This window comes from Anopheles nili, chromosome 2 (genome assembly GCF_943737925.1).
Source record: "Anopheles nili chromosome 2, idAnoNiliSN_F5_01, whole genome shotgun sequence".
NCBI lineage: Eukaryota > Metazoa > Arthropoda > Insecta > Diptera > Culicidae > Anopheles > Anopheles nili.
This window is the reverse complement of record NC_071291.1, coordinates 72,054,305-72,123,952: the sequence shown is the minus strand read 5'-3', so window position 1 is coordinate 72,123,952 and position 69,648 is coordinate 72,054,305. Positions and strand designations below refer to the sequence as shown.

Below are 69,648 nucleotides of genomic sequence, written 5' to 3'. Positions count from 1 at the left end.
CGCCCGAGGAAGGAAACTTCATCCACGTGCAGGCACGCGGGTAATGTAACGTTTTCGTACGTAACCATTAATCAACCAACACCTCACCGCACAGCACGGCACCTTTCAAACTTCCTCTAAAATCCTCACAGCCTCCACAAGTCACAAAGACAACGAGCGGTGGAATTTTCCCTTACTGTCCTCGCTCCGATTCAGCTTCATCTAATGGCGCCATGAGGCAATGTAGGAGGAGATTTTAATTAACTGGCTCACATAGCCCTGGCACCCCGCCGTGGCCAGACCGTTCGTAGTGGGTGGTCTTCTCGTAGGCTGCCAAATTAAGGTGACGGTGGCGCCTTGAGACATACCGTCTCATTCCCATGCTCCCGAGAAGCCACCGAGCTGTTCCGGGTGCTAGCTACATCTCGTGCCGTCTTAAGCCACCGGTACGAGCCGAAACCTTATGCCATTCCGAGAACTGCACCTGGAGCACACACACACGCGCAGGTGGGCTGCGAATATTTGCATACATGCCGTGGAATAGCCTCAATTATTTCGAACGTCGTTTAGATCGCGTCTTACGGCATATCCTTACACCGGTGGCTAACGTAGAACAGATGCCACGAGGCACCGTATGGAACCGGAGCACGTGCACGATGATCGTTTTAAGCTTCGCGTTTAGCTCGCAACGTAAAGATTTACAATTTATGAACAACATATATATTGCCCCAACATTGCATTCCGTTCCACGCTTTAGTTACGTTTCAATCAAATCGCATAACGAAAGCAAAATAATCTCATCACCCAGTTCGGAGGCACATGATACATCGCTTGTGTATGGTTCGCGGTGGGGGTTGAAATATACCACGACTCCAAACACCCACACACACACACACACACGCACGCACAAACAAAAACGCGCAGAATGAATCAGCGAAACTTCTTCTAGCGAAACCGTGGCGGATGGAAATGCGATGCGCCTGTTGCGCCCCCCGTGGGTGTTGATGGGGTGGTTGCAGAACCATGTTTCCACCCCCCCAAACACTCTGACTCCCTTATTTGCTTCTCCAACACGTCGCTTGCGTGCGTATCCTTTTGTTTGGAGACGAAACCAGCTCGTTTCGGCACTTAGATCGGCGGTTCATAAATGTTACCCCGTGGCCAATCCAAAGCTGAGGACGCGAGACACGCCATCGCTGTTCGATTGACGTCACTGGAAAAGAATTACACCCGATGCGTCGATATTAATGGGTGTTGCGTTGTTGCGAAAATTGAACGTTAATTCTATCTCACGACCCGAGTTCGCGACCCGACTCTTTGCACGCAGATTACTGCCATCGTACCTTCCGACGACACTCAACCGAAACCAGCACCGTGTTCCTGGAATCCAAAACCACCCAGTCGAAGCGTTTCGTGACCTTCCCGGTAAGTGAAGATGATCCTCGGAAGGAAATCGCTTCAATCAAAGTTCTCGGAATTGTTTCCGCCCGGAATCTAATGATGATGCCATTCAATCGTCCCAACATTGGCAGCTGTTTCAGTGCTACACGCTCCATTTTGTGCTCGTGTTGCCGAGAACCGCGCCCGTTGAATCTGACACCGGAAGTAAGGGTCGCGTTCGACGTTGTATGCCACTGCTATTGGCGGATGCAACCGGGTGCATAGACAAGACTAACGCCATCCGTGATGGGGTCGACCAGGATATAATTGAGGAGCCTTTCGTTAAGAGGGTACGATGGAAGTTCATGGAACAACTCCTTGCTTCCTTCCGGGTATTGGGGATCGTAAACCTCACTATAGTGCGGTGCGTAGTCCTTTCGAGAAATCCTTCGATTGAATAATGGATACCCGATAAAATACGTTGAAGTACAAGCACAATTATGTGTGGTCCTTCTGGCTAATCAATACTAACGTATTTGTCCAGCGAGGAGACACGACCAAGACTTAGTTGATACGGCAAATTCTCATGATTACACAGATACATCGAGCCGATTCAAAGTAAAGAGAAAAATCGAAGTGTCTTGAATGGACACGCCAACGTAATGAACCAAATTCACGGTTCAGGCAACAAATGATGGATCTTTAAAAGCTCAGCAAGAACGAATAGCCAATTTAAAATGTGTTACTAGCCATTGTCTCCCAATAACAGGTTTAGCAGTTACACTGACTTGCGGCAAGTATGGTTTGAAAACTTTCTCGGAAAAACCAGAACCAAATTTGCAAACACTTCCCGTACACCATCGTAAAACTGAGCCCTTAATCGTTCTCGAAACACAACTCATCTCTCCTGCTTCCCAAGTTTTAGCAAACAAAAAAAAAAAGAATAATAATAATGCAAATTCTTGACCTCCCACCCATTGGCGGAGGGAAAAAAATTCGCACACACCCCTCTGTTACTGCTGCTTCTGTTCCGAAAGGCGTCCGCAATTTGTTAGCATATTTTTTACGGTCTTATCCCAAAACCAAGAAGCTACCCAGGGTCCGGAATATACACAAAAAAGCCATTCCTCTCTTCGTTCCTATCACGCCCACCCCTAAAAACGCTTATATCCTGCTTGTTCACGGGCCTTTTGTGATTCCCACCCACCCAGCTAGGATTGGGAAAACAAAATCCTAAACAAATAATAAGGATGCTCCTGCATTGCGCGCCGATATGCCGATTCGCAAACACGATCCCTAAAAACCTCACGGAAGCTTCAGCCGATCTTGGTGGGATGAAGATCTAAATTGTGTGTGTGTGTGTGTGTTTTTTTTTTTCTTTTTTCTCCTCACTCACTCCACTCTCGAGGCGCACAATATTAAATCCTCCTGCCAGCGGGATCCGGCGCGGGTGCTTCCAGGCCGAATCGGATTGCGGGACAGCCGGGTGGGTTTGGAAGATGGAATAAAATTTGCATCTTTTATTAAACAACCGCATCTCCGCGTGGAGTTACCCACGTGCCAAAGTTTTGGCTCCCATCGCGGCGGGCGATCAATTTATTTCCATCGTGCGAAATGCGTTTCGAGCACCGAATACGCCTCCCGGCCAAGCCGCTCAACGGCAAGTGGGGCTTTGTGCGTGAACCAAAGAGGGTGCAAAAAAAGCCCCACCCCCAGCTCACTCGCCCACATAAAAGCAACGCAAAGAATGAGAAGAAAATCGATCCTAACGCGAGAATCAAGCAAACGGTATCAAACACCGTATAAGGTTGGGGTCCTATTTATCAACCGTCTCCCTACCGCAGAAAATTCCGACCGACACCCGGATCGCAGCCGGAGACGGCTAAAAATTAAATCAAATAACACTAAACAAACTCGCCCGCGACCGGAGGCAGCTGAGAAATATGTGTGTACTTACAATTTATGCTAATCGGAAATTCATAGCGCCGATTCCGTTGCAGCGAGTGCCTCGACCAGTTTCGGCGTTGATTCGGGACGCGTTTCACAATCCAACCGGCGACAGGTTCATTTCCGGCGCGTTTTGATCTCGATTGGCTCGGTTCTGTTTGCAGTTTCACTTACTGTTAGTTCCACTTGGGCGCACCGCTGAGCAGAGCCCCTAGGACATTCGGGCCGGTAGCGCCCCGGTTTTTTTCTTTGCTTTGGTTATTATTTTCACACTCTGCAGGTTTTTTGGATTTATAGATCTTTTGTTGTTGCTTGCGTTGATGGAGAAAACTAAACTCGGCGAATGGAAAAGGGCGCGTACTTTTTAACGAGCACCTTTTGGTGATAATGGCACCGAAAGGAACATTTTCACACCACGCACTCCGGGACGGTTGTTTGCTGGGGACACTTCTGACGGTTGCCTGGTCCGATCCCGTCAAGTTAGACGCAACCGCATCATTTTTCCACGTTTAAAAGCGTTTTGCACCACTACTATTTACGTGCACTCGCTGGTTTACTTTTCTAATCTACACGCACACGGCACACTTTGTACACTAACAGTTACTTAAACGTTATTTACAACACATTTATTACTTGCCACTTACTAATTTCAAATAGACACTCTAAAGGTATTCAACAAAGTATAGTTTTCTGCGCGCTGCTTCCGCTTAGCTGTTTGCTTAGCTACACACTTGATGAGAGCAATCGATTTTCATTTTAACGCCATTCGCACCAGCCTATTATGATATTGTAACGTAAGTCAACTGTAATATTTCATTTGAATGTTTCACCGTTTTATTTTCTCATCTTGCATCAAAAATTGACACTGCTTGCTGGGGATAAAACGCTGTTGGTAAAACAATGCTGTTTAGGAAAAAACCGTACATCATCTACCACGGAATCAGTGCCCCCTTCGGAGTGAATAAATCGATAAAAAAAGCTTTTCCCAACACCACCGAACTTTTCGGTGTTTCATCGATCCTGCAGCTGCACGGGGAGTTGCCTCGTGAAAGTCGTGAAAAGGGAACCGAAATGGGCTAGCACAAGGGACGGAACAGAGAGAGAGAAAGAGAGAGTGGAAAGCCATTATCCTGAAACTTTTCCAGCGCCAGTATTTATTAGTCATCCCGTCGAACCCACCCGGATCCAGCAGCGCTTAGCACTGTGTTTGTGGGTGTGTGTATGTGTGTGAGTTTGTTCCATTTTCCCCTGGCTTAGTTCACCACCACCCTTCGAAACCCCCTTCACTCCCACCGACGACTGGCACAGGTGAAGCACGCGGAGAAGGAAAAAACCGAAAAGTGCGATTGAAAGATAATTTACGATCACGTACGCGCAGCGCGCGAAATCGAATCTTTGCCACGTACCGAGACACTTTTCACCGAGCACCATTTTCCACCCCCAAACGCTCTGTCCCTTCATTGAGTTCGCAGCATTTGGCAGCTGCTTCGTTGCTGCGCTGTACGACGTTCGGTATGGAGTTTTTCCTCCCCCAGAGCAACGTTGGTGATGAAAATCGAAACGGTTCGAATGCGTTGAAAATCCAAGGAGTGAAACCGTGTGATCGTGACAGTAATAGTTCTGCGATTCAAGCGTTACTCATGGCTTTATGACATTATTTAGACATCATCTTGCACGTAGAGGACAAAATATTGCATATTAATTCGTCGCGTGACGGTTGTTACAATCCATCCGACCGACATGGACATGGACACGTTCTTGAGTTAGATGAGAAGAGTTAAAATGAACTTCTACTCTTGACAACTTTCTTTGATAAGCTCCCTCGCCCTTTTTACATGACAGACACTTTGAGGGCAAACTTATAATGCTGTTATGCGGCATGAGCTCGATAAGACTCGAGACGTTCTTCTAGGGCTAATTGACGGCAATCCTGACGATGTGAGCCCACGTGTCACTTCAGGGCTAAGTACAGAAATGCTTTAATCTGGTTTATGACTGAGACAGCTCTCAGCGCTTGATCTCAGCAAAGTTCTCCGCTTCACCCGATATCGTATTAACATTTTTAATTAAAAACCTCTTCTGTTCAAACCACCCTTCAGCATTGCCGACATTGTTCGGCAGGGACAAAGGCAGACATCGCTGATTTATGGAACGGTAATGATGATCACCTTGAACGCTATGTTTGTTTGCGTTAAGTCTCAAACGTACCGCTCTTGGCCGAAGGCAGGACGTGAGTGCCTCGTCTGGACAACACCTGTTAATCGTGCCCCAAAACTGCATTCGCCTTCGCCCTAAAAACGGCCACAATTCCGTGACCTGCAGGGAACCTTCCAGCGGGCAAACATCATCAGCAAGTCCCACAAACACATTTCGCATGGAACGGCACGCCTCGACGATGGAGATCGAATGGTAGAACATTTTTAACAGCTTTTGCGAAACAGTGGCACTTTTTCGCACTCTGCGCATAGTCCCAGCTGTGGCCGAGAGTTCGTGCGTGCAGACTGGAGTGACATTTTTTTCCCTTTTGTACCAACAGACGACGACGGCACGGGACAATTTTACGAGTTCTGTAAAAGGAAAAATAAAACCACCCTGCCCGCGTGGCCGTAAATTATTTTTTAATATTCTATTTATTTACATTTTATCACCGTTTGCCGAAGGCTCGCCGCCAAACGGTCGACGCGGTCGGTCGTCACGCGTTCGAAGCCGTCTTATGTTTATGGTGTAAAAAAGCAATTTATTCGGAGGCAAACAATTTTTGTGCATCACACGGGGTGTCCTGTCGCGTTTCGGGTGGGTTTTTGTGAAATACCAATAAAACGGACACCACGATCGGAGCTAATACGTGATAACCCAACATTTAACGTCACTTCCGACGCCATTTTGGTGATCGATTCGGGTATATCTTTTTTTTTTCTAACATAATACACGCAACGCTACCGAACCAAGTTGAGCTGACGTGTCGGTTGGTTATCATCTGATGCGCATGAATGGTCAACCTGTTTTAATTTCAAGGTCAAGGAACTTCACCGCCATTCATTCTCCCTCCCACCTTCCAATCAACCATGACCCAGAACACCGGCCATTTGTTATTATGACTACGAGGAGATGCGCATCCCGCAGTCATCACACACGGCCACCCCGAACGCCAAATTTTAATGATGTTTATTCCCGGCTCTTCGCTGCACGCCGAGGCCTCGAATCTCGAATAGTGTCACATTTTTCTGACACGTCTGACCTCCCCACCCGGCCCATCACTCGCACACACACACACACAACACACGCGCACACACTCGTGTGCGCGAGAAGAGGAATTAATTGCACTCTCTTCCGACCGATTAAAAGCGAGTGACAGATCGGATTTGCAGAATTTTTGGCACCGATCCGGGACGATTGCACCGAGCCGTGTCTCGTGGCGGGTGTTGAGTTGGCCGCACAAATCTTCCCGCGTGTTGGAAACAGAAATTAATTACACACTCACTCCGGCGGCACACGGGCACCACTTCCGGGGCTCCACTTCTAATGGTCTGTGTCAATTAGAGCGGATTGGCTCGTCATCACCCAAATAAGAGCCGCTTCTCCTGTGACCGGTGACGGTGTCTTGGTGTTCTCCCCCCAACCCCAAACACAGCACCCACTAGTGGTCGCGTGGAGCTAATCCGGCTCGATTAACGTCAGCGATTGTTACCCATCGATCGGACTGTCACCTGAGCACTGACACACGTGCACACACACAGCCATATTCAACCGTGCGATCGGGGCCACAAGTACCGTTAGCGTTGCTTGAGTTCACCGCCACTGAAGCTGTAGCACACTGGCGTTCTAACAATGCGTCGATTGTCGAACGATCTGTATTGGATGGTATTGTTCCATCAAATCCACGAGGTCAACAGTACACACCTTTTATTCGCACTCGGCCCGGGGTCCGTCTGGTTTGGGCGGGTTTTTGGCCACACGTTTCGTTTGCCACCGCCACCACTTGTACCACACACACACACACACACACGGGTGTCACTGAACCGCAGCACCACAAAAACCGGCCAAACCACACTCTGCTCCACCACCAGGGGGCGCTCCAAATGGCGTGCGTGTGCGTCCTGCTTGGCAGCAGCTCGAAGACTGAGAATTTGCCGCTCTCTCGTGCGCGATGTCGCCACCGTGGCCCGTAACTCCGGGAAAACTCGCACGCACTTTTCCGGTCCTCACACGGCACGAGAAAATTCCACTCACTTCGTTACGCTCACGCTCCTCATAGCTCACTATGGTTGGTCAGGGTTCGTTCTCACTGTACGTTCACCGTTGTGGATGGGCTCCGTGCGAGCTTTCATCTCTCACAGCGGCGGTCTTATCACTGACTGTCGGTCGTGCGCCTCCGTTTGCTCGAAGCCCTCGCTGGCTGCGTCCGGTTCATGCGCTCTTTTTTTTTCTCCTCCCATTGCCGCGTGAACAACAACTTGTTGGAGGGAAAATTCGCCTCACGTGCAACGCTAGTGAGAGCTCCGAGTGCCGGCATCGTGAGAGAGCATGGAAGCGCACGCTTTCGGCTCGCGTGCGCATGCAAAATGAGAAGCCGAAATTAACCCCGATTTTGACCACTCTCACCTGATTTCATCCGGAGTGACGTTGACGTTGAGTGTTACCCATTACAAATTTGAGTATAAATTACTTCACTCGTCATAATGTTTGATAACTTCAACCTTGGTTTTTCCAACGCATTTAAGTTGTTTTTTTACGTTTTTGCTAGCTCTGCTTTTTAATTTAATTTAATTTAATTTAACGGATACTTCTAAAAAAATTGTTTGACGATCAAATGTTATAGCAATCAAACGTACAAAATACTTCAATGGAAACGAGATAAGAACTCCAAAAACTAACATCACACAATTGCATTGACGCTTCACTATTGCAATTCATAGACAGCAACATATACCATTCTAATTTGTGGTAATTGGCATCAAAACAAGCCACAATCCTTCACTTGCGCATCGTAGTACTTCAAAGAACCACTTTATTAGCTCCGGTTGCAGTTTGGTGACCAGTTTGCGCTCAGTCAGTGTCAAACACGACACCGCGCTCATCAAATTACCTCGGCTGGTGAATTTGAACAACTTCTCCACGAACACATTTCTCTCGGCGACTCGCTACAATCCCATTTGTGTAAGCATGTGACAAAGTAAGGCATGGTTTTCCATCTGCTAGAAAGATCTATGATGAACATAAAAAAAGCCAACACCTCACTACAAAAAAAAAAGAATAATTATCCTTCCCCGTGCGAGCTACACAAGCTCGAGGAAGCACAACTTCGTCTTGGAGAATAGAAATGGTTCATAATCAAGTTTACGGTTAAAAAAAACCGAATGGAAAAAAAGAAACAAGTACTCGCAAACACTACGTATCTCTTGCCGGTAGAACCAAGCACAGAGAAATTCTGAATCGTAGCCAAACTTGCCTTCCCGTAGAACTCAACAAAAACCTAGCACACCGGTGCAACATTATCCACCGTAGCCGAGCTTAGCCGCGTAAGTAAGTAAGAGGAAAAGTTCTTCAAACCATCACCGTTGCATCGGGCTAATCCTGCCTCATTTTTATGATCGCATCCGAGGACTGTGCCCAGGTGATGTGGCCGACTGTCGGTGAAAGGTACTTCAGAAATAGCTCCAACAAGCCATCCGACAGCCGACGGTACACGGCACGTGATCATTGCTCAGTGCTTCCGGAACACGTGTTTTTCGGGCAAGTTTTCGTGTTATTATTATGATTCCTTTTTTGTTCCTACCAACATGCACTGCAGGTGGATTTACGATCAGATGTAACATTGGCTGCCACCCACGTACCCAGATATATGGGCCGGATGAAAAATGATGTTGAATGGAGAAGATACAAATGTTAAAGCACCGCATACGCGTTTTTAGCTTTCTTTGTTTCTTTGCCTTCAGAAACAGAAGTGATAAGTTTACCGCATCATATCCCAACTTTAGGATGATGTGATTTGTTTGTTGTTATTTATGATCATTCTATTTCAGGAGCATATGAAACGTCGTAGCAATTATCAAAGACTGAAAGCAGAAAGCTTTCGAAGAGTAAACTCTTTGAAAGCCTTAATGGATCAATTTACGATACAATAATATATTTTATATGCATGTTCGACATCAAAAGATAATACATCAAGAGTTCAGAACTCTCACTTGCAAAATTTAAAAAAAAAATAAAAATAAGGCACTCGGAGATAAAAAGCTATCTAACTTATTTAATGAAAACCAACACCCTTTCATTCCAGCAATACAAACAATCCCCTTGTCGATCCCGGAGCTGGCGAAACAGGCTTGGTTACAACGGTCAAATTAAATTGAACCGATCGCTCAAGGCTAGGACTGCCTTTTATGAACGCGAGTTTACACTTTTCCTGTGTTGTAAATAGCACAAGAAGCCACTTTTTCATTGAACATGCTCTCGCTGCGAGCCACCATTCACCTTTTGCGCTTTAGCCTTATTGAATCCTGAACAAATACAAGCCCGGTTTGTGGCACCGCAGCAGCAGCAGCAGCAGCAGCCTGTGTAAGTCCTCTATTTAAGCACCGCACATAACGGCTCGGACCCCGAAGCAAAACGGACGATTGAGCTCGGGAAAACTTTTGCACCCAACACCCACTCCGATCAAGCCGCCGGGCATGAGATTGAATTCCTTATACCCAAAGGAAAACCCGATGCAGCAGGAATCGCTAACTACTACCGGAGATCCTGCAAGCACTCCCAGCTGCTCGGACCAGCGAGAAACAGTTGTCGTGCATCCGAAAGACACTGACATTTGCCGGCAAAGGAGAGCTTGCAACTGCAGGCTGGAGTGGCGCCTCGAAACTCATCGCCAACTATTGATTGCGAGATTGCACTCTCCGCTCTGCACAGAAACCACGAGGAATGCATGCCCCAGCGGTGACACAAAAGTTGATGTAATTGATTTCAAAATTTATCCGAACCAGCGCGACCCGGTCCACCATTAGCAGGCGGCGAGACACGAGACCCGGGACAAACGATCCCGATAATGGATTTGCGGTTTTCGGATCAGACACTGCACTGGACTGGTGGTGCACTGCACAGTACCGGCTGGATCGCCGCAACAGTGTTGCGTAATTGCAGTGATGCCAGCGCAAAACTGGCGGAAAAGATTTCCCAATCATGCCAACCGGCTGGGAGCGCTAGGACTTCGGAAACAGTTTTACGAACCTGTCAACGGTACCATGCCAACTCCACACGGCTTTTGCCGAAGTGAAGAAGGCAATCGGGAGCATTTTTTTCTTCTTTTTTTCACCGATTCAATGGCGGGAATAACACCGACCGGAGGAGTAATTTCAACCGGGGATGATTACGCCACGGCAAAAGCCGGAAGTGCAGGAACATCCGCACACGCTGGCAAATGACAGCTGCACTGTCACGCTGCGTCCTTGCGCTGCATGCGAGGGTGCTGGGAAAAATTAATTTTAAACTACCGGGATCATTCCGAGCGGTGAAGCAATCACTTTTTGATGGGACAATTTTGCACTCGATAATGAATCTGTTGTGCCATTAAAAAAAAACAGTGCACGATCATCGTATTAAAATCGTGCTAAACCGCGGTTCGCCTTGAATCTAATGAAGGAAGTGAAGACAGGAAAGTGTATTTCGATGGAAAACGGAACGTCATAAAATGAAAGCAATTTAACTCACCAGCATCCGAAAGCCACAAGCCGAGATGCAATGAATTACATTTTTCCCGTTCTTTAGACTTGTCAGGGTTGGTTCTCGAATAACTCGTCCAACAAGATCCGAGGTCGGTGGCTTCCAAAGCGCAACCATTTGGCGCCTCGAAACCACAAACCTCGTGAACGTCGAAACCGCATCACTCCCAAACCGCAAAAGTGTGCAAGCGTGCGCTAGCGTGCGTGGCCAAGTAAATGGCACCCTTGGTGGCCTTTTTCCAACCGAAGTTTCCCGCTCCATCCTCCCACTGCTTCCTGCTCGTCCCTCGCACTCCGTAAGACCTAATGATGGCGAATTTATTGTTCATAGAATTGTCGTTAATTATGCCCTGCCCGGGGTTCGGGGGGAGGGGGAGAGGTCCTTGTCTGCCTAAATGACTCAACACGCAGCGCCCCGGCGATAAACAGTTGATTGGGACAACTTCATCTGTGGCGACCGGCCGTAAACGGCCGCCCTACCAACGAGCGAGCGCAATATGGCTCCGGTAGGGGTATAAAGTACGTCAACTTTTTAGCTAGTGCCCGTATCGGCGAGAGCTGGAAGATATTCATCGTATTTTGGGCGCGTGGAACCATTAAGACACACCTGCGTCGACTAGTAACGGTGGAAGATTGTAAAAATAGCGATAAAAACTCGCTGGAGCTTAGGAAAACGGAAGGAAGAAGTTTTCTAGGGCGATGTAATGGAAGCCATATTTCTGGTGGACGTTTGTCTAACAAAGGAGTAAAAAAGCCACATCTTTTTGTAAGTCCTAGAACTAGCTTTTAAGGGATCCAATTTAGCAAACTTAGAGCCAAAAACCCCATGTTAAAACATGCACGTTAGCAAAAATACCAGGAATGTATTTAAAGCTTTTCATGGAAATAAAAGCTGCTAAGTCTGCATAATTTATCTGCATGATTTGCTCGATGATTTATTCGTCCGAACCACACCAAAAAAAGCTTACAACAGGCGCCTGGAGCTTCTCCTACCCGTCTATTCGAGATTTATAGCTACCCAACGTCCGTTTGGTAGTACTTTTATCTTTCCTTCTGGGACCACGGACACCCCCGAAAAGGGGATGGAGGGACTTAAAACCACACACCGCAATCATTGTCCTTTCTAATTGCAATAGATCACATATCTGTCTCACTTCGCCCAAAACGAGCTGGCGAGCTCGAGTTCGGTGCCACGCGATACGCACCCTGGGAGTAATAACTCAGTCAGCCCCCGGCCAGAACCACGTAGGCGAGGGTTTTCCTATTTCAGCTTTTCCATTCCGCACTGCAACTGATCGATGCGCAGCGCCCGGAGGACATTTTTGGCGTCGAACCCGATACCTGTCGGATCGTTTCGGTTTTCCCGGGTTCGTGCCGTTCAAGTGCTGTAGTTTAAGCTGAACAAAGAAATTGAAATAAAAGTCTGATACAACATTTGCATTCACTGCGACGGTGGTCGCTTTCATCGCTGTGGGCCTTGAGGATGGCCTGATGACTTACGTAAAGCGAATAAAATCCTACGAACGATAAACTTTTTGTGCCGAGTGAACGTCGATTGAGGCGTACTTGAGTAACAGTTGAAATTCAATTTTTCATTTTCTTTCAAAAAAAAACTATTCGATCTCATTGTTCAACCAGACAATATTTTCAGTTACTGCTCTCTTCTAAACACAGCATCTAACAACAACTTTATGTACTCCGCGTCCATCATTACCCAAGCACGCTAGCAGGTATGCACCACAGCAGAAAGGAGCACGCTTTGACGATACAGATTCGCCATTTTTATGTGAATTTCATTCATCAGGTGTGCCGTGCCGTTGTTAGGGACACCGTCCTGTCAAAATTGGCAGCTTTCCATCGTTGGCTTTTCCAAAATGGCTTTTACATAGAATAAAAATACAGCGTACTTACTGAACAAACTCTACTTGGCAGTTATGCCGAGATGCGAGTGGCATTGCTTTTGAATGATAGTAAAAGTCTACGGCATCGTGCATCGAGTTTAGATTTCCTGCTCCGAGTTTCCATGCCAGCACGTTGGTCATATTTCACAAAGCAGCTTTTCTCGTTCTCCAAGGAGCTTTGGTCCAGCTCCGGGCGCCATTTAATAGAGCAGAACTATTGAGGGAACATAAATAAGCTGTAGCCTCGTCGCCCTGTTGGTCGTAATTATACGTACTCAATCTGTGCGGTAGAAAATGTCCAATTTAGTTTTAATTGGTTTTTGATGGACCGTTTTCTGAGCTTCGATGCTCGTTGAAGCTCAAGTGCGAGTTTCTGGTACTTGGTGTGATGTGCATTCGCGAGGTGGTATTTTCCTTTTCGCGTTTGAAGCTTCCTAAGAGTTTGAATCCGTACCGTGTTTCAGGAAATATTTGGAACACCCTCTATTCGATGAAAGAAGAACAAACTCTTAAGAAACAATGAAGCTTTTGTGGTGAGAAGCTCATTCCTAAAATCACCGGTTTGTTCGTCCATAAAACAATAGTCACTGGTTAGCACTCCATCACGACCAACAAGAACATGATTCAATTACCTAAATATTATAGATATACCTGACAAGAGAAAGGTACAAACTAATAAAAATTCTCTTAATTCCATTGCATCTCGATTAAATATTTTAGAGCTCATATCCCTGAAACTCAATAGGCGTTTTTGTTGCACAGCGCCCTGAACTTTGAAAATGGAATTTAAATCTTTCTACGGTTGCAAGAACTCATCGAAACATTCCTGAGAGAAATGGCGCATCTTGGCCCACAGCGAGCAGACTTTCGGTTGTTTTACGTAACTAAAAACTAGAAACTAAAACTGAACTCCCGAATCTACGCGAGGAAACTTTCCTGTCGCGTTGGCTTTTGAATAGTAAGCAGCCAGAAATGAAGCCAAGGCACCAAATGCTCGCACCGGCTGACGGTGTGCAGGCCAAAAACTCAACACCCAGGGCCGGTTTTTGCTGCTTCCGGGCAGCCGAAAAGTTATCCTCTGCAAATTGAACAATGATTATGGTGCAGATTCGCAAAACTTCGGTTTGCGGACAAAAATTCTCAGGCCACCCGGGTGACACAAAATGGAAAAAAAACCTAAGAAAAGATTTGAATTGGGTGAAAAAGGGAAGAAATCCATTTGCTAGTATAGAAGTGAATTGTAAGCTATCTCTTCAAATAGATTTAATTTGCACAAAAATCAATCCATCAGCCGCCTGGTTTTATGCAATCCGCATCCCTCACTGTGCAACACATCGTGTGCTCTTAAGCCAGCTACAACAGGTCCCCAAAAGCGGGCCCAAATTAGTCGGCTCCACTTTATCTCACACCGTACAGTCAATATTGACGCGCCGTGCCCAGGTGCGCCCGTTTATGGGGCGGTCCAACTTTGGCAGCATGCAAACATAACCTCAAACAAACCGGCAACCGAGCGGACGCGCTGCCAGCCATCGGATGATGATAATCATTTACTTATCTTCGCCCAATGTCTCATTAAACGTTGCCTCCGCCAGCCCAGCTGTGCGCAAAACCGACACTTCCGGTAATTTTCATCCCTTTACAGCCCGGCTCCTTCGAAGCGGGAGTGAGATGGGTGTAAATGATGGCAAAAGAATGGCACAAAAAATGCCACCCCCAACCACGGAACGTGGTAATTAAAAATGTGTCAATAAAATTTCGATCCCACTTTGAATCGCCCGTGGGGGACTTTTGAACTTTTATCGCTCGAACCCGCGGCATCCTTCCGCTTCCGGACAATGACTTTTACACCGCACCTTGCGGGATTTTTGAGAAGTTCTTTATATCTCTTGCTCACAGAACCCTTTGCCCGAGCTGATAACGGTCGCTGGCTGAAGCAGGGTAGGTGGATGGAACTTTATGTGTTGAACTTTATTTCCTATCCCCTTGACCGCGGCCAGGGACGAGATGGCAATAAACCCTGCGCTGGTGCAGCTGCTCGAACGACTTAATTACGCCGCTGCAAGGCCGTCCAGGTTTCGGGGGTTTCTACCTGCTGCCATTGGAGCATTTCGAAGGCCGAACACATTACCCATTTACCTCATTTAAAACCGATTTACCTGTTGATTACTGCTCAATTGAACGCGCATTAATTGCCGCACCAAATCGGTAAAGGGTGCGGTCGTTTTTTACTTCTTAGTGTTCAACCAACCAAATTTTCGGTCCCCATTTCGCTTAGTACACCTTCATGCGCCGTTCGGTTTTCAAACGTTACTTTTCATGGTGGAGTTGGCGTTGCTAGCCGACAAGAGAAAAAAGGGAAATGAAACTCATAATGACCACTGGATTCAAATTCTCCGACAAAGAGAAGCCCGCCGGAGCAACCTTCAATTTAGGCGATGTCGCAAGCCACAACCGTATTTCGGGTGACCCGCATCGTTCGGGGCCGGCTCGTCGGTTCTCCAAATTACGTGACAACCGTGGTCCGAGGGTACTGGAAACGACTAAGAAGGCCATCTAAATTCAGGCTCGCCTCCGTTGGGATGGAAAAATCGCAGCAACCGTCGCTCTTGAATGAAACGGTCGAATGATTGTTTTTGTCTACTTGCTTCTTTTTTTTTTTTTTGAACGAGAACCAAAATAAAGCCATCCTGACCATGGACAATGTAAGCAACGAATGTCTAGTTTTCTTCTTAAATTTAGAGAATGTGAAGAAATGTAAAAAGAAATCTTTTCGCCTTCGCTTCGTTGTTCATTTTGACGGGCTTTCACTTTAAAGTAACATTTTCAAAAGCTTCAACTGTCAAAATCCATCGAAAATGAATTCTATCGCTTCTAACTTTTTGGCATATTTGTTCATTTGAAAAAACTGTAATAAAAACAAATCGTTATTTGCTTCTTTTTGTACCCAAAGGTGGATGCATTTTGATCGTGACATCATTTTCGAATGCACCGAATGAAGGGCATTCGGGCAGTTGAGTTTAATACTGGCATCATTCCACCCAGCACACCAGCTACTAGTGCCCCTAGGTAATTTCATTTCATTTCCATACCAACCATTACGGTGACCTTAGCTTTGAATGGGCTAGCGTATAAGAGAGGACACCATAAAAAAAACAACCTCAAACAAATTGATGCTCATCCACGTTGCATTCCACTGCTGCTGGTGTCCAAAAACTGCAAATGGCATTAAAGTTTGGAACGGATGGTGGAGGTGTTTATGGGTTTAAGTGGCGCACATCGAAGGGCTGCCACGAGTCGAGTGGGTTTCATTTTCTTTTTTTTTTTTTTTGAGTGTTCACTTCACCTGCAACCCATTTCAGCTCCTGCTATCGCCGCTCGGAAACACCCGAAACCCTTCCGGGCGGGAAATGAGGTGGGTGGGAATTTTAAATAAACGACAAAAAGAGGAAGAGGGAAAAAAAGCGGTACGACACCATTACAACCGAATGGTAAACCGCTCGTCTTTTTTGTATTCTTTTTGGGAAAAGCGTCCACATTCAATCGACACCGACGACACGTCATAGCAGCGGGCGGTGTGGACCTTGGCTGGTGTGTCGGTTCGGTTGGCTTGTAACCGGATTGGCTCTACGTCGAGTCGTTCCCTTGGTTCGGTTCGTCAGGTGCAGCACCGGAAACGTACGCAGCCCGGGCCGGTATAAATAATAAAACGGCACCGAACATCCTGCTCATTTCCCGGTTCGCGTGTGCGGGAAAGCTGCACGCTCTGCTCCGTTGTGTTTCGTTCCGATCGAAGAGGTAAAACGGGAAAACAACTCCACACCAGGCTCTAGTACTCGGTGCAAGAAGAGCCAGGAAAACTCGCATCCGTGTGTGGTGTAAGGATACATTCCCCAGCAAACGATACGCGGAAGTGTTGTTGATGGTTTTGTGTGTGAGTGTTTTTTTGTTGTTGCTCGTGTTATGTTTGGCTTTGCTTCGAACTTCTCTCCAAAGCTGTTGCCCTGAGTGCGTTAGGCTCCCGTGCCGAGGGAGAGCAAAGGGTGGATAATTCATCTCGATGGCATGGCCCCCGCTGAATTGTGAATGAATGCGTCCCGGGAGTATGTGAAATTCATGAGCTTTTCCGAGGAAGAAATAAAAATAACGCGAAAGTGTTGTTTACGAGTGACTTTTGTGAAGTGTGCCGAAGTTGGTCAAAACAATCGTTAAAGACTCGCGGCAGATAAATATAGATAAACGTTGCCTTGAGAAGCGTTGAGGAACAAACAAGCTAATTCAATGTTCAGATATTGAAAGCGAAGAAGATAATTCGTTTGAAAATGGCATACCTTGTTCAAACGGAAATGCGCCTATCATCGTCGTACGAATCATCTGTAGCTTCCACATAAAAACCAGTTATAGCACGCATAATTATGCACCATCACTCCCGGCCCGAACCAGAATGGCATACAATCAGTGTAATTAAATTCAGCTACTGACACACATTCACCGAACAGCCGGAACCAAAACCCCGGTGTCTAATCAACGGGGCTGCCGACAATTAAGCCAAATCGGTTGCTCGTGTCACTTAATTTGCGAACGATTCGCCGGATGGCACCGGTTTCCCATGCGATTGCACATTTATCAAACATTGACGTGGTTTTCCGATGAAGGAAGGAAGGACTTTAGGGTAAGGGTGTTGGAATGCGTGGAAGTGTAAATTTTTGGTCACATCACACGGCCACCGGCTTATCGTGACCGCTAATGTGCGTTATCAATCGAGTGGTACGGTACGGTTTTTAATTGATATGAATTTGCGTAATTTATTTCATTTGACACGCCTGGTTGGCGGTAAAAATACCAATAGTGGTAGTATTTTTTCAATCGATAAAACGTACCACAACATGGAAATGCCGGTTGGAAAAAGGCCAAAGTATGACTAATCTTGCATGCTAGCCAAAAGCCACACAGTTTTTCGAAAATTCTCGAAATTCATCCTAGTAGCCCGCTCATTTCAACATAAACCATTCACGATAGTAATGAAGCTCATCCAAGTTAACATAGCTTGGTATTGGTTGACATAGAAACTTTAGAAAAAATGAATGAATTTCTGTCCTGTCAGCACCACTTAAACATCGCCATCGAACACGACCGCTCATCGCCCTCAACCCTAACGAGTTCCTTCAACTTGCCGTTTGTCACAACGAAGCCAAATGATCGCTTTTCCGCATGCTGATTCGTGCAACCCTCATGAGACACTATCTCGAACGCGCTTGTTTTACCTATTCTCGTCACACACGTTCCAATTCCGCCTTAAAACAACACCGAAGCACCCACCGCAGCATGCACAGAGCCATCGATTTTAATCATATTTACGATGCAATTTGAATAAGCTCATCGGAAGCGAGGTGCCTCATTTTTGTACGGGGTTAGCAGCCCACCATCACCATCATCATCTTCTTGTTTTATTGCACGTTTTTTTGACCAAGTTTTCCCGCGATCTGTGTGGTAAATTTCGCAGAAAAGCTGCCTCCAATCGCGCTCGGTTGCATTTAGCGAAGCATCGCGGAAGCAGCACACAAAAAAAAAGACATTGCTGCACCGAACTGCGGTTGGGTTGGAAAATGCATGAAAAGCTAATGGCCTCCCGCGAGGGCCGCGCGAGTTGGATGTTGTTTTCCACCCGCCTCGGGGTGGGGTATTTTCTTTTTGTTTGTGTTCGCGTCCACCCGCTTGGGAATGTTGCCGCCAGTGTTGTGCTGTTGCTACCAATGACGGGCGGCGGTGACGCTTGGCTCGGGTTTGGTTCTTTTCTTGCCCTTCCACGGTATTGTTTGTTTGTTGCACTTGCACACCCCGCCCGATTGCACTCCCCCTTGGACTCTCCCATCCCCCGCTCGTTACCGGTGAGGGTTAAGTAATGCCCATTGCCATTGTGGAAGAAATATTGCGAGCCAAACCGAGCAGTAAGCCTTGCTGGGAAGAGACCGCCAAACAAACACCAACTTTTACCCAACATAAAACATTCAAATTGCCCCGTAATGCTTTATGTACTGCTGGCTGGCTTCTTGCTCCAGTTTTTTTTCCTTCTCTTTTTTCGTCTCGCTTTTGGTGTTCTCATCGCTCACCACTCCATTACCCGCAGGTCTGTAGGTCGGGATCGTGATTGAAAAATGTACGTGTAAATTACGTGTTTCTCAGGCACAATTTGACATTTCCTGATTGCACGTTGTGTACCAATTTTCGACCAAACTGGCAGCAATTTTCAACCCACCGTCGGCGGGCCACCCGTTAATGTCGCGTTAATGCACTGCGGCCTCACACCCTGGCAGCTACAATCGAAATTGTGACAAATGAGCACATCAATAGGAGCGGACAGTTTTCCACGGTCGCCGGCCACCCCCACCGGGTGGTTGTTGACTCAGACGCCCCTACGCAAAACCCAAGACAAACAACAAACGACCGCTTGTCATCGAAACGCGACCGAACCCTTGAACCTCAAAGTGATTTCACCGGTAAAGCTCAGGGCCTACCGCCCTTCAACTAGCCAATTCTTGCAAGATGGGCTAGAGATTAATTGGTGGAAGATTACCATTTGGCTGCCTAATCCTTTGTTGCTATCTCGTTCGCTTGTTCGCCTAGCGCCGATAAGTGCCGTGTATGCGAGCACCGTGATGACATTCGTGACCCGTTTGATAAGCTACCCTAAGCGGTGGAATGGGATGATTGCATCTAGCCACGCAATTTGTGTAGTGCATTTATCGCATTAACCCCTTCAGGTCCGATGTTTATCTTGGGTAATTTGGCCGCATACAAATTCACGCTGTCCCTTGCCGAGAGTCGTCAGGATGCAGCTGTTGATGGAACCTGTGCCATTTCCGAGCGAGATAAACCGCAACCATAACCTGAATATAATAGGCGCATTCGAAGCTACCGCAAGTTCGATCTGATTGGAATCGAATTCTCCGACGATGACTACTTCAAGGGCTTTCCCTTTGGCTGGCGTTACGATCGTACTTCCACCTAAACCAGCGCTTTGTTGTTCGCAACCATGATACTGGTGATGAACGGACTCGATCTTCCTCGATCGTACGGTGCCGTGGATGTTATCTTTTAATTGAAACGATTCGATTCAATGTCATGCGAGTCATCCGCACCATCGAAAGGGCTCGCAACTGTCCCGCTCTTGCCCCGCTCGAATGCAAATGCGATACGCAATGGCACACGGAAGCACCGATACGTTGAGTTTTGGAATGTTGGAGAACACTACACAACAAAAAAAAACAGTGAGCCCTTCTCCACCACAACAAAGCGCGCGGCTCATGTTGTGCTGTCGTCGGTTGTCTCTTTGTTGACGGTGCAGCGCCAGTGGTGTTGTGTTATTGTTTTAACGCAACGACACTTTCTTCGGCTCACAAACAGTGCAGCCTGTGCGGTCAGTCAGTTCTCAGGCTCCCGTGAACTAGTGCAGGTGGTGAACTCCTTCCAGCTACTAGGCTGCGTTCGGTGCACTCGACGAGTAGGTCTCACAGTGACACCGCAGCCGGTACGAACTATCTAGGACGCCCCTAGTTCCCTTAGTAACGCGGCACGAGCGAGGTCGACTGTCGACGGGTGATGGTTTTGCGCTAGCACTTAATTAATGAAGCACGATCGATTGGCCGCGATCGGTGGCCCCGTTGACGCCAGTTCTAAACCACGCTCCTGCTGCGATCTGGATCGTGTGTCGTTGTGTGGCTTCTTTTTTTTTGGCTCAAGTGTCACCAAACACTGTCGGCGTTACTTCAGCGTTGTGATCGGAGACGTACACGCGCGCGTGTCAGTTCGATCGCGATCGTGAACCCACGATCGTGCTGCTTCATTCATCCGACAGTTTCATTCGCATTCGCATCAGATAACAACAACAAGTACAAAACAAGGCAAACAAAACGCGACGGCCTAATGGATTTTTAATATGGCCGTCGGGCGAAAAATCGGGGCATGCTAAAACGCTCAGCGACTTAGCGAATGGTCGATGACCCGCGACACGCCGACCCAGTGATTCAAAATGGCAGTTACAGTGGGTTGTTGGCGCTGTCAAGTGCGTGCAAGATGAGGAACTGAGCAAGTGCGTGAGTCAGTAGCGTACGGACTTCGGTACCATCCGGAGACGCTAAATTGGTTCCGACGAAGATGAATCAGAACGTGAGCGCGCATTTGTTCTCAGACCGTGGGCATTCGTCGCGTCAGAAGGTGATGTATAACCCTTACGTCTACTTATCTATAGGTGCAGATCGTGTGTATCGCTTCATAAGCGGCAAAAGTGTTTTATTTAGTGCTTTCGTAACAGGCTGTAAAGTGTGAGTGGGTCCAAACGTTGTGACCTTTTCTGAACCAACCAAGTACTGTCTCACCTCTAGCCAGCTACAGCTGCTGGTGTTGGTAGTGCCAGCGACACCAACAGCCCGGCGTAATTGATTTACAATGGAATTGTGTGGTATCTAACTCGACGACGCTACCCATTTACAATCAATCGAGACAAGTTAGACAGTCTGCTGGCTTCATAATCCAGTGTGAACTAGTGCCCATTTGAGCACCATCGCCGGGAGCTCGTCGAAAGAAATCTCGTCTGCGTGGGTCAATTGGTGATAAGTGATTAGCATCCAGTAGCTCACCGAGAAGCAAGGGATACAAACTATCAGAAACCCCAAAAGCACAACCTCATCTGGCGCAATGGCACAATACTCGTCAGTGGCAGTAGCCGTCACGCTGTGGATGGGAGTTTTTCTGCAGAGCATCGTCACGATAAAGTAAGTAGGAATCTGTGAAGCCACTATTTCCACCACCTTTACTAGCTGGTGACGTACCTTGCCAATATGATAAGACGTCGATGTTGTGTGAAGCCACCGTCAACTTTATCTCGAGTGCTCGACAAATAGCGTACTAATAGCAACGCTTCCTGCAACGGTCGGTCGGTTTCTTTTCCCTTCTACCAAGATACCACCATGTCAGCGCGAATGTTGCCTCGTCGTGCTAAAGTTATAACAAGCTGTAGCTACCACAGCCCGGTCGCGTCTTTTTCGACTTTCCAGCGTTCCGGAGTGCCGTGAATGAGAGATAAATATTGCAAAACCGCGTTTCATTCATTCAATCATGCTTCATTCATCATTCAGCAGTCACTTTGTTGGGTTATTTTCCGCACCACACGGTGGCAGGAATGCTACCACCGCGTGGCACCAGCAAATTGGGAAGCGCTATCCTGGAGCCAGGCCATTCCCGTTACCAGGCAGTGCCCGGGGTTTGTTGACGATGAAATATTTTCATAGCGCAATATGTCACCCGAGCTCGGTTAGTGGATTTTCGAACGACGCCTGGGAAAGCTGCCAAAGGCAACACACTATCGCCCCGTGCCGAAACGGATAGTGTACGTGTTTGGTTCTCCGGCATGGTGCCACGTGGAACCGGTGGAAGTACACTCCGTTTGGCACCTTCGGGGCACACCAGCCGCATCCTAACGAACGCGGAAAGCGAAGGTACCAGCTGCCACGCTTATCACGTGTGGCAAATGTAGCACAAAAATGAACCACCCCGATTGGAACCGCTTTGCATAAACTGCATACATAATGGATTCCGTTGGCGAACGGGCACCCCGGAAGCCACCACTCTGGCCCTTCGAAGCCCCCCTTCGGTGGCATGTGCGCGTCTCCTGCTCGAAAGCTCGGCTCCGAGCAACTAACGCCACTTAATTACAATGTCAAAACTGTCAGGCCAAAACCTATCATCGCCAAGCGCTGTGTGAAGAAGATCCGACCTCGGGACGTTTGCTCCTTGGCCGTGCCGAAAAATAAAACATATCACACCGGAGGTTAACCGCTTCCGGCGTCCTGACAGAGCACCCACGTTTCCGGTCTGTGTGGTGACGTTCGGTGCACCGCGCTGACGTCGATTGTAATTTCCTAGCAACCGTGCTCAGCAGACGCCTGGATTGGAGCAGACTATCCTGCGAGCAAGACGAACGGAACCACCGGGACGGATGCCGATGTTTAATTAAATCTCAAAAACCCACCCGGCCGGAGGCGGACGGCTTCGTTGGACTTGCTCAATCCGTACTAATACCCGAACAGCGGCACCCACGTGGCCACCGTTTTTGGTGACGAACAGCAGAAGCTACGCCACGGATTATGATCTTAATTGAAGTAAATTTGGCACAATTAAACAACCGAAATTAATAATGAATTAATGCACCCGGGGTAGCCGGTACCGAGCGACGTCATTGCGCCGTAGGAGACGGCTGGAAATCTAATTATCTTGGAAGACAGTGGCCAACGCACAAATGGCGCATCAATCAGAGACCGAAGCGCCAACGCAGCGCGCTGATTTATTCTTCCTGGAAGAGGATGACATCGTTGCCAGCTGAAAAGTAACTGGTTTGTTGCTAGTCTCATTAGGGCTTGGCTTACTTTGACGGGCGGACGTGGCACTGAAATATTACCCAACTTGAGTAATACAAAATATTAAGTCGAATGACGTTTACACAGCACGCTTATTTGGGGATTTATTCGGCTTCCCGGGATATCAGTTACAGATTATTGATGTTAACATTGATAAATTCTGTCAGATTTTTACACGTTTAGTAACATCCAGTTTAGAAAAAAGGAATCCCATACTCGTTTGGGAACTTTTTGGATGTAAACGTACCTAAAGGAACAAAATATAAATATGATTACCGACGTAGCTAGTGAGAGGATTCATCGTTCTATGATTGGCATCTGACAACTCTACGCTGCTGATAATTTGTAACCGAAACATAATAATCCGTAACAACAACAAAAATAACCGACAACGAAAAAAGTGCACGCTTATGATTGATGGGTATTCAGGAAATACGGACACTCGAACTCGTTAGCGATAAATTGGTTATGAAAGCTGGCGCACTTCCAGCGCACCTGAGCACGTTTCGATTCTGAGAAAGATCACTTTGTCCAGATCAGCCGTAGAGAATTCTTTGAACTTTTCTATTCCTTCTATTTCTATTCCCGGCAGGTCGTTCGAGGTGTACTGGAACATACCAACGTTCATGTGCAATCAGTTTGGGCTCGACTTTGGTGGCGTCAATCGGACGTACTCGGTACATCAGAACAGAAACGACACGTTCCGGGGTAACGCCGTCTCGATACTGTACGATCCGGGAAAGTTTCCCGCGCTGCTCGAGAAACCCTCCACCAAAACGCTGTACAAGCGTAACGGAGGTGTTCCGCAGGAAGGCAACCTAACCGAGCATTTGGAGATATTCGAGCGCCACCTAGACGAACTGATACCAGATCGCAATTTTAGTGGTACGTTACGGAGTTTCAGCGACATCAGCAGATGTGTTGTAATGTTTTCATCTTTCAGGTATCGGCATTATCGACTTCGAGTCCTGGAGGCCTATCTACCGGCAGAACTTTGGCACACTGCAACCGTACAAGGATCTCTCGGTCAAGCTGGAAAAGGATCGCCACCCGTACTGGTCCGCGAGTCATCTTGAACGAGAGGTGCGTAAAATGAGCTAATTTATTTTGTTCGCTCCGAAATGGTACCTTTTTCCGAGGTACGCCCGTCCATAATGGGATCGTTCTCCGGATCCACCCCGTTGCTGGCAAAACCTTTAAACCCATCGGTTTGTGCTCCATCCGTGGAAGGTTTGCAAGTATAATAACGTTGTCCAGGGGGCCAAAAAAACACGTAGCCCACGTCACTCTCGCAGTCCTTCCTGGGTGCGCTTTTATGGGAAAAACCACCACCCATTTATACGTTCGGTCGGTTCGATAATCGGCGAAGAATGGAAGGATGATTGCCGAAAAGAAGTAGTAAGCCGGTCTACGCTTCATTGCGCACAAAGGTACCGCGGCCTCCATGGAGACGCCATTTCAGGGCGTGCCGTTGTCTGGGACGCCGTGCTCGGTTTCAACCCCTTTATTGAGGGCTTCCTCTAATGGCCCACGCGACCTCTTCCAGCAAGCATCAATCGCCTGCTGGACGTACGGAGAAGGAAAAAATGCACACACACACACACATACACACATACACTGAATCGCACCGATGATCATCGACGTCATCTTCCTAAGTGCCCCAAAAGGGTCACTCGGAACTGGTGCACGGAACACACGCCACCCAAAGGGCGGTGGAAAATAAATGAACGCACAAAAGGACGCCCGCCAACGGATCGGAGATCCCAAACCCGGGTGGGGGGTGGAATTATTCCGGTGCTGGGGGCTTCGGGATCGTTCTTTTTCCGTGCTTCCCGGCATCATAAATATGCGGAAATCATGCGTGACCCGGCCAGTGACCGAGGGCCGGGCCACTCTGGTGATTTGTTTACTGTGCACAAACCCCTTTCATGGTTCCGTTCCGGGATGCAGTGTGGCTTTTTATTTGAGCAAACTTTGTGCCTGTGTTTGCCCGAACGGGAGCACTTTCATCGCTGGGTGAAGCGAAAAATTGAGCTAGCGCTATTTCTAGAAATTGCAACATTCGATGGTGAACTTTTCCAGCCAAGCGATGGCGCTTGCTGAAGCGAGCTCCGATAAAGGTATCTCACGCTTAACTTTCTAACTAGATGTCATAAATTCCGATCCTTCGTGTTTTCCATTTTCATTTCGACTCTATCCATCTGGTCCCTCGCTTTGGTCCATCCCATGCCAGTTGGGATTGATTTATACAACCGTGTGTCCCACAACAGGTGTTCCGGTGGAAGGAGTAGCTTTCCACTTCGTCCCGATAACCGTTACAACCGGGAACCACTATCCGGGAAGAGATCGGGCAAACTTCGTCCGGTCCAACCCACCGTAATCCTTCGGGGAATTAATTGGTCCAGCAGCCTCAGGTTGCTTGGTTATCACTCGGTCTTGACGACGGACCTCGGAAAAGTGGCATTCAGCAGTGGGGACGAAAAATACGACGACAGCGACATAACTTTTTTTTTATCCGCTGCGCCATAAACTCATCCTCGCTCTTCGGTGAGCAGGAAATAAAGAAAAGGATTTGAATCCTTTACCATCAGGGGGTTCTTCCCGGGGTGAACAAAAACGAGGAAAACGTATCCACTCGCCCCAAGCGATCGTGGAAATGGTTTCCTTTCTTTTTTGCACCTTCGTTCTATTTTCATTTTCTTACTCCTGTTGCGTCGGTAGGCGGCACCATGCTTACGTGTTCACATCCTTACAGCTCATTTACCTCGCTGGAAAGGACACCCGAAAAAAAAAGCCAACCGTGTGACAGATGAAGCCCCAATTCGGGGAAGGCCTCTACCATACATACCGGGGTCGAACATGAGCTTTCATTTCTTTTTTTTTTTTGCCAAGAGCGATTTCCTTCGCTTTAGCATTCTTCCAACATTGATGAATAAAAAACTACTATAAATAAAATTGTTTCTTCCGAAGACGGGAGAAAGTGGGATTGCAAACAACCAAACGGGACCCCAGCGGTGAGTTGGAAGCAAATCCTACATCAAACCGACATTTCCCGATTTCATACCGACCGGTCCTGGGTGCCTTTTTGCAGGTGATGAATAACGATCATCATCCGGAGTCCTTAATTGAGAAAGTTTCTTTTTTGTGGCCCCGTCCCGGAAGGATCGATGGCTTTCGCATCGTGCGTCCTTTCGTTCACCGATCCATCACGGATTGCTGTTCCGTTCCGTTCAGCTCTTCAAGTGACCCGATTGAAGTGAACCGGACAGAAAGGTGTTCTTTTAGTGCCGGCTGGAAAGTGTAATACACCGGAAAATTAAAATCATATCCACGGAACCTGCTCCTCAGGGCCGATTGATATGCGGATGGATATGTCGAGAAGCTCCTTCGCTGGACGGTATCGAACCATACGGATATCGATTGGCTTTGTAACATGACTTTCCTGGAGAAAGGATGCACGCTTCAGATGAATACTTGAACGTCGAACAACGTTTGGTGTGTATTCCTGTTGTGATTGCCGTCACAGAAGAGTGGCTTTCACTGCTCCAACGAAGTGAGAACATTAGTTAACAAAGAATTTAATTTAATCAAATTTAAGTTGAACAATTTAATTTAACTTTCAATATTTACCACTCCAAACTTTCGTCCACTTCTTCTCGCTTATTGGAATAAAACAAAACTTCAAGCTCGTTTCGTCTTCCACCGACGGATGTGTATTTATTGATCTTCTTCAATTCGCTGTAATTGATCAAAGACCAAACAATTAAAACTCTCAGCGTTCGAACGTCGGCACGTGCGGTGAGAAGAATTTCGCTGCTGAGAAGCTCAGGCTAGGGACTGGAATTCGCTTGGTACACAGAACTGTTCCACTAAAACCACTAAAACTCCTTCGGCGAACTTTCCCAGCGCAGAAAACCACCTACCAATGTCGGGCGTACGGTGGCACGTTTTTCCTTGTCACTCGTCAAAAGGTCACGGTCGTTAGGTCAGCGAGTGCGACCGAAACACGACGAATTACAGATTTTTATTATGTCTCCCGAAAAACGCTGCTTTCCTGTCACTCTCCACTGCCTGTCGGCTCGCTGAGCTGGAGCTGAAGCTGGTCAAAGGTCAACCAATACGAAATACGGTGTCGCAAGGGCTTCAAGCTTTGCTGTCGCGACAGCTCCCTTTTTCCTTGGCACGTTGTTAACCGGAACATTTTGTGGCCTGAATCGATTTTCCTCCCCCATTTTCCACCAGCGATTGTGGTCTGGTTCGTCCGGGTCCTGGGTTGCTTTCGGGACACAAATTAATGGTCAAAACGAATGAAGGGTGTGTGTGTGTGTTGGGGAATGTAAAAAAAAATATCGAATCCCTCCCATTACATCACTCCCAACTGTCATCCCGGTAGAAGGTAGACTGTCAAATGTCGGGGTGGGCCTGACAAGTTGTATTTGAAATTGCTACGCGCTGCCGGTGGAAAATTAGATCGGAAAACTATTCCCAACCGCTGACGGAGGACCCCCCCATTTGCCGGAAACCGCAAAACCCCTGGAGAGGAAAAACCGCGAACCAGGACATGAATAAAACGCGCTGGTCGGTGCGGTGTAGTGAGGCTCCACCGCGTGACGGCGCAGTTTGGAATGGGTTACGAAAGCTCCCGTGCAGAAGCCATGATTTTTGTGCGGTTTTCTAGCGGGATGGAAGACCATTTTGTCGGAAGGCTCTTTAGCTAGCCGGACTTACCAGGAGATTAATTTTTACGAAAAAAAAAATCTAAGCGGATTGTAACCACGATTGGTTAGGGTGTTCGATGTTAAAAGTTTCCAGTAATTAGTGTAATACGCTTGGGTTTTGTGCGTCCATCATTAGTGCTTATAACGTCGAAGTCTTCTAATGGCTTCGTATTTAGTGTAAAATTATTAAATATTTTTTATGGTATCTTCGAAGGAGATCCTAGTTTCAAAATCTCTAAACGCCATATTATTTATTGAGTGCAAGGTGTAATTAATTACTAAAATACTCTTCCAACCACATGCGCCTACTGATTGAGTGATCGTTAATGTTCGAACCTGCCGAGCGCCTGTACCCGGAACGGCTTACCAATTGTTTATGAACTTCGGTTTCGCTCCTCCATTCTGCTGCCCTGGTATCCTCCTTACTTCTGCACTTAATTTTCCCTTCCGGCCGAGTTCATTACAATTTCTACTCGGCGAAACTTTGCCCTTTGCGCAAACCCTTGCCACGGTCTCTTCATTTCGACCCTTAAAACGCCCGACGCAAAACACCGGCGGGGAGTCCAATAAAACTTAATTAATATCTTTTACGATATTAGTTTTATTGCCCGATGGTGAAATGGTGATAAAAAAACAGCAATTGGAAGAGTCACCACCGGCAAGCCGGAATCTAGGTGCTAAAACTGGCGAAGGATCGGATGTAAGGAAGTTCCACTCGGGAGAGAAAAACGTCCTCCCGAAAACTGCAAATTGCTCCCGTACAATCCCCTTGAGCCACGACAACGCGGCTAACTGCAAAATATGACCGAAGGAGTTTGGAAGCTGAAAACGACTCCATTTTTATTGCTATTTTTCGTTTCGCTTTCACTTCAGCGGAGAGTGTAAGGAACGCTGGGGAAAGTTAGTTTTTCCAAAATGGTACAGCGTAAAAGGTCACTTACCTGTTTGTTTTTGGACGGAGACTGAAAGTGCTACATTGTTCATTTATGATCCGACAAGCGGGACTACATTTTGATTATGTTTTGCTATCTTGCCGTAAACTATGTTGACCAACTTCGTTAAAACTTTGGCAAATATTAGCCGAAGAACATTCTTTGCACACTAACGACGAACGAACGACTAACTACTGGTCTAGTTTTTATAGAGTCGTTTCAATTTAGCTTACACCAATAAATTTAAAAACAAATGACACAATTCAAACCCACAATATTACCCAATAAGAAACCATTTACTTTTGTTAAATCGAAAGTTTCGACTCTTTTGCAGTAGCACTCATTGAGTTTTTCCGTTTCTTAACAATGGATAGGAAAAATGAATGTAAATGCTTTCCTTCTCCTGAAGCATTTTTTTACCGGAAATCGTCCCACACCGGCCTGGCCTGTATCGTATGTTGATCGGTTTTCCCACCGAAATGTCGTTATCGTTTTTTGGAAGCAAATTTCACAATGTCTTCAATAAAGGTCGGCCATATGGCCGGTATGCGACAACAAAGGCACAGAACGTGTATCGCAAGGCACCGAGTGCTTCCGGAAGCACTCCTACTTCCGGTGGCCATATTTCACACCGAGCACCAAGCAAGCTTTTCCCAACGCGTGCCCCCAATTTCCCAGCTTGCTTGTATTTCCATCCCCGTGGCCGTTTGCATCCGGCAGGATCAATGCAACTCTGTCGCCTCGGCTTCGGCCTCCACATTTGAATGGCGATCTTGTTCTTTTGGGTATGAAAAAGAGAAAAAGAAGGTTAAAAACGCCCAAAAGCACAGAAGAGCCCAAGCGCTTTTCCCAAGCGCACTGGGAGAGGGTCGTATATTATCTCACCCGAACACCGGACGGACACTGTAAAAGCCAAACATAACCTCAAAACCGTGCGAGCACGCTGGCATCCCACAGTCGGGCTTAAAAGCTAAAAAAGTGCCATCCCTTGGGAATGTGCTGAGCGAGAGAGAGAGAGAGAGAGAGAGAGGGAGAGAATCCTCCAACCTCCAAGCATCCCCCACTCACCCACCTTACCAGCAATGCGGGCCATGGGATGGAAAACTTTCTATCTCGAATGGTTCGCTTGGTTTCATTTATTTATTCACTCACCGGGTTTCTCGTTCTTTTTTCTCTTCACATCGTTTCTTCTCTCCTGCTTTGGCACACTACTTTCAGGCGACGCGACGCTTCGAAGCAACAGGACGCGAGTTCATGGAGCGCACCCTGCTCCTGGCGAAACAGCAGCGACCCCTAGCGGCCTGGGGTTACTATGCATTTCCGTACTGCTTCAACATGAACGGCGGCGCAAACGGTGGCCGGGAAAACTGCACCCCGGAAGTGCAGCGGGAAAACAACCGGTAATACGGGCGTGCATCCTTCGCATCCCTTTTACAGCCCTTTTGCGATAGTTCCCACCAGCGCTATCGTACCCTGCGAGCGCCCTTATCAGCGACCCTCAGCCACCGTAAATGTCCCGGTTCCACGCTTTCCACGAAACGGGCGCCGAAAAACGGCACGGATCCGTGCGTTATCCTTCCGACGCCTTTACTGCTCCCGCTTTACATGCCGTACTTTCCGAATGAAAACTTTCCGAGCACCTATCAGGTGGTGGGCGGTTTGGCACCACCTACCCCACCCACCAGGACACTCGACCGTGTGGGAGGAATTAATAAATTATCGCCAACTTTCAACACTTCACGAGGGGCCCCTTCTCAACCCGGTTGTGGTGGCTGGGGAAGCTGCAAATTACGAGCCAACCGACCCACCCCCGGTCGGGTCCCGGTTGAAACAAATAGATTGCTTTATTGTTCTCCGTTTGGGCGGTGACGCCTACGGCAGGGCAGCTTGCCAGACGATTGTCTCGCCGGTTGACAGAAGTAACCCGTTTTAACCCTTTGAGGAGGCGCTCAAACATTTCCGGCAAATTTCGCTTTATTTTCGAATGTTTTCTTTCGATTCGCTAAAATGCCAGATCTCGTCCTTTTCCACCAAACGTTTATTTCTTTCGTTTACATCCTGATGCTCTTCTCGCCTGATCACGCAAGGGTTACCGTGAATTGTTTCGGTGCAAATTTTCACCCGCCGGTTTATAATCGGACTTTTATCCCTTTTCGATTCGAGGCAATACCTTCCGAGGCGCTTCGTGCTCGTGTACACATTTTCCACATTGATGCGTCCCCCCCCCCCCCCCCCCCGGAGAGGCTCCGTGCGGATGGATCCAGATCCGCAAGGATCCGGAATTCCTCCCGAGCCCATAAAATATCAAACGATAATCCTTCTTTTGTGGAACCGTGGAACGCTCGCAGCAACATTGTTTGCATTCTGCCAGCGAAGCGACCTTTTTCACCGTTCACCGGGCACATAAACCGAGTGTCCCGGTACCATCGCTTCTTGCTCACGTATCTGCTCGTCTCACTCTCGGCAGGATCATGTGGCTGTTCGACGGATCCGACATCGTCTTCCCGTCCGTCTATCTACGCCAGAAGCTGTCGCCCACCGAACGGGAGCAGCTGATCCGAGGGCGCGTCCGGGAAGCGGTCCGAGTGGCAGGACGTACCATCGGGTCGAAGCCAAGGCGCAAGGTCCTGACATATCTGCGCTACGTGTACACCGACACCATCGAGTACCTGACAGAGGTGAGTATGGAGCCAGGGTTTTTTGCACGGCGTTACACCACTGCTCTCCTGCACCATAACGGGGGAGAGATAGGGATTTTGTTTCAGAACCCACTTTTTCCAATCAACCGGACTCATGAACAAATTCGCAACAACGTTCGGACACACTGCCGGTGCATCGCAGTAAAATGATACGCCTGTTACAAACACCCAACAGCTTGACAGCCAGACCTGAAGCGAAGCGAGTCTAGCAAGTGTCGGGTCGATTTACACCACCTGTGGAACCCAATGGCACCGGAAAAGAAAACACTCTAGTGGGAGTTATTTTGCATACGGGACGCCCGGCTCGGGAAACGGATTTTGATGGTTCATATTCCATCATGCAGGGCAATATCTCGTGCCGTTTGCACGAGCGTTCAAGAGCGAAACAATTCCAGGGCTCTTCCAGGGCTCTTCCAGGGCTAGAAGCAATCCCTCGAGCGGATTGTTTTAATATCCGTAATGTATTCCAGAAACCATATGCTGATGGCTCACGTCACTGTGATGCGTTTGCTGTGATGGCCTTCGTTGAGGAAAAGCAAACGCTAACGGTTGCCTTCAAGCGAGCGAAGAGGGAATAAAATCCCCTGGGACCCGTTCACCTTCAAACACCACGAAAATAGTAGCTCCTCGGATGTAGTAAACCGATAACGAAATTTACACAGTTTGCTTCTCCTTCTGACGCACCGCAACACCGTAAATAGACGGAACACCCGGAAGTGCAAGTGCATGGTCGCATGGTCACCCGCTGTGCCAAAGCACTTGCTCCTTGCTGAGATTGAGAGATTGTGTGCAAGTGAGAGAGAGACAGAGAGAGAGAGAGAGAGCAAACAAGTGAGAGCCGGTGAAAACGAACGCTTGATTAAGGTCACCGGAAACTTTCGCACAAACTCAATTACGCCAACCCACCACGGTGCAGGGTATCGAGAACATCCGCCGAAGGGATATGATAAGCATTAAAAGTTGTGCGCTACAGTAGGGCCCGTGAAAAAAAAAAGGACGAAGACACTGAGTTCGTAGATTTCACGGTTTTGTTCCTTTCCACGGCCACAAAGAAACGCTGCGGAGACATTGTTAGTTTTTACTGCCAGGACGTCAACGTTTCCGCACGCGATGTTTTCGCGCGAGTTGGTGAGCGGTTTCTTGGTCTGCTTCTCGACTTGAAGCTTATTACTATTTTCAACTCAATTTGCCGCCAGCCGCTTCTGAAACGCGCTCGTTCAATGCCGCAGCTATCGTGCGATTAATTTCCTCGAGGATGCTGCGATAAGAAGCAAAACGCCAGTCGCCCCCATGCTTGGGGTCACATTTCAAACGCGAAAGACTACGCTATGCAAACCCATCCGGCATGTCAGGCTGGGACGTGCGAACACCGGGACAATCGGTACAGTGTCCCGCCGGGACACAAGCGGATGCTTCGTTGGTGTCCAGGCATGCCATGATACGCTATGGGCGAACTTTTTAATTATGTTCGCCTCGTTCTGCCCCGGCTGAAACTTGAGAACCGGTCCGGATCCGTCCGGCGTCGTGGCGTCGATACATCCGCCCACGGGAACGATCTTCCTTTTGCCGAAGATCTAAGCAAAAAACAAACCACCGCTGGCAAAATACAACGTGAAATTTGACGACAACAAAACCGGACGTGACAAACGCTCGTTTCCTGTCGTGCCGTTCCCGTAGGTTTTCATTCGCATCCTTGCTTGCTCTTTGTTTTGCAGCTGTACGATCTCTGAAGAATTGAGTTTTAATTTCCCCTGCTGGGTAGTGGGTTGGCTTTGCGCTCTACTTTGGTTATTAGCGTTTTTTTTGCTCACTCCATTTTCGTTTGTTTGTGGATGCTTGCATTGGTTCAAACGGCGCTTTTTTTTTTGAGTTCTAGCTAGGGAATACGATGAAATTGGGACTGGTTTTGCGAATCGACACGTGTTTCATCCACATCCACATACGGATATTTGCTTTCTATCGTCGCTTGAGAAATTTTCTACAAACTCTTACTGGTCGCAAACGATCCCGCGCTATTTTTATCATCAAACGCACGAGATTGGTGTCGTAAAAAAAACGAAACACATTTAACGGTTTGGCAAACTTAGCCGTGTCACCTTTTAGCGAGGTGTTGGGAAAACTTTGCCCACTTACCCCCATCGACCTAATGACCTGGAGGTCTCGAGTGAGGGTTGCAAAAATGCAAATTTCTAATTGCACTCCGCTTTTTCGGGTCCTGCGCGCAGTTGTCGCACCTTGGGAAGGGCAAATTTTATGGTTTATGTTTTAGTTCTTTTTCTTCGCTTCTCTTTTCTTTTCTCCACCCTGAGCACCGGTGGGTGGTGGTGATAAAAAAGCAATGCATGCATACCACGAAACTGTCAAACCGATTAGCTGGTCAAAGACGTTCCAAGTTTCGCTCAAATTGGATTGAAATTGGACTGGGACCGGGTGCTCAGGTTGAAAGGCGTTTTTTTACTCTATTATTTGAAGAAACGCTGTATTAATTATTCCATTTTTTTTGCTGCTATTCTACCGCCTCTGGAAATCTGACCGAGCAGAAATTTGAATGAACAAAATTGAAGCGTTTTTACGGGAGTGTTCCAACGCAAACCCTCCCGAAAGATACGCGCCCGTGCAAGGGTCAAGCGTTGACAAAACTTGAATGAATCTGAATATTTTACGGGTTAGCTGATTTGCTTTGTGCCGCAGGGCGGCTGGTTGCAGGTTTTATTTTAGATTTTTAAGCAGAAATCCTTCTTGTGAGCAATTTTTCTTGCTGCAGCACCACAAGTTTCTAATTATATCTCAGACACAATCGAATCAGGCGCGCCGAATTATTTTTTGTGGCTTCACGACAAAAACAAAGTCTAGATCAAATTAAAACCCCATTTATCCCCAAACCCGTGCTAATGCAATAATAATGAACAAGCGAAACTTTCCCAAGCGCTCATGTTGGAAATTCAATTTCCCAACCGAACGAGCGGTGACGTGATCCTTAGCGCTCATTCCCGAGCCTTTATCATTTACTGCCCGCCTGCCAACGATCGTGCGGTGCGGGCGGGTTGTACTCAGCGAATTTCCATTTGTTCTCATTATCCACTTCGAATAAAACACACAGCGTGATTAAGCCCGTTTCCTACGAACCAAATCCACTTGGCACTCCATTTCCGGTTACCGTGCCGGAAATTATGAAACTATTACGTTTTGGTGAACCTGCCGGGGATCCGTTGCTGAACATTTTTCTTTGTTTCTTCTTGCTCTGCAAATGCAAACGCAGGAAATTTTAATAGTGCATTGCTGTGCGAAAATTAACCTTTGTAGAGGATTCAGATTTTTTTTATTGCTGCTGCAGGGAAAAGTTTTCTCCACCATAGAAAAGCGAGAGTTCGGCTTTAGTTGAGTTGAGTGCGGTGCGGGTTTTTGCAAACAAACAAAATATTCACCAACGCTGCTTAAGAGAAAACAAGGTGTGAAAGTTTGCTCTAAAATTTTAGTGCGATTAGTAGCATTAGCGGTTGATCGCGCTCAAGTGAGGTTTAGTGAAACAGGTTCAATTAAACATTGTTAACAATCCCATTTTCAGTAGAAATGTTATCCGTAAAATTGGTTAATTTCATGTTCTCAAACATACGCTTTTATACTTATAGAGTGACTGGATTAACGCGTTGGCAGCGATGAAGAGTACCGGATCTGATGGTATTATCCTCTGGGGTAGCTCGTTCGATCTTAACACCCGGTATGCATGTTTCTGAACGACAAAAACCATCCGTCTTATCTCACTTTCTCCGATTGTAGACAAAAGTGTACCTCATTCAAGGTGTACTTGGACAACACCCTGGGACCTGTTTTAAGCTCTCTCCAGCCGCGGTACATGGTGGCGAACTTGCCGAAGCCATCCACCTAGCCGATGGCCCCACATCAACCATAGATAGTAGTTACGGAAGCTGATCGGAACCACCGGCGATGGCAACGGGGAATGCTAGCGAGCAAGGAGTTCACTATTTATGCAGGCTGTTCGTTTTGTAAAATAGAATTATTCTTCTTTTTATCGTTGTGCTGTAAAACGAAAGGATTTAAATATACACATCAAACATGGCTTGTTTAATATATTTATTCTTGGTTGTAACTAATCATACCTGACTTATTGTAAATGAGAAAAAAAATCGTTACCTAATCCCTCCCTAGCACATTGCGCTTAAACCGCTCAATTTTCTGCACATCTCAGTTCCCATCGTGAAAAGTAGAGCAATCAACCCACCAGCTGCATGTGAGCGCTCTGTTTAGCATCTACCCAATCCGAACATAAATTACACTCAGTACATTAAGCGCCCATAACGTTACGCGGGTGCAAATTTAAACGCGTTTCCGAGTACTTTCCGGGCCCAAATTAGCTTCCCGTTCCCGCACGCAGCTGTCTCATAAAAAATCCGTACCATTCCGCAGGACTCTAATGATGGAGGTCCGCTGGATGGCTGCAACAACAGCACACGGAGAAAAAAAAACGGCCCCACATTTGTAACACACCCGATAAAAAAAGCCCATTTCCACATTCAACACCCGCCAATCGGGAGGGATTCGCTCTCTCCCCAGTGAAGGTCCTTCCCATGAGGGCACTTGGCACGTTGCTCGCCAAATCTCGACCACGTACGCGCACGGTACGATAATTAACTGCCATGATAAATGATCGCCTCGCCTCGTAATGCACTACAAATTGGAATTGGCTTTGAAAAATGGGCTTTCGTCGGCCATTAGCTCGGGCGCGTGTGGAGCTAGAGAAAATCAAATGTTTTTGCCTGTGTGAAGAGAAGCAAAACATACACACGCCACTTACATTATCACCCCGGTACTCGAAATTGGGATATTTCCGGGACAAAAGTAATCTTTCATTCGACTTGGCGTGACTCAAAAATCCAATCCCGGGAAGCGAATCACGAATTGGCTATGTAAATGTTCCTGTTTTTCTCGCTCTCGTAGCAATAGAAGTTCTCTCGAGTTGCCTGAAAAATTTCCAATAACAACCACAGAACGCGAACCTAACACCAAAACCTCCCACCTTTCGGGCGAATGCAGCTATTTTCTATTAGAGAAGCTTTCAGCGAAAATCTTGTCAACCGATACGAGCTGTCTCCAAATTTGCTTCTCCCAGCCCCCAAACACCGGCTTTTCTTTGTCTTACCTGCACAAATCCACCGTAGAATAGATCCATCGACTAGGTGACAAATCCAATCACCAATCATCTCGGATACACGCCCCGGGTTGACGAGTGATGGGATTTACATTTCAATATCCATCCCGACCTTGCTTTACATGCCCGGTACACCTCTTCGGAACTGGGCTGGTGTCTTTTGACAAGGGTACGAATTCTTCGCCAAATATACTCCCCTGGAGTGCGTCACGAGCGCACGCCTACCGGTGTCGGTGAAATTTGATTTACAACCGGAGAACAACGGTAAAAAAAACAGCCACATCATCTAGGGTTCGGATTGCGCTCGATTGTTTGGTAGAGCTAAGAGGGCTAAGACGAATCCTGGGTATCATCTTGGCTTGTTTTACTGCCTGATGCAATCGAGATTTTTTCTGATGCTTCCTTAGCCGGAGCGTACTCTAGAGCTGCAGGCAATTTCTATCGAACGGATCCACGAACGGTTAATAAACCAAACATGCACAACGATCGTCTCCTTAAGACAGCATGCAGCATAAGTGCGGAGAGAATTCCGTTTATCTAGCTAACATAGTGTCTGACGGCGCGACGTCCCAGTGACATGAATCATGCAGGCGAAACAATTTAACGACCGTGATTGCTTATCGCTGAGTCGCCACCGACGAAACACGTTGTTTTCTGCCGGCTACACAATTTGAAACTTCTGCCAACTCGTCAGAACAGCGTCTACGATCAGCGATCGACGAGCAATTGTAGACTATAGCCAAAGCTTTTCGCCCGATGCCAGACGCTCTAGACGGGTTGGGTTTTATTTTTATGTCGCCATGTCGATACCAACTTAATTTCTACATCCCCCTTTAGACAACAAAAATCAATCAAAAAGCCAATAAATGAAGCAGAAACGCTTTCTGGCTGGAGAATGAAATTCAGTTTGTACCTCACGCTGCACCAACGTGGCGTTCTCCAGCCAGGATTTCAACTCGAGTTTCCAGTAAAGAACCACTTCAAAGGGCACAAAGCTAGATGCAAACAAAGGCACCCGTACGGAAATAAAATTACGTTGCAGCAAAAAAGCAACACCGCGTTGCTGCACGGATCATCCTGCTGCATGAGTCACCGACCGGAAGTGCTACGAAGAAAATGGTTGCTGCAAATCTAATTTCCAATCTGCCTGGGCGTCCGGGAGAAAGTGGTTGGTTTTCCGTTTTGTTTATGCCACTTACCGGCAGGATCCGACAGAACAGGATAGGGTAGTGGGAGAGAGAGAGTGAGAGAGAGAGATGGTAAGAAATGCACTTGAAATGCATCTGCACAAACGGCATGGGTTGCGCATGAATGCTAAGAGAAACAATAACATTTTTGAATTAAATTTCTGGAATGGAAGAAAAGACAGAACAGAACAGAACATAGTAAGTAGCTTATTAAATAACAAAGAATTAGGAAACATTTTCCCTCGAGCAGCATTTCATTATGTCAATTAAGCATGATGGTAAAGATTCAACACTAAGCGACAATTGGGTCTGTAGCCTTCCAAGAAAAGCCCTGCGTTGTGTTAAGAACCCACCATGTTTTCAGTTTTGGTCCGTCCAATGCACTCCATTGACTCTGTCAGCTGTCAATGCCAGCGTGATATGATTGGCTTTATTCAAACAAAACGATGATTTCCGTCGACGGGCAATGTCACCAAAGTGCAGCAGCCTCTCCGGGCATTCAGGCAATCAGTAAGACAACCACCACTTCGACCCACGTACGCCGATTAGCCTCATAATCCCCCCAACGGGTACCGTTTCCCGTCTAGATGTGGAGATGCTTCTCGCATCAAGTGCACGCTAAAGGGCCGCCGGTTAGTCGCCTTCGAAATGCATTACGATCACGGAAGGAAAAAGGCCATCTAGCTGAAGGATTTCAAACAGCGTTATGTACAGACGAACCCAAACACGAGTGCTCGCCTCGTGGCTTGAGCTCTTGATGCACTTTCGACGTGATCCTGTATGTCAGTGGATGTTTTGAAAGCCCTTTTTTTTGCCCTCCGTTGCTCCGTGACATTCTAATCCAATAAGTATGCTAGACGGTTCCAAGCGGAAACATCGTAATCGTAATCTATGGTACTTTAGATACCACCACGAATGAAGACAATAGACTAACGCCAACTCATGTTATTTTAGAGAAGTTTAATAAACTCACCAAAAATATAGTTGTTGTCGTACATTCTCATACTTCTAAATAAAGCATCCAATAATATTTTACCGCATTTCCTACTTCTTCCCTTCAATTAAATAAAATAGTGCTGCGCCTTTGTTTATTGTCACGTTTCGCAACATCGACAGCAAAAACTAACCCGTTTAAGGCGGCTTTCGTCCATAACGTAGTGCCGGCGTCCATAACGGCTGCCCCGCATGGGTGAGTCATCGGATTTACCGCGAAATGAAAGAAACAAAGTGTAAAAAATAAGCCACCAAAACAAGCCACCCCTCCAGACTCACCCTACCCAAGGGGTGGCTTTCCACAACCCCTTGGACAAAAGTAGAAGAAATTGTACAATGGCTCACGCTCATTCTCACATTGACCAGCGAGTCGAAGGTAACAGACGAGTTCCCTTCATCTTCTCGCTGATAAGCTCCGTAAGACGTCAGCTCGAGACGAGAGAGCTCGATCGACGAACTCGGAGGCTGCGCGTACGATCGCGCATTGCAAGAGCGAGACAGCACGAGCGAACGCGCGTAAACAGATCAATTGAATAATCGTCGGATGCGATCGCGACTCGAAGGTGGTGTGAGTGCAACCAAACAGAACAGGCTTGCCCGGTGGTTGCCGCGGACACAGACATTTAAATCGCGGCATAGAAGCTGATCGTAGGCACAGATCAATCTCAGCGCTCCAACGGGACGGATTCCGTGGATCTCCTCCGCGTGGGTGAGAAGAAATAAAGTGTTTTAAACGCAGAAAGACAGTGTTCAGTGAGTTTATTACTAGTTTAGAAGAACATAGTGCGTTCGTAAAGTTAGATTTTCTTAGAAGTGCAGAATGTCGAAAGTTTCGAACACCGTGGCACTGGCGCTGGCGGTCATCGCCTTCGCCTGTCTTACCGACCTTGCCCGGGGCCATACCTACAAAACCGGCGACTGCCCATCCGTGGAGCCCATGAGCGGTTTCAGCATGAAACAGGTAAATTCTTCTTTCCAGCGTCTAACACACGGGACCTAACATATTTGGCTTCCTTCAAACGTCAACTTCGTGCATCCAAGAAGGCTATGCGATTGGCAGTTTTTACGTAATGCACGCAATAGTAGGCCGGTTTTTACGTGCGAAAGTTCTCAACACGGAATAAAGCACTCTACGGCCCGTCAATTCGATAACCTTCGCATCCAGCCGATCGACGGGGTCATAACCACTCACTTTCTTAGTGGTGAGACTCAGTGAGAAAGGCGCGATGCGTTATCTCATTTCGACGATCAGCAACTCACGCCGATGAGATTTACGCCGCAAGTTAAGTCCGACGTTACGCCCCACTGATACAAAACAGCTCTCTACTGGAGGGAAACTATTCGAGGTCAGCTGACTGCTTTTGCATGTTTACGGCCTTGCATTGAGGTGATTTTCCAGCACGCGGTTTTTCTACCGATAAGACGTTGATATGTTTAAAAAATACACCACTTAAATGAAACGTGGAGCAATCTTTTAATTCACGATTCATTCACGTGCATTTCAAATCGGTTTTTAATACTCGTACTTCGGAGCACTAGAATAAAGCTTACTTCTAATTTATTCATAGCACCGATGCAATCTTTTCGATTTAAAACCGGAAATACAAGTCTCTCGCATCTTCTTAAGCAGCCTGAAACGAGCATTAATCATGTGTTCTAAATATAAAACACCGTAAATGATCCGTTCTTAAACTGATATTTCCTTTCGCTTAAAAGGGACTAATGGAAAGTGGGAAATATCCATTACTCGCTCGTTCGGGTATGTGTTTTTATCTCGCTCCCTTTAGTTTGCAAATTCTAAACGAACTCCTTTAAATAAATAATGCGTGCTTTAGACGGTGACGTTGGCACACACACACACCCACGGTATTTCTCGCCCCGAATCCTCTAAAACCCATGTCAAACGCAACCCACCTAATTGGGTGGGAAAAAGGGCCACCGAGGAGAAACGATACACCGATAGACCGCGAGAAGACCGCATCCACGTGGCCATTATTAGTGGTGCGAGGAGGTTAACATTTTGCACTCCTGAGTGTATTGTTCCACCGTCCCTACCGAAAAAGCGCCGGCGTCCATTTACGCGGGAAATGCTTTCATCCACTCGAAGTTTGCCCTTTTTTTCGGGCTCCATTGGTGGTGTTGCGAGCAGGATCAGTAGCAGCAGCAAAAAAAATCAAATAAATATCCCCCCAGATCCTGGGACGTCCTGCACCGTCCTGCTAGAGGGTCAACAGGAACCGCCGCTTAATGGTCCGATCCCGGCTGGAATCTGGGTTTTCTCGGCTGCTTTGGCAGCCTGTTGCTGACATTGATTGATGGCCCTTTCATGCCGGTCCCGATAGTGTCCGGCGTGTGCTATCTACCCAGGACCTCGAGCTCCAACGGGAGCATCCGTTCCCGGCACTCGTGGGTGACTTTTGTGAGCAGCTTTCCAGCTTCCGAGTCAGCACATTTTTCTCTTATTACGTTACCATCGTGGAGCGGTGTTGTTATCATGTCTACTGGCAGGCATCCTTTTTGGCCACATTCTCGTTCTCTCGGTGCATAAACAAACCGTTTACTAAGCAAACATGAAGCTGTCTGGGAAAGGCTCGCCTGCGATCCCGTTTCGGTAGAATCAATATACTCTCCTATGTTGCGTGGCCATCCTGTGATGGGTTGGCTCTACCGGTTGGACGTTCCGGACAAACCAACAAAAATGAACCACAGGTTTTCTGACGTCGAACCAACAGCAGTTTGATACGTTCTGTGCGGGATGAAACATTTCAATTCAATTTTTCTCGACAAGTTCGCCGGTCGTTTTTGATATCCTCTGTTACTTATAATTACAAACATCCTCCACACTCGGTGTGTAGTGGCATGACGTCCTCAACACCACATTACACCCATCGTACAAAAGCGTTCTTTCGGCGAAATGTGAGACATCCCCCGCCTTCTCTCTCTCTCTCTCTCTCTCTCCTCTCCTCCACCCGTCACGTTGGCGGGAATTTATTGCTCGCCTCCGTCGCACAACAAGCACATCCTTCCAGCGAGTGAAATAACACCGGCGTACCACTCGGAAGTGTAGTGCGGAACGGATGTAGCGCAGATGGCGTAACGACAATTGCACTAAACTCCCCCTCATATAAGGGGAGCTTTGCTTGAGCGCTTTTCACCCGCACGATGGATGATGATGACGCGGGCGTACAAGACACAAGACGGTTCTGCCAGCTCCCAACTTCCCGACGGTTCTACCAGGACGAGCATTTTTGAGGCGGCAGATGAAAAAGCACCCCACTCTCATACCCACCCATGCGCGTGCCGGTTGAGAAAGTGGAAAGATAAATTTTCATTTTTGAACAACTCCCCGCACGTCAGAGCACACTTCCGGGGCACTCTTTCCGGTAACGGGGGCACGTAGGGCGGGTTGCGCATGTAATGAGAATACTCGACACGCGTAACGAAAGGGGTAACAAATGCTTATTACAACTTGGCGAAAGCTGCACGATGCTGAGTTGGGAGCATGGGGAAATAATTTTTCAATCCATCTCGACAAAGATAACACTTTTCTCCAACTTTTAATGACACACGGAGGCGCAAAGAAAGACATTTTGCTACGTGTGCGTGCGTATGTGTGTGTGTGTGTTGTTTGGCCTACTCACAAAAGTATTTGCTATTTGGAAAGCAAACTGTCGTTTTGAAAATTATTTCTCCATCTAGTAGCCCATGCGATTCTACATTAAACTCCCATCAGCGACTCAATGTTGCAATGATTTACAATCGATGTCAAACTATTGGGAAGAAAAAGAAACTTTGCACGGCATCGGCCACACGGAGCTACCGGCAACCGAGCTTGCATAAACTTTAATAAGCCAATCAAAAGTTACGGCAGCGCACGAACAACATCCGATTGCACCGAACCTGTCAGTTCCTTGTCTATCAAGGAAGCGCCAGCTACCACTTACCGGTCGGCTCGTGACCGAGACCGTGAAACCTGACTCGTCTGACCCCGGCGATCGAGCCCAAAGTTTGTCCTGGCCAACACCATGACCGCGTGCTTTCGAGGACAAGCCTACAAGCAGTGGTGTCCAATCTTCAGCAACACCCCAGGGTGGATTGTTGAGGTGTGAGTTTTCTTACGAGGTGGCATAAGCGGCCCGTTCGTGTACGGCGAAATTATCGACACGGAAAAACCCGGGGGAACTTTCACATCCGGTGTACTGCGAGGATCCTTTTCGAGCACACCATGGTGTGGCTTGGGCCAAGGCCGCCTCAACCTTGCCCGGTCAATATTCTTGTTTTTTTATTTCAGACTTCCTTTTTTTATTCTGTCCCTTTCGATGGTCATAATGTGGTTGTGATGTCTTGCGCTACCCTAGCATGATTAGCGGTTCCATAAAGATGATTTTTCCTAGTACCTAATCTACCATGTCCCGGTAAAGTGACGCCCGTGTAGTAGTCCTTTCCCAAACACTTTCCCGCGTGCTGGTCTTTGACGATGAAAGTGACGCTTCGCTGCGCTGGCATAACAAAGCCACCCGCTGCCGGTTCGAAAGAAGGCGTGGGGTAGCATTTTAAATTAATGATTTAACTTCCGGTCGTAAATCGAAAACCCTTTTCCACCGAATGTGACAGTGGCGCTGGCGTTGGTATTGGGATGGACGGCACCAGGGTCTACCTGTCACGGTTGGACGGGTTAGGCAGCAATTAGTGAGACTTCTGCCACCCCGGCGTAGTGGCACCAAGTGACAGCAGTTCCGGTGGCGTTCATGTCAAGTACCGCGAACCGGACGACTGCGACATCTGTAGCTTGTTTTAAAATAAATTAAATTAGTTCCGCGGAAGCACGTTTCGGAATCGACTTTACGAGCGCTTAAAAGTATTGGACGTTGCGGAGGAGTATTCGGCTCGTTTTGAAGGAGTCGAATATCGCCTTTTTAACAGCAATCTGCCATTTACTCGCCCTACTGACGGTTAAGAAACAATCGCGTAAATTTAACTCCTTTTCTCCGTTCATTCATCCGCAGTTCCTTGGCATCTGGTACGTCATCCAGAAGACGGGCACCGCATCGACCTGCGTGATCTACAACATCACCAAAAATCAGGACACCCCGGACGAGTACTTCATCGAGCAGATCTCCCAAAAGGCGCCACTTTCGGTCGCCCCCATCAAGCACGAGTACTCGTACACTGGCAAGCTTACCGTCACCGATCGGGACGTTCCTGCCCGGATGACCGTCCGGTTTCCGCTCAGTGAGTGACATTTGCCGTCCATGACGTCATCGCTAATTCGCCTGACCCGTTTGTCTCACGCGTGGTGTCCTTTCTGTGTTTTTTTTTGGTTGTTTTGCAGGCGTAGCCGGATCCGCAAAGTTTGTCGTTTTCATGAGCGACTACGACACGTACGCTGGGGTGTTTTCGTGCCAGAAGATACCGTTTGGTCACCGACAGAGCGCAACCCTGCTGTCCAGGACGCGTGATTTGGATAAAATTTTCGTCGACAAGGTACGGGTTTGGGGGCAGATTTGCTACAGCTATGGATTCGTGGGACGATGGGACAAAAATTCGCTTTGTTATACTATTGAAGGTTGGTTTGTGATTCGTGAATGCCTGTGAGGTACAGGCAAGTTAGCATTGCAGATAGAGAAGCTCAGTGGCGATAGAGAAAAAACATCCCATCATAGTCCTTCTGGTAATGAAAATTTTGCTACCACGCAGCATTCGAGCACCCGACCCGACGAATGAACGGTGAAACTTTGGATTTGGTGACAAATTTCATCCTTGTTACAATCCTCTCCAGCTGCCTTGTTAGTTGTCACTCGTGACCGATGGAGCGATGGCACCACCTGTAACCCGGTTCCTTTCGCACCGGAACACCGGAACACCTGGGTTTTGCTTTATTCGATCCTCGTCCAGTAGCTGCGGGATCTTTCGCTTCACAAACCACACTCAGCAGAGGACCTGACCTGATGGCACGGCAGCAACCGTCAGCTGGCGACCCTTGACCTCCTCACCACCGAAACAAGGATGAGCTTTCCGTAAAACTCTCGCCCATTTGTAGCTGACGGAGTTTTGTTCGCACACGGGAAAAGCTCCGAAGCGAATGGTGCTCTCTTTTTCCACCGCTTCTCGTAATCGAAGTGCCCAGAGTTGTGCCCAGAAGCGGATGATACCAATGTAGTGCGGATTTTGTGGGTACGAGTTTCAAATTGGTCAACGACCCGGAACTCGCTACACGAAACTTTACCCTCCATACTACCCGCTGGGTAGTGCGCTTCCGGGCTGTGGAAGGCACAATGCGTTTCCTGGATACATAGTGTCATCTAAACCGTAAAAGGACACCCTTCTCGGTGCTGGGAACATGTTCAGCGACCGAGGGCGCACTGAAGCAGGTTAACATTTTAAGCACTTTTAACCTCTCACCCACATGTTGTTGGATCCCTGCGAAAAGGCGCGCAAACCGCGTTCATGCAAAATGATGAAATAAAAAGGCTCATTTTCATATTATGAAAACCCTCGGTCGCGTCAAGCACGCCATTAACGGGAAGCTACGGTGGGTTTTGCACCACATACGTATTCCCACGCGTACTTGCGTCCTTAATTTGCCTCGTTTTTTTTTTACTTTTGCTAGCCACACAACCCACCCAAACCCTAGATCCTTGATCCTGGACACTCCGGTACACCTGCTTGGCGTTGGATGAAACATGTATGAGCTTAATAAAAGCCAACAAGCAGTACATTCCATGTGCTCGCCTCGCACCGAACCAAAGAGAATGCGGAATACCTGTTGGCCTGTGTTTCTGCCGCACCTTCAGGGTGTACTCGTCACGCACGGGTTGACGATGCACTCGTGGGTAGATGGCAACAGCACTAATTACACCCGTGCTCCATTTGGTGTCATTCGGCACCACCGTCGTCTGGTGTTCGGCGCGCGAAATGGCCGAGCCCTGCTGACGAAGCAAAACCACACGCTAAGATGCCTTTGGACATCTTAATGGACAGTGCGCGAGTTTTACAATTCGAGCGCCTGTTTGTTGGTGAAATTTTCCGCAGCTCAACAGAGTGGCAGCTGCCATTAAGGATGTGAGCTTTGAGGCCTACAAGTAAGTACAATGAAAAGACCGGCCATTAGATTAGCTAGCTAGCGCTCGGGAGCATCCACAAAGGCACCCAGGGAGCAGCGAAATTGTAATGTTTGAGAGTGCTTCCGCATTGGCGGTACAATGAACAGCCGGTCGTGTAATTACTGTTGCCACAGTCCAGAAGCACCTGCCTACTGTAGGTACTACTGTAGAGCGTCCTGGTCGTCCTGCCACACCACATATGCATGGTGGGTTATGTTTCCACGCGTACGCTCCGAATGGTTAACATTTAACTAGAAATAGGATCACCCAACGTGGATCCACACCGAGCGATCCATTACCGCGTAGATAACTAACCAGCGTCCAACCGACACGTCTCCCTCATGTGCCCAGCCTGTTGCACTACTCCTGACGCCCACGGTTACGGTTCTGTCCGAAAGAAGATAATCCAGTCGCAGCTCGCAGCGATGCGTACATTATGTCCCACGGGCACGGGGGTGTAATTCAACGAACCACAATCACGGTAAAGCTCAGCCGCCCCATTGCAACCCTGCGTGTAATCTGATAACAACGACGTGTGAAGCGTTGTTCTAATCGCTATACCCGCGGTCGGTTGAATAAATCACGCTCCCCAATCGCATGGGAGGTGTCGGCTGCGTGTGCTACAGCTCAACCTCATGCGGCAGGCACACGTCACACCGAACACACATAAACTCCGGCACTCGGGGGTGTGTTTGCACATCCTGAAGCTGGAGCGCGTTGAATTGCTTTCAGATCACCCGGCAAAATAAAAGCACGACCAGACTGCTCGCGGCCATCGCTTTCCGGTTCGCAAGCACGGGCAGGTAAACCAACCGAGTAGGCCATTATTAAAATAGGTTTCTGTTTGCGCTTCCTTGCCAGCGCGCGAATACGCGAGCGTAACACTGCGTAAGGGAAACCGCGCAAAAACCGCCACACTAGTAGTATTTTTCCGGGCCGACTTCCGAGGGCGGGATTATCCTGACAGGGGGTAGAATTGCTGTCTCATTAAAAAAAAAGCGTCCAACTCGGTACACGCTTATCCCCTTACACGTGCGGGTATTAAAACGCGAACTCAACTCGAATGGCTTCCCATGCTCGTTTTTCTCTTCATAAAGAGTCGTTTTTCCTCGGAACAAGTGTTAGTGTTATCAACACTCGAGTCCGCCGTCCTAAGCACATAAGTGTTGCAATGTTTCGTTTATAGACAGATAAGATTATAAGCTTCTCCTGCGCTACTGAAATCCTGGAAGCGATGGTGGTAGAATTTGTGAAGTAAATTTATCATTGCTCTTGACCGCCAGTTCACTATCACGGGGCCGCCTTGGCCACTCTATTTTAACTTCGGTTGCGCACAACAATCGCGTGACAATCATTAATTAAAATCGAAAAACAGGACACAAACGCCACGTGTCCTTGACGTGGTCCTGCCCAGCCAGGAACAGGGGCTTAACGTTCCTGACGTTCCTTGACGTTCATTCATTTCACTTTCCTCGGCGCCATTCCACAGTGTCGGTATCCTTTCATCACTCATTATCTCGACCCATCCCGTTTGCAGATTCGCACCCGATTGGCCTCGTACTCGGTGGATCCGTTCGATCTGAGCATCGTCAACCAAACCGGCTGCCCGAAGGAAGGCGAAGCGGGCTGGAACATCCACATCGATCCGGATACCTTCTCGACGCGCAACATCGCGAACGCGTTCCGGAAGGCGGGCGAAGCGATCGGGGACGGCTTCGAGGCGGCGGTCAACGCCGGCAAAAAGGTTCATTTATTTTGAGCGTACAGCTCGCCAGAACGGAGTGCGGGAGAAATTGTAGAATAGAATCACAAGCAAACGAGCGAAAAGCGAAATGGAACGATTGTCTGCTGTGGCGGATTGTGCGAGCTTGCTTCTTACCGGATCGGTACCGACAGTAATTAAACCTCCACTCCATTTCGTGCTTGTTCGCCATTTGTGCCTTCACTTCCCATTTCCCACCCCGGTGGGGGCGTGGGGAAGGTGCGAATGGGAAGGATGCACAAGCGGCACAGTCTGGTGGAAATGTTGCTAATGTTTTAATTTATACGTTCTTTTACTTTGCATATCCTTGCGCCGTTCGCTTGCGACCGAACCGGCCCGTCCAGATCTACAACAAGTACCGTGACACCGACAGCGAGGAGGTGGAGGGTTACGTGGAGGAGACTACCAACCGCTCCGAACGGCTCGTTAACGTCGCCGAGTGGTTACCTTGAGCGGAGGAGAAAGTTTTACCGTGCCGACATTCCTTTCAGAACATTCGGTAGTTTTAATTTAAACGATGTGACAATAAAGAACGAAGCCTCCTCACGTATTACATTGCGATTTAACATTGTTCCTTTATTCCAAGCGCATACAATTAAATTTGTTTGAATAAGTTTTTTAATCCTTTTTTTACATTAAATTTTTTTCACGCATCCTTACGAAATGCCCTAAAGTATGCAAAGCAGTTGAGAAATCGTTTTACTAGTAAAAATATGCAATCTCAGTTTTTGCTGTATAGTTTTGGTTATTTACAATACTATCGTCTACAGTAGGCTATTGCCTCATAAGGCTATTTATATAACAACCATACGCCTACGTTGATGGGCTATTGCAGTTCCCACGAACACAGTGTCCGCAAAACTCGTAGTCATACATCTTATTCAGCTTGCGCACATCCTTCAAGCTCAGTTGGTCCCGTTGACCGATCTCGACGTCGTCCTGAAAAGGAAACCCAATTCATATCACCTGTCAGTTTCATTGAACCTTTCTAGTCCATTGCCTTCGATCGGTTGCGATACAAACCATCGGAACTACGGTGGCTCGGTCGGAAGTCGACGATCCAAATGCATCCGACTTGCAGTGCAGGAGACTCTCGTAGTCGTATGGGATGCCAAAATCCTCAATCCCACCCTGCAGGTATTTGTCCAGGTTTTGCTTCAATGACGGTTCGATCGCATCTTCCTGCACGAGAACGTAGAAATCACGATCTGGACGGCTCTGAGGATGCGTGAATCCGAGCACGTGCAGCAGCTGGTGCATTATCACACCCGATTGAAGACATCCTTCTTTGTGGAGGTTTAGCTGATTTGACAACGGATTCATACCGAGCGTTGTCCAGCATCCGTCGGCGATGGCAGTAATATTAAGAAACTGTTTATCCTTGGAGGTTCGTGGAACAAACCGCACACAGCTGTACGACGAAATTCGATTCATTATCTCTACGATTTGACCTTGTTCGGGCTCAGCTGTAGAAGAAAACTGTGTTCAGTACTAACGCTCCTCCCCTAAAATCCTGGTACCACTCACTGAAGCTGGGCGAGAACTCGTACGGGACGATTCCTTTCGTCCATTTCGAGGCATCCTGCACGATCAGCGCACCACCGTCAGCGACCGCATCGTACTGGAAATCCGACAGTACTATGTCACCTTGGTGTCGCTTTCCAAGTTCTTCGTAACCCTTAGCAACGACACCATCAGACAGCAACGTCAAACCCATGACGATAGCTAATAGAACCTGTATCGTTGACGACCATACAAAATGCATGTTATAACTCTCCAAAGAATGTCTATGGTATTGATTAACAGACCTGCTCTCGATGTCGCAACATCGTGTGTGTTATTTTTAAAATGATTGTTTCAAGCTTCTATGACACGTATTATCACACGGTAGCCAAAAATCAGTGGAAATCGTCCTAACGTTCCACAGGCACTAAGTGTCTGTCGAGCGAGTGACGATCTTTTTGGCTGGCTCGAGTCTGCTTCGGATTACACCTCGACGGTACCTCTTCTTTAAACTCCAAAATATCATTCCACTCAAATATTTGCTTGAGCTGATGATAAGATGTGCTGTGTCTCGTACATGGGCTTCATTCAAGAAAGTCCGCTTAATGCACTCGTAAAATTTGCTGCCAGAAGCTCGTTTCCAGGAAGTGTTCCTGAAATTCCAACAATTGTAGACAATTTTTTAATCCTATTCCCGGAAATACATGCATCTTTCAAGTTACCTTCAACTGGGATCAGTTTGTTCTTGGAAATCTGCAGGAGAAAATTTACACGTTTGTAAATAGGCTATTGCAATTTAAAACGCTTTGTTTTAACAAAATATCATGTAAATACTTTTTAAGGACACCTTATCATAAGTGTGATTAGCACCTTCAGCAGGAAAATGCAACGTAGTCATCAAATTAACGGAAACACATTTCGAATGGTTCAAGGGTTTAATATTGTCCGAGTTTTTCTAACCTAGAAACAAAGCCAGTGATATCTTCCAGCAATGTTATATCAGACAATGATTAGCATATTTTTTGTCGGAAGCAGATCATAAAAATGTAACCAATTATGCGCCCACAAAAATCATCTCCAAACAGCCAAACTGATAGCATCGAGTGTACATACTTACACACACTCCGAGCCGTATTGCATACTTCCGTTTTGTGACATTGGCCGCAGCTTCCTTAAAAGATATACACAATTTCGGACAAAGAAGCACCACCGGCTAACACGCAGAGTCTGCTTATTTTCTCTTATCTTATCAGTCTCGAGTTTTTCACGCAGCACAGTTTACGAGCACCATGGGTGAACCGCGACAGAACGGATGCCATAAACCGAGGATCTGCGTAGATCCATCAAACACGAATCTCAGCGGGATGAAGGAGCACAAAATGTTAGGTCAAAAGACAACCCACCGCCATTGTGTGGTGCGACTTGGTGCGGATAGGTTGCGCATCAGTTGGTGATCCTTTGTAGCTCTTAGTCCCTGCCAAACTTTGGGCAGGTTTGTTAAAACGAGTGCGTGTATTCCGCTGCTACAGAGAATATCTTCACCATGATGAAGTTGCTCTGGGTCCTGGCGTGTTTGGCGATGGTATCCCATCAGGTCATGGGTTCACCGGTCAAAAGAAACTCTGTAGCTGGTAAGAACAATTTCCAGTAGTTCCAGCAAATAGCAAAGCTCAACAACAATTTCCTTGCTCATGATCGTTGTGTGCAGACATGGAACTGGCTAGCGAATTTGAGGAATCTGCCGGATATTTCGAGGGTGACATCATACTGACGCCTGAGCAGGAGGACGCAGTGAAGTACGGCTACACAGCCGTCATCGGCGAAGCCTACAAGTGGCCCAACAACATCGTACCTTACGTGATCGACTCCACAGCATTCAGTATGTTCACGATCAACAAAATTCGATGCCAATAATGCAAATTATTTCTATTGCTTCCCACAGCGAGCGTGCAACAAAACAGCATCGTGTCCGCCTTGCAACAGATCGAGCTGGTCAGTTGTGTCAGATTCGTAAAACGAACGAACCAGAAAGATTACGTAGCCGTTACGGTAAGTTTAAATATACCTTCTCGTTAGGCGACGTTTGACGTTTCTTTTGAACGATCTACTCAGGGAGAATACACGGGATGCTGGGCAACGCTGGGACACCGTGGTGGCATGCAAACGGTAAACCTGCAACCTAATGGATGTATGTCGCGTGGAACGATCATCCACGAGTTCCTGCACTCGCTCGGCTTTGTCCACATGCAAAGTGCTTCTGATCGTGACTTCTACGTGGAGATCAACTGGGGTGCCATCCAGGCTGGCAAGGCATCGAATTTTGAACGTTATAGCTCGAACATAGTCGAGGACTTTGGCATCCCGTACGACTACGATAGCGTCATGCACTACGGATCGACGGCGTTCAGTAGCGGCAGCCAGCCTACGATCATTCCCAAGCAGACCGGTGTCACGATAGGCCAGCGTGTAGGACTTAGCTACAAGGACATCAAACGACTTAACTTTCTCTACCCCAACTGCTACTAAGCACTACTCTTTGGAAAGGATACAACTCCCTTCAACTAGCCTTTAGTTTACAGCTACATATATTACGGGAAGGTTTAAAGGTTTTCGAGAGATTAGCATTAAATAAATAGTGAGTAGCTGCTGCAGTTCGATTATTACTACTATAAAATATATCGACAAGTGCGTTTGTTGATGGAAATTACTGCGTTTATAACAATCTCTGTGACGTAGAGAGATTGCTGTACTATTTCAATGATGACTTGATCAATTCTGCCGCAATGAATAAATCACCATCGTTTCAATCTTACATCGTTTCAAGATCAAGAGCGCAAGCAATGTGCATTCCTTAGGTACAATTTCGTATACATGTCGACACTCGTCTACTACCATGATGCATGAGAACCAGTACAAGAGAGTTCACTCGTCCAACACACAGTTTCCGATAAAGGCTATCCCCGGTCGAAGCTTGGTTTTTTTTCTTCGTTTACATGAATATACACTTACTGCATTTGCTTATCATCGGTCAAGTATCAAGCGCGGCCAGTATCAGCCGAACCCGATCAGTCTCCAATCGGCCAAACAATGGCATATAAAGGTCGAATCTTAGCCTCCGTAGGACGAACGGACCATTACGGTTGCCGGATTGGTTTGATACGTGTGCAAGATGATGTTACGGTTCGCTGGGGTGATCTGCCTGGTGCTGGCTAGTTGCGTATCTGCTGGTGAGTTAAACGAAACGCAGGTCCAACAGATTTATATGACCCGTCATATCTGTTTGCTCGTTGTATTTTCAGTGCCGAGAAGATTGGGCGCTCGTGTCGTCGGTGGAAGTGACACCACGATCGAGGACCATCCCCACTTAGTGTCGCTTCGCCGGCTTCACAAGCACAGCTGCGGAGGCGCTATCCTGAACACGAACACCATCTTAACGGCGGCACACTGTGTTGACTAGTACGTTTTTCATTTTAATAAGCTCCTATCTTGCTGATCCTCATGAAGGTCCTTTTTTGTGCAAACTACCCACACAGTTCGGATCTGGAACCGTCCGATTATGAAGTGCGTGCTGGATCAACACTGCGCAATGAAGGAGGCCAGCTAGTTGTGGTCTCCCAGATCCATACCCATCCGGACTATAACGACTGGACGTTGGAGTGGGACATCGCCGTGCTAAAGCTCGCCAGCCCGTTGCAGTTGGGCACCGGAGTGCAAGCAATCGATCTACCCCTGCGTACGTTCAGCGTCGCCGAAAACACCGGTGTATCTCTGGCCGGATGGGGAGCGCTTTACGTAGGTTTCACAGAGCTTGTTCCACAAAACGAACGCCTAATGACGCTCTGTTGTTCCCTTAGTACCAAGGACCATCCACAAACCATCTACAGCATGTGACGCTGCCGATCGTGAGCAACAGTCGGTGTGGCATCGCGTATCAGAACTTTGCACCGATTCTGCCCTTCCACATCTGCGCCGGATCCAAGGGCATGGACGCTTGCCAGGGTGATTCAGGTGGTCCACTCGTCTACCAGAACCAGGTGATCGGAATCGTGTCTTGGGGATACGGCTGTGCTTTCGACAACTACCCCTCCGTCTACACGAGGGTATCCGAGTTTGTGGATTTCATCACCGAGCGGCTTTAAACGAGCCACTGGCGGAAATTGCAGAATACGCTCCAGTAGATTCGCTCAGATTTACTAGTACACTAAAATGTAGTCAGCCTCTGGTGCCATTTATTGCTATCTTGAACTGTATCGCGTCTTGTTATGGTCAGTAAAACTTTCTTACCTGTGCATTCTGTTTACTTGTATGATTTTGATAATTCTTGCTGCTTCTCCAGTTAATTCCCTGGGATCGGTTCCAAATATCAGATGACGTCAGTTGAGCCAACAGTCGCGATTTGTTGCTACATTTTATCTGTTGCTATCTTATCTATTTCCATGGGGATGGTTTCATTGAATTAACTAACAAAACAATGCACTGAATGTATTCAAAATAGTCATCGTTTCAAGATACGCTAGCACAAGAAATCGCTTGAGTCCCGCCTATAATACAGGCCCTTCTTGACGTATAAGGATTTTCCTTTATTACGAATATTGATTTACTGAAATTGTCATCGGTGTTCTCTCCTAGTTTGGTTTAGGCACTATTGTAGAATGTCATTTAGCAACTGTTTAATGGAGACGTGAAATGGTTTTAATTAACGGCACGCGTCGCTAGCGTATCTCTTAAAACTAGTTGGTATTTGAAGATGCCGAAAAGACTACTAAAATATAGATCCTATCGCTACTTAAAGAACACTAACAGCAAAGCCGCCAGGGCAGCCAACAGCAGCGAGCTCACGGTCCTGCTAGCACCGCTGAAACATCCCATGTTGTCAAGGACGATCGCGAACCGGGCATTATCCGGGAAACGGCACTCCGGCTCAGAACAGCGTATGACCGCGGGAGGGTTGATAGGTCCTTCCACCGACACGAACAATGGCGGACAGGTGTTAATGACCGAGTGTCCAGCACAAGCATTCGAAAGATCGATATCAACCGAATCGGTGTTGATCGTTCGGCAAACGATCGAGTCTCGATTCTCCGTAGTATTAAGCCTAAAGAATAGCGTGGACGATGAGCTAAAGGCTTCTAGAATGATGATCACAACTTCCAGTACTTACCTGGGACGCTCAACCCAGCGCGATTGACAGACGGTTAGCGTTGCAAAACCATGACCCTGGATGCGAAGACGTCGGTTGTTGCCCTCCCTAAAGAAGTAGTTTGGATGCAAGCGGTAGAAATTGATGCCCCTGGGTTCGACGAACTGATTCATTGAGTTCGATCCCCAGTTCTCAGGGATCCAGTTGTGACCACAGCGTGGATTCACAATCCTCCTTGGTTCTTGAAGTATCCGCTGGATGACTGGGGTCAGCTGTACGCGAACCGTGTCGACTACCGAACCGGAATCAAGCTCACGCAGTGGGAACACGTCACGACGTTCATCACGCACAAAACGGTTGAATCGACCCACGTCTCCTGCCGCTAGATACAGGAAGCGCAAGTCCGGCACTTCCTCACGGAAGATCTGCAGATGCTGCATGGCGAAGTTGGTGTCACCTTCACTGACACGATCCATGTGCACGATCATGAGGGCAATCTTAGAGCGTCCGCTCAAGCTATTATTACGCCGTTCTGCATCCATCAAGTTAGCTGTTTCGTTGCGCATCTGGCGGAACACGTTCGGAATGTTCAACCCGTTCGGCACTGTTCACGTAAAGAAGTCTCCAGATTAGACATCCCTGCTTATACTCACGAGAAAGCTCACGAGGTCTTCCAGCAACAATAGCGACGGTTACTTACATGACTCATGCAACTGTGGAGTGTAGATCGTATGGAAATCGGACAAGAATTGTGTAGTGTTCACGATGATAGTTCCATCACGCGCGTTCAAAACTGTGTATGTCGTACCGAAGCGACCCACATCAACCGAATCCAGAATGTTTCTGTGGAAAGGAAAATAAAATGGTTTCCTCAAATTTGATTCTAGAAGGACAAAGCTGGCAACTTACGCGACGACGGAGTACGCATCTCTGTACGGCCAGGCGGCATCGACGAAGATGTACAAATCAGACGCCGCTCTCCAAACTGTCGGATCGTTCATCTCAATGGCCGTTGCCTCACACGATAGATCATTCAAAGCAGTCGCTGTGGAGCAGATTGTCAAAAGTATCCATCAATTCAAGACCAATGGACACCGTCCTTCATCCCGGTCATACTTACGGATGTAGTTGGCTAGCGCATCAGTGGAACGATCGGAGAAGTTGATGATCGCATCCTGCGTGATCGTGAATGGCATTTGCATCTCCCGATCCAACACCGTACTAAACGCGACCGTTTGCTCCCGGAGCTGGACCATTGGAGCGACCGTCGTGAAAAGATCACGCCGATTGCACGATCGCACTGTATCGTTGAACACACCCCGGTGTGAGTAGTACATGTCGAGAACCTGGCTCAACCGCAAGTTGTTGGCCCGACTACGCCACTCAGCGATGTTCGTGGCAATCAGCAGCCCATCAATTCCAGCCCGAATCTCCGCATCCGTCATCTGCAGATGTTCACGTTGGTTGAGGAAGAACCAGCGTGGAGAGACGGTTCTATTCCACGCACCGGCCGCTCCAACCTGCACGTTATTTCCCGCCGATGGGGCGTGCAGCAATGCTACCTCGGCCAAATCACCCGACAAAGTCGCTGCCCACCGATTGTCAACACGCATCGGCTGCGATTGCCGGCTACGATACTCACTCGTTCGTGACATCAGATCACGCAGCTGCACCGTTTGTGGTTCGAGTCCTGCCGCAATGCCGGCCAATACCGTGCCCGCCATGACGGGGCCCCAAGGCGTATAGACGTTTCCGTTCTCCACCGGACATGCGCTGATCGCGTTCGATGCGATGTCCACGAGCGACGCATCTCCAATCTCCACAAGACCTCCATCATCCTCTTCAAGAGGTTCACCTGCTTCCTCGTCTTCTTCGACTGCAGCGGCAACTGGTTCCTCCTGGGGCTCGGCGTCCTCCTCAGCGACGACTTCTTCGGGTTCCTGTTCCTCTTCCAGATGATTCTCATCCGGATCCATCTCGAAACGAGCGGTCTTACCCGCCTTGTGCTTGAACTTCATGATTTGCTCCCGTATGCGATCCATTTCCGGTTGAGCAAGCATCTCGTTGTCACCGAGGTAGTTCGATCGCACCTTGTTGCGATCTTTGAAGTCCATCTCACGAGGTACACGGGCCGCACGGTACTGCGCGAGCTGCGCACAACGGACATTCTCATCTCCACGCACTCGCCGATCGATAGAATTCGATATCATGAAATGGATTGCACACTGCAGAGAGAGACAATATTCAGCATCCATTCTAAGGATTTGTTTTCGTCCACTAAACCTTCTCTTACCCTTTCTTCGGTGCTTAACGTGGCGTTCGGGAAGTTGACTGCATTGCCAGGCAGCAAGCGAGAGAACAGTACGCGATGCTTTGTGAACTGGAATTCGGTGGGGCTGAACGGAATTACTCCGGTTATGCTCGTTACACCCGGTGCTCGGACTATGCCGTCCTGACGGAAACGATGCAACAGGCTGATGGAAAGCTGACGGATGTCCTGCTGGAACCCGGGTGAATCCTCCACCTTGCGGATCAGCTCAATCAACATATTCATCGTCATCGGCAACCGGTTGTCGCGCTCGAAGATGGTCGGGTTCTCGTAGCACTCCAGCAACGACGGGGCGACTCGCGTAAGGACATTCTCCTGTGCCGCCACGTCCATCAGCACTGCGGCCAGCAGCAGGCACGTCGTTACCGACGTCAGTAACTTCATGTTGCTGCTCAAACTACACTCTGAGGAAGATCGTTTTCAATTGACATTAATTAGAACTTTCTGAACCTCGCCCAATTTTTCGATTCTACGCTGACAAAATGAACTCAACACCCCACGATGAATGGCCAACGAGTAGATTCTACAAGCGTAAATTTTTTATATCGCTCTTCGCCAACCTCAACAGTTTCAGAGTGGAATTTACCTTGCGTAAGGCTAACCATAGATAAGATAACACCCCAGCACCGAACCCTTGATATAACGGCAATGTCGGCAGGTTAGTAGAGGTGTTCACCTGCTGCAAAATCACTTGCCCCATACATTCGTTAAACCGATTTTCGAAAAAATGAAAAACAACCAGAACGCGCATTTCCATTATCAAAATGGTGAGCTATTAAAAACCTTGCGTTTTAATCTGCCCTATAGCAATGCCTCTATCAAATGGATCATGTTTCCATGAATCATATCACTCAAGAGGCGAATCGTTTCTAAGAACAGATGCCAGCAAGAGATAATTTAAAGCGTGATTCAGGTGGTGCTCTTTTTTTCCGAGTGACTCAAATGACAAAAAATATAACTAAAGTTCTACTTGAAAGATTAATAGGTTTATCTGTACAAAGAGTCGAATTTCAAATTATACATACGTATAAGGTAGATTGATCTTGTGATAAAACTTTCAATTTCTGTACTGCTTATATTTGTTTATGCAGTTTCGCCATATCTTGTTCAAATCAACGTAGCACACATTTCAAGGGAAAGTTTTTTCCACAATCGCTCACCGGGCGGGCGTGGTTCTTTTTGAAGCATTTTCAAGAGCTCTACGCACGCACAAATACTCAGAGCCCTTTGATTAAAGCGATTCATTACTACACCAGGGTGGAACCTAGGCGATCGATTACCAATTGGCATGTGTCTTGTCGTGACTCTTTAAAATTGAAATCCACCATTCAGCTAATATTAATTGTCTAGCATCGTTAAACAACGTCTCTGTTTTAAATCCACATCAAATGTATTTTCATCACAATATTAAATGTCTGATAACTGATTCTTTGCATAGACTTCTCTCGTGTTTAGTCACCGTTAGATCACACTCGGTTTAAACGATCTACATCCACAAAGGAACCTTCTAAGTTGCCTAAAGTATTGCTAAATTCATCGCACCCCATGTTTGTGTTGGCTATCTTATCACGTCCTTTCCGGCGTAGTGGAAGTGCTACGTGGGGCTCAGTTGATAACACGCTTAAACCTCCATTACACCCACATCTATTTCAGGCCCCACATTGTGATTCATCATGATCGATATACGAATAAAACCTTCCAGCATATCTTCACAATTTACACAAACACCACTCCAAAGTGTTTGAAGAATCTGAACCGAGGATCAGCTTCACCATTTGCATCACGCTCACCTGTTTCAAAGGCCAACAGATGAAAGACTTGTATTAGAAAAACTAATGCTACTACAATAGACCCTTCCGTGGGCCCAAAACGAAGGCAACTGCTCACGAGAAACGCAAAAGTTGAACTGGATATCTTAGTACTTTGTCACGAGGACTACCAACATGCGGCACAAGTTTGTTATCTTATCTTGATGCTTATCTTGCGGTGCTCATCGCATTTAAACGCATGCTTTAAATCGCCAACAAGTATGCTTCACCGACAAGCCATGAAACTGGCCAGTTGACATTTGAAAAAAAAATCGGTAGTAACGGAAAAATATCTTCTACATTGTAATTGTTTTTCTCTCGAAATCATTTTACTCATTATTAGTGTTCTTAATTTCCTGATGGATACAATAAAAAGTATAATAAGTAACAGAGCAAGAGGCTGTGTTAGGAAAAACTCTGGCAGTTTCACTGATTATTTTTAAATTTATTCCCGCTAACTGTTGGCGCCATGCATGCGGCCATTTCTGGAACTATTAAGCGTTTCCACGCTTCATGCTGGTTTGTGTCTTGGAAATTATAGGCAAGTGGAAATTGGTTTGAAAATCTATTAAGTTAGTGTGGAAAATATCAAGGCAGCATAATCAATTACTACCCTCTTGTAATTAGAATCGGTAGTCGTAAAGCCTTTCTTAAATGTTATACCTTTTATGAAAATGAAACTGAACGTTTTCGATCCAGTTTTTGTCAAAACACACACTCTTTCGTATAACGAATGGCTTCAACCACTTTAAAAATGCTCGCCGTGCGAATTGTATCTGTTGTTTTCATTTTTTTACCCCAATGTTATTGCTTTTATTGCAACTAAATCCTTTTATTATCAATAACATAAACCACAAAGCATTATATTAGTCGTACTACTCTTCTAACATATCCTGGGGGCAATTCTATCTAGCTTGTGTTCGTTACGCCACATCTATCAAAGGTTCACAAACCGGATGGAAATCGATTCAACCGTATCGAAGTACAAAAAAAACACCAAACCCTTCCCTGCAATGTCCCCTTTTTCCAATCGAGCAGGAACGGGTGCTATGCCCCGCCAAAGAATAGGACGAAAAGTGTGGACCCAACCACCACGAAAGCCAACCACCACAACCCATAAAACCCCACCTGGCAGCTGCCTGCGAGAAAGGACAGACAAAGGGCGAGCGAAGGTGCTGCAATTAGTGCGACGAAACGCGTTAACTTGACTCCAACCCGGGTGGACGACATGCTGTTTGATCACCCACTCCCCTCAAACCGATTCCTTGCTGGTGGTGGTGAGGATCATGTCTGTCGAAGGACCCCTCGCTTCAACGCGTGTTCAGGTACGCAACGTCCCGGGGTGCTTAAGGAGAAACGCACACAACCTTACGTCCTGGGACGCAGGACAAATCATGCTGCAGGAAACCTGTTTGGTCCAATATTGCATCGTTGATCTTACCAAAGGTTACTTGATAAACGATTGGCAAGTGTCAAAAGCATTGCACATTCCAATGTTCCTGTCAGAGGGCTAATTTTGAAATGAATATCCTTCAAAGGATACCTCGATCGACAACGTGGTATTTATTTCTCGATCGTTTAAGACCACTCGTGCTCGGGTGGATTGAACTCTGCTGTTCATTTGCCTGTACAGTCGATGGCCCCTCTAACTCCCTCTAGCAATTGCTTGTAAAATAACGATCCAATACATAGGCATTTTGGCAGACAGGACTCCCGCAGGCTGGCATACGTTACAAAAGAAAAGAAACACACCCAAAAGGGTGAAAACGCCAACGTTGGGATATATTATTCGCGTGGTTGCCTCTCTCTCGTGCTCCTGCTAAAAAGGACCAACGCGGAGAGGAGAGTTTTTCCTTGCAACGGAGAAAACAGTATTAGACATGGGTGTCAAACACTTTTGAGCAGAAAGATAGACATTGCGGTTTAAAAGCATGAAAGTTTCCTTTACCAATTGTTTCTTTCATGAAAACCTGACGATAGCTTCCTACAAATAAAAACCCATGCACCATTTCACGCCATTTAAATAACTTTTCCAGCACTTCCCGCCCTTTAGAGAATGTCCTGAAATTTCATTCCATTTTGGCTGTTTTTTTCTGCTCAGCCCACAAATGTCCTTCCATCGTGGCTCCGAGCTAGTTCGACGCGCTTGTAAATGAGCAAACGGTCCCCTCCTCCTACCCCCATTACATCCCTTCCCCACAAACCACTCCCAGACAGGCGCTTACACATGCTCCCGAATGTCCTTGATGTGCCGGGCAGGCGGCTACGCTTTTGTCTGTACTCTGAAGCGAGAGAGAGAGAGAGAAAGAGTCTGCTTTGTGGTGAGAGAAATTCAAAATTCGCTTCACAGGCAACAAGTCCGAGAAATTCCAGCATCCGTGTTGCACGCTTGAGAGAGAGAGAGAGAGAGAGAGTGAGAAAACGCCCGACCAGCGAGTGCGAGCGGCCAGGCAATTAGGATCCTCACGCACATTGCGTTTTGCCGCCAATAATCGAAAAAAACGGCACACGGGAGCCGTGCGTGTGAGAGAGAGAGAGTAAGAGAGATAAAGAGTGTGAGAGAGAGCGAGAATGGGAGCGTGAGGGCGCGCCATTCTGTACGCCGCGACACGCGTGCGGCGGAGAGTTCGAAAACAAAGCAACCCGCGAGTGCGTAACCGCGAACAAGAGAGAGAGAGCAAGAGAGCCAACGGTTCAGTTGCAGTTCGTCTTGCTCGCACACCGCCTACCGGCACCGAACCCAGAGGGGTTTTTCGGCTTCGCAGCGCCGGCAAACGCTCTCCCTCTCGCAATGTCATCGAGTCAGCCGTTGGCATTGGTTCGAAGTTAAAATTCGCTTCATTTTTTCCACCACCATCGAAGCACGCGGTGCGCGATTTCCGCAGTTTTTCAGTGTGACTTTTCCGACCAGCATCGCTCGATTGCGTGTCTCTTGGCACGGTGCAACCGGAAAAAAGCGTGTGTTAGCAGCGTGTGGGTGTGAATTCTCTTGGCCGTTTAGTGCGCAGTGTGCTTTACCCGGAACGAACGTGCGCGAGTCCTTGCGTGAATCCTGGCGATTTCGGTCATCACCCACGTTTTAGCAGAACCCACCACGACATCGGCGACTCGCGAGGACAAACCCAACCGTACGTATGGCTTACGAACAAAAGATTTCGACCATTTTCGTAGGGTCTCGTGTTGCCAAAGGGCGATCGAGTTAAGGGCATGAAAATCTAATTAAAAATTCATCCCAAGGCCATTCGAGGGGCAGCCCAATGCAAGCCCCGTAGCCCGAAAACCCCCATCGCGCTGATCTCCCCTCTCCTCCTCCTCTCCCTTTCTACTTCGTCCCTCTTATCCCTCGACGGCCACACTCGGAAGTCGCACCCGGTGGAGCGAAAAAATTGAGGTTAATCAGGTGGGTGGATGTATCGGCACACGAGAGCATGGGTGGTGGGTGGGAATGTGATGCCCCTTCCCGGGCTGCCTTTTTCCCCCTTTTCGGGATCACTCTCTACCATCCCCCATCCCGTCCCACTACCCACCACCCCCCTCCGTGAACCCATGCACACCCACACGCGCGCAACCGTTCCAGGCCATTTTTCGAAATGGTTTTATCGGACACGCGGGGACGCGCCTTTCGTTACCTCCACCGGAGACCCCGTCACCCCCGCAACCCTCGTTGACAGTTTGCTTGGGTGGTGTTGTTTTTTGTCCTGTGCCCTGTCTCTCTCTCTCTCTCGCTTCCTCCCAAGCACGCTACGGTGGTGTTTGTTCGCTCGAGATCTCCATTTTCTCCCAACCAGCCTGTTTGTGCCTGGCCTGGTGCTATCCTTGCCGGGTGACGGGTACGGTTCCGGGGTTAGGGATGGCACGGGATGCACAGTGAAAGAGGGATCGCCTGCTTGCGTACACATGTGTGCGTGTGTGTGTGTGTGCTCCTTTCCATCGTGACCGTCCACCTGCCGTCGGGTTCACCCTCCTATTGGGCGTCACTGGGTGTGCAACACGGCGCATTTTCGGTGTCTCCTGATGGGCTTTTTTTTTCTTTCCTTTTTTTCTTTTTTCTTAATTTCCTTTCGAAGGGTTTCTCCGCGTCGCGCTCCCCTCCAGCATCCTCTCAGCCCACCGCGCACACCCAACGGGCAACCCTGGTGGTGGGTCGAAGATGGGTTTGCTCCCGTTTTTCCCGTGTCGTTTTTCTCTTCTTTTTCGTCTTTTTCGCTTCGTTTCGTGCGCCCTTCTCTTCCCACACCCGCCCGCGGTGCTGGTGGTGCATCCCGAAGCGGACGCCATCCTCCGTGCGGTCGTTTCCGCCCCATGGGAGATTCGAAGGATGCGAACACACCACGCCGCCATTTGGGCTTACCGGTCCCCGACCCCCGACCCGCTTGCCGCTCGTTGCGAGAATTCCTTCGCACAAACTCATCATAGTAGGTTTGCTTTTGGGTCCCTTTTTTTCTCATGGCTTGCTGTTTTTTTCCCTTTTTTTCTCGTTGAGAGGGATGCCCGTATTTCGTGTGTTGAACGCGATCGGAGGAGGCTGGATCGCGGAAGGATCGCTGAGGGTGAGATGTGGCGTATGGTTTGCTGGAGCGTCCTCCACACCTCTCCCTTCCCACCCCATTCTGCCTTTTGTTCGATCCCCTCCTAGAGTGGGTCTTTCGAGTCGTGCGCATCACCTCCCCCATTTTCGGCGAATCCTTTTGGGCACGGATTGTTTTTTGTTTTATTTTTTTTTCTCGCACCCCCCGCTCATGTTTGCTTCCCCTCTCGGGTGGTGCCGGATGCACACCATTCCACTCACCTTCCCCCGCGACTCCAGCTTGATGGGGCATTGTGCCGCGGAAAACGAACAAAAAATGCAAAGCATATCCGTTCCCAGTTCTCGCGACTTTTTCCCTCAGCCGACTGGGGGGGGTGAGAAATTAAATAACCCAATGGGTGGGGAGGGGGGAGGGACAACACTCCGTTGGCTAATAATAAAAGCAGCGTAAAAAAAACACAGACACCCTCCCCAAAGGAGCCGCCGGCTGGCGATCCGCGCGGGATGGGCACAATAAAAAAACACCACTACGACGGTGTGTACAACAAAAAAGGCACAAAGAGCTCTCGCGCGATGGCAAAGAGCGAAGGCGAAGGAGCAGAGAAAAAAACAACCACACACACACACACGCACGAACGGAGGGCCCCCTTCTTTAGATGATCGCAAACGAGAAACCACCCCTTTTTCGGGTGCCACCCCTATCGAGCGGCAAGGGTATACGAGAAGTGCGTTTATGCCACCCCGAAAGTCCCGCGCACGTTTGTGTGTGTGTGTGCGTGTGTATGTGGGCCGGCAGGTGAGATGGGTGTGCACGCGTGTGTGTGTGTGTATGTGGGTCTGTTTTTTTTCGGTTAGTGTTCTGCTCGTTCCGTTTTGGGGTTTGCCTCCTTTAAGGGGGTGAGTGCGGTGGAGAGAGGGAGGGAAGGAGGGAGGAAGGGTAAACCTGTTTTGTTCCTCCCAGCTGTTCGCCCGAAAAACTCCCAACCGCATCGAAGCGAGTTGAAAGGGAAAAAAGGAGAGAGAGAAAAAAAGGCCCCATATACATACAAATATATATATATGTGGTTCGCGTTCATCCTGATCATCGGCGTCATCATCATCATCACGACTTCCTGCCCGTCTGAGAGGGGATTGCCACCCCCAACCGCCCCATCGATAAAAACCCGCAACAATCTCTCGCTACAGTTGGTGCCGAATTTTGGCAATGTCCTTCACCGTCTCGCTGTGAATGACATTTTAAGGAAGGAAGCCGAAACCAAAAAGCCCTCCCATGTACTTTTACCGGATGTGATGGCGACCCATTTTTCCAACCCCCTTTTTGTTCCGGAGGGGTGACAATTTTTCTGCGCCTGTTGTTGGGCTTTGGTGGGGCTCTTTCTTCCCTGCTGCTGCTCCTTCGTGTCTCCTTCGTGTCTCCTGATGGCACAATATTAATTGCGCTCGGTCGTGGCGTAAAAATTAAACGAATTCAAACCCATAAAACATCCGCACCGCAAAAGACCCCACGCCATCCGAGCCGTCACTGTCCTCGGCGGCAGCCGCCGGGCGGTTGTGGAGTCCATTTTCAAAATCCCTCCCGCCACCACCACCACCACCCCTGGATCACCCCCTCTCGCTTGCGCAGGGTCGGTGGGCGATAAATTGCCGCCTGCCGATGGCCCTGCTGCTTCCATCGTCGCCATTGCCGCCAACAGATCCCACCCAAACATGGCCCCCAGATGCTCTTGAGATGGCCCAAGCACCCCCTTTGGGTGGTTTGTATGTGTATGCGTGTGTGTGTGTGCACGCCCCGGAGAGGGTGCGTTTTTTTATCCCTCCTTACTCTCTTCAAACCTAATTTTACACACCACACACCTCAAGTTTACATTTCGCGTGTGCTCTCTCTCTCTCTCTCTCTCTCTCTCTCTCTCTCTCTCTCTCTCTCTCGTTGCGGGTCCGTGTGAAAGGGGTGGCGGGTGGCTTTCCTTGGGTTCGTTCCGCACGCCCTAAGGGGGTAGTAAGCAGCGCGAGTCCGCACGTCAATTAAGCCAAACAGAGTCACCGCCAACGCAGCCACGACCCCGACGCAGGTAGACAACAACCGATGCCGGCAGGTCGTTAGATGGCTTGGTTTGGGTTTTCAACTTTAGTTCATGTTTTTGAGTGCGTCCGTCGTTCGAAGGACTAAGAGTTGTTGGAGGTGGGTTGGGGTGAATTTTAGCGATGGCAAGAGCGACTCATTTCGAGCATCCTGTTTTGGAGGTTTTCCTAGAAACGATGGTGTCCTGGAAGGTCCTTGCAGAGGCTCGAGAAGAATATGCCTTCAAATCCAATCGCAAGCAGGATGTAAAGCCCAAAATTGTCTCCCAAAGACGCTCGATCGTCTCATGCAGAAGGGATGAAACGAGCGGCGGATGTGTGCCACCCCTTCAACCGATCGTCCTTCTTCTCACCCTCTTCAGCAGTGCAGGTTTGGCCTCCTGAGGGTGTTTTTTTTTTTCGGGGTGGTGATGGTCTCTTGTCTCGCACGGTGTGCATATGGCTTCCACCATCTCTCTCTCTCTCTCTCACATGCACACATGCACACACAGCTACTCCTGCGTCCCGTGGGTCGTTGCATCCAATTAAACACCTTTTGGTTTGGGAGAAACAGTCCCAAAACGCGCGCGCTGGGAAAGCGACCAAAAAAAAACCCCTTTTCGATCGATAATCGATGAACGCGGGTGTCCTCGGGGGGTTGAAGCGTCCCTTTTCCGCTTTTCGTGTGGTTTTCCTGTACCTTGATCACTTGATCGCTTGAGCAACCCTCACACACACACACACGCGCGCGAGCGTGATCGCTACCCGCCAAAGGGCAATTTGAACCCTCTGTCCCCGTTTCTGGTGTCTCCCGTTTTCCATCTCCTCCCAGGAAACAGCCCCTTTCACCCATCGCTCTCTCTCTCTTTCGCTCTCGCTCGCTGGGTCGTTTCTGATCCTTGATCGTGCGCCGCCTGCAGGCACGTGATCTTCTTCGCTCTGTTTTCACCACCCCATCTGCTTTGCACCCCATCGAAGGGCGTCGAATGGCAGCAGGACGTGCGTGTGTGCTCGCGTCCTTTGCCACCCAACCCAAAACCACCCGTTGGGTGGAGGAGGGTTCGAAAGGGCGTGGAGGGGTGGTTTTTTTTTTGGGTTGGCAGAGCCGAATAATGATCGTAAAGCTGTCGACCCCCGGGACCGAGCGGGCGGGCGGGGGTTCCTCTCCCTTCGCCTCCCACACCACCACCGTGCCCGCTTTTTTCTTAGCCCACCGGCTTTTTCGTCCCTTTTGTCGTTTCCACCCAATTCCCTTTTTTTTCACGCCGCTTTTCGCCGCCCGGCGACCGAACCGAAATTTTCTGCCCTCCGCACGTTGCCGCCCACCCTTCGCCCTTTCGCGTTCCCTCTCTATCTCTCTCTCTCTCTCGCTCGCTCTCGTTCTCTCGCACCCCCGCAAGGGACCGCCACCGCACCTTCCGGCATCTGGTTGCCTTCTGTTCCTGTTCACCGCCCACCGACCCGCCTCGGCCCACCACCCGCGGACGGTCCCAGGCCCCTGGAACGGTTGGGTTCACATCCACCCACCACCCGCCGCGCCACCCTACCTCGGTGGCAGAAGGAGCAACGAAGAAGAAGTAGAAAAAAAGAGGGAAAAAGGGGCCGCGCGGGTCGAGTCGAACCACACACACATGCTGCCGACGCCGTGTGGGTTGGAATTTTTATTTCGTTTTCCCTTTTGCTGGCTCCTTCTTTGGGGGGGTTATATTTAGGAGGGACAAGGAACCGACGCGCCATGCCCCTTGCGTGCGTGTGTGTGTGCTCGCGCGATAATGATGGAGGGGCGCTGAAGGAAGTGTCTGTCCCTGTACACGGCTGTATGTGTGTGTGTATGTGCCTTTTGTTCTCCAACATCCTGCCCAATCAACCCCGCGCGTTTTTTCCACATTTTTTTTCTCAAAACCCGCACTTTCATGGCCATCATGCGCCATTAAAAGTGGGGTTTTCGGGGCAGCCAACCCTCCGGGAACGAGTCCTTGGGAGGGTTTCGGTGGGTGCCCATTTAATTTTGCCCACCGCGCGCGCCTGTTGTTGCCCCTTTTTTTGGGTTTTTGTTCTGCTTCGTTGTTTTTCGTTCACCCTCTCGGCACGGGGTGATGCACTTTATTGGGCGAATCCAGCCACCATCGCTCCAGTGGGGGGTGGTTTGTGTGTGTCCGTTAAATGTGCCCCCGTGCCGAACGCGAATTGAGCCCCGAATTCGGTTTGTGCCGTTGCATCGAGGAGAAAGCGCTCGAAACGGTTTGGCAGCTGTTACTCCTACAAGGAAGCGAAAATAAAAAGAAAGACACGGAAGGACCCTCTCGTCCTTTCGGCGCGGTATCCTTGCGGCGTGGTACATCCGCAGACGGAGCATTCCTTCGCATTGCAACCCACCACCGGCTGAAACAAATCAGACCACTGGTGAACCATAAATATAAATCCGACCCTCCGGCCCGTATCCTTCAAACACACGCGTGCTTTCTCTTTCTCTCTCTCTCACACACTCTCTTTTGGTTTGGTTTTCTACTATTCTCCTGCTGCTGCTTGTTTCCTTGCGACAGACGGATTCCGTTGCGCGCAGGATAACGGAACGAATCGTGCAATGAGCCGAAGCGCGGCCGTAGTATTGCTGTGGTATTGGTGGACGAAAGGACGATCCACCCTGGGTTGTGTGGCTACCGGCTGCTGTAACTGCTGCCCTGCCTGCACACGTGCAAACGATTGCCGGGTGGTGGAAAAATACGCCGGCAAGTTGCAAGGCTCGACCCAGGCGCGTTAAGCGTGGGTTAAATGATTCAAAACAAGTTAAATGATGAATTTATGGCCATACGGTTGTGGCTTTCGATTTAAAGATAATTTCCCGTAAGTTTAGCTGCAAAAGTGGCTCCTTTTTCAGGCGTGCCAAAGCCTCAGGAGCAAAGTATGCTCATTCCATTGCTGCACTTGATGTTGGGTTGTGTCCTCCTTTTTCCACCAAATAAACCGAACACATTACCGACTTCTAAGCGCATTAGCGTAATGAAACTTGACCATTAATGGCCGTTTCCGTAGCCACCCTCCGTGGCCCATGACTCACGCCTCTAATGGTGGTCGATGGGGTGATGGGAGGTTGACCGCCCTTCGTTTGCTGGTGTTAGCAAATTCCTCCCACGCTGAAGGGGGGTGAGGAGGAGAGAAGCAACAAAAAAAAGGGTCACAAAAGAAGCGCATCCGCGTTTGGTGCGCTACCCACCACCCAAACCGGTGTAAGGATGCACCCGCGATGCTTATGGAACGCCTCAGGTAGACCACGCACGGTTTGTGGGTGGATAGGTTTGTGTGTGTGTGCGCGAGGGATGTTGCATTGGTGCACCGAAGGGCGCTCCCAAGGAATGAAGAGGGTGAAAATGGAACCGTCGGTGGGAAAGGATGGTTTGTCGTCCGCCCGTGGTGCGCCTGTGCTTTTCTCATCGTCGTTCTCTCTCACTCTCTCTCTTTCGCTCACACCCACCCTAATGATGTGCTCGTCCCACACGACGCCCGCACACATACACACACACGCGGGGAAAAGGGTGCAGGGGCGCATGAGTATGGATGAGGATAATCCTGCACACGGCGTTTTGCTGGAGGGAAAAGCGAGCGATGGGAGAATCGTCGACGGGTGGTTCGGCCGGGTCGTTGCGTCACGAACCATTAAGAGAAATAAAAAAATAAGAGGAAAAAAGAAAACACACACACGCAAGAGGGGGTGGTTTGCATTTGTGGGTCGCGGCTGGGTTGAAAATGGGCTGCAAAACGTGTCGCGTCTTTCCGGCTTCGAAAAAAAAAATACCACCCCATGCACACACACACACGCGCGCGTGCATACGCACGTACATACATCCGCACGCCCCACGCTATCGGTGACAGATGCGCACGAGGCGAGAGCGGAAATTTCGATCCAGCTGCTTGATTTACTGCTGGGCCCCGCCGAGACGACCCCACGGGCGGCACGGAGTGATGGGCGAGGGGGCGAGGGAGCGGGGAGGGCACGAAACGCCGGGTGGCGAGTGTGACGGCGGGTCCCACGGTGGGGGGTGGCATTATCGCCTTAGGGGAGGGAAAAACCTCCCTCTCCGCGTGCGCGTTAATTTCACCCACTCCTGCCACCCTCCACAGGGGTTGGGTTGTGCGAGAGTGAGAGGCAACGAGAGTCGAGGGCGCAGATGACCTGTGCGCCTGTGAGAGAGTGAGAGATGGTGGGCTTTTTAGTGGGGTTAGCTTGGGTGGAGCCGTGGGCAGGATGTTTGTCGTCCGCCGGCAGCACAATCATCATCATCATCATCGTCCACCGTGAGTGGGTGGGGGGGGAGGGTCAGGGACTGCAAAGGAAGGGGAGAGTGCGTAACGAAACGATCATTTTGCCAGCAAAAGGGGGAGGGCCGTCCCTGCT

The 69,648-nt window shown here is 48.4% G+C and overlaps 6 protein-coding genes across 6 annotated transcripts; 4 read left to right on the top strand and 2 right to left on the bottom strand.

Moving 5' to 3' along the window:
- The first annotated feature begins 21,464 nt into the window (after positions 1-21,464).
- On the top strand, positions 21,465-35,750 carry LOC128721874 (hyaluronidase Tab y 2.0101-like). Its single transcript, XM_053815674.1, has 7 exons — positions 21,465-21,687; positions 23,921-24,213; positions 24,272-24,411; positions 30,197-30,378; positions 31,446-31,656; positions 35,307-35,395; positions 35,455-35,750. The coding sequence occupies exons 1-7, from the start codon at positions 21,611-21,613 to the stop codon at positions 35,561-35,563; spliced, it is 1,101 nt and encodes a 366-aa protein (XP_053671649.1). The 5' UTR covers positions 21,465-21,610; the 3' UTR covers positions 35,564-35,750.
- A 3,941-nt stretch (positions 35,751-39,691) lies between these two features.
- Positions 39,692-48,442, top strand: LOC128730717 (apolipoprotein D-like). Its single transcript, XM_053823795.1, has 5 exons — positions 39,692-39,985; positions 44,031-44,256; positions 44,357-44,508; positions 47,665-47,871; positions 48,234-48,442. The coding sequence occupies exons 1-5, from the start codon at positions 39,845-39,847 to the stop codon at positions 48,339-48,341; spliced, it is 834 nt and encodes a 277-aa protein (XP_053679770.1). The 5' UTR covers positions 39,692-39,844; the 3' UTR covers positions 48,342-48,442.
- A 260-nt stretch (positions 48,443-48,702) lies between these two features.
- On the bottom strand, positions 48,703-49,654 carry LOC128730120 (zinc metalloproteinase nas-14-like). The gene is made up of 3 exons (XM_053823152.1): positions 49,417-49,654; positions 48,913-49,355; positions 48,703-48,828 (listed from the first exon to the last, which is right to left on the bottom strand). The coding sequence occupies exons 1-3, from the start codon at positions 49,652-49,654 to the stop codon at positions 48,703-48,705; spliced, it is 807 nt and encodes a 268-aa protein (XP_053679127.1).
- A 1,281-nt stretch (positions 49,655-50,935) lies between these two features.
- Positions 50,936-51,918, top strand: LOC128720133 (zinc metalloproteinase nas-4-like). Its single transcript, XM_053813779.1, has 4 exons — positions 50,936-51,023; positions 51,101-51,275; positions 51,339-51,441; positions 51,505-51,918. Exons 1-4 carry the CDS (start codon positions 50,936-50,938, stop codon positions 51,916-51,918), a joined length of 780 nt encoding a protein of 259 aa, XP_053669754.1.
- A 601-nt stretch (positions 51,919-52,519) lies between these two features.
- Positions 52,520-53,531, top strand: LOC128722163 (trypsin alpha-4-like). The gene is made up of 4 exons (XM_053816002.1): positions 52,520-52,619; positions 52,692-52,848; positions 52,926-53,184; positions 53,247-53,531. Exons 1-4 carry the CDS (start codon positions 52,562-52,564, stop codon positions 53,529-53,531), a joined length of 759 nt encoding a protein of 252 aa, XP_053671977.1. The 5' UTR covers positions 52,520-52,561.
- A 379-nt stretch (positions 53,532-53,910) lies between these two features.
- LOC128730713 (uncharacterized) lies at positions 53,911-57,346 on the bottom strand. Its single transcript, XM_053823792.1, has 6 exons — positions 56,826-57,346; positions 55,653-56,757; positions 55,442-55,577; positions 55,233-55,375; positions 54,554-55,136; positions 53,911-54,487 (listed from the first exon to the last, which is right to left on the bottom strand). Exons 1-6 carry the CDS (start codon positions 57,243-57,245, stop codon positions 54,175-54,177), a joined length of 2,700 nt encoding a protein of 899 aa, XP_053679767.1. The 5' UTR covers positions 57,246-57,346; the 3' UTR covers positions 53,911-54,174.
- Positions 57,347-69,648: the final 12,302 nt, after the last annotated feature.

What these genes read in the sequence shown, in the direction of transcription:
- LOC128721874 (XM_053815674.1), top strand. Translation starts at nt 21,611, where the DNA reads ATGGCACAATACTCGTCAGTGGCAGTAGCCGTCACGCTGTGGATGGGA. An exon ending in CAGAGCATCGTCACGATAAA is followed by an intron (nt 21,688 to 23,920) that starts GTAAGTAGGAAT and finishes TATTCCCGGCAG; the next exon opens with GTCGTTCGAGGTGTACTGGA. An exon ending in GTGCAGCGGGAAAACAACCG is followed by an intron (nt 30,379 to 31,445) that starts GTAATACGGGCG and finishes CACTCTCGGCAG; the next exon opens with GATCATGTGGCTGTTCGACG.
- LOC128730717 (XM_053823795.1), top strand. Translation starts at nt 39,845, where the DNA reads ATGTCGAAAGTTTCGAACACCGTGGCACTGGCGCTGGCGGTCATCGCC. An exon ending in GACCGTCCGGTTTCCGCTCA is followed by an intron (nt 44,257 to 44,356) that starts GTGAGTGACATT and finishes GTTGTTTTGCAG; the next exon opens with GCGTAGCCGGATCCGCAAAG. An exon ending in CGGTCAACGCCGGCAAAAAG is followed by an intron (nt 47,872 to 48,233) that starts GTTCATTTATTT and finishes CGGCCCGTCCAG; the next exon opens with ATCTACAACAAGTACCGTGA.
- LOC128730120 (XM_053823152.1), bottom strand. Translation starts at nt 49,654, where the DNA reads ATGCATTTTGTATGGTCGTCAACGATACAGGTTCTATTAGCTATCGTC. An exon ending in CGAGTTCTCGCCCAGCTTCA is followed by an intron (nt 49,356 to 49,416) that starts GTGAGTGGTACC and finishes TTTCTTCTACAG; the next exon opens with CTGAGCCCGAACAAGGTCAA. An exon ending in GAGCCACCGTAGTTCCGATG is followed by an intron (nt 48,829 to 48,912) that starts GTTTGTATCGCA and finishes TTTCCTTTTCAG; the next exon opens with GACGACGTCGAGATCGGTCA.
- LOC128720133 (XM_053813779.1), top strand. Translation starts at nt 50,936, where the DNA reads ATGATGAAGTTGCTCTGGGTCCTGGCGTGTTTGGCGATGGTATCCCAT. An exon ending in CAAAAGAAACTCTGTAGCTG is followed by an intron (nt 51,024 to 51,100) that starts GTAAGAACAATT and finishes CGTTGTGTGCAG; the next exon opens with ACATGGAACTGGCTAGCGAA. An exon ending in GACTCCACAGCATTCAGTAT is followed by an intron (nt 51,276 to 51,338) that starts GTTCACGATCAA and finishes TCCCACAGCGAG; the next exon opens with CGTGCAACAAAACAGCATCG.
- LOC128722163 (XM_053816002.1), top strand. Translation starts at nt 52,562, where the DNA reads ATGATGTTACGGTTCGCTGGGGTGATCTGCCTGGTGCTGGCTAGTTGC. An exon ending in GGCTAGTTGCGTATCTGCTG is followed by an intron (nt 52,620 to 52,691) that starts GTGAGTTAAACG and finishes TTGTATTTTCAG; the next exon opens with TGCCGAGAAGATTGGGCGCT. An exon ending in CCGGATGGGGAGCGCTTTAC is followed by an intron (nt 53,185 to 53,246) that starts GTAGGTTTCACA and finishes TTGTTCCCTTAG; the next exon opens with TACCAAGGACCATCCACAAA.
- LOC128730713 (XM_053823792.1), bottom strand. Translation starts at nt 57,245, where the DNA reads ATGAAGTTACTGACGTCGGTAACGACGTGCCTGCTGCTGGCCGCAGTG. An exon ending in TCCACAGTTGCATGAGTCAT is followed by an intron (nt 55,137 to 55,232) that starts GTAAGTAACCGT and finishes TTACGTGAACAG; the next exon opens with TGCCGAACGGGTTGAACATT. An exon ending in CGCTGGGTTGAGCGTCCCAG is followed by an intron (nt 54,488 to 54,553) that starts GTAAGTACTGGA and finishes GCTATTCTTTAG; the next exon opens with GCTTAATACTACGGAGAATC.